Here is a 63,891-nt window from a genome sequence, read left to right on the forward strand (position 1 = left end):
TTACTGCCTGGGCCTGGGTGGTTGGAGCATCACGAGACTTTCCTGCATTTCTCTGTTGCATGGCCTTGTCCACGTGGTAAGCTGGGGCTTCCTGACGGCATGGTGGTTGCAGGCCAGCCAGACTTCTTCAGTGGTGGCTGGCTTCTCCCAGAGTAGGTGTTGCCGGAGGCTGGAAGCAACAGAAGAGCCAATCCATTGAGGGATGTGCCTGGCCCAGAGTCACTGCCACTGATTTTGTCCTAGGCCTAGGGCACCTGCCCACCACGTTCAAGAGAATAGAGAAGTTCCCCCTCTTGGAGGTGGAGCGGCAAAGTCACAACGCAGAAGTCCAGGTGGGTGAGGGAGGTCGTTGTGGCCGTCTTGGGACAGCATAGCTGTCCACGGCCATCATCCAAGCCAGTTTCTCGCATCCTGTGAGGTTGTCGAATAATGTAGGAATTCCTCAGATTATGAGATTTCTCTCTGGGAAATACGACGTTAGCCAAATGTTCCCTTTCTTCAGTAGGTACAGACTAAAGACCTCTCTTTCCTTTACTATTGAAAGCACAGTGATTCTAGATCCCCAAAAGGCTCAGTTGTCCAGAAACCCAGGCGTTTTTGGTTGCCCACACTTTGCCTTGGGAGCAGGGACAGTTCTTCCCATGGAGGGAGCTATTCCAGGCCTCCCGAAGCCCCACATCTGGGCTGAGAACCAAGAACACATCTCTTAACCCCCGTCCTCATTCTCTCTTCTCAGGGAACATTTTTGAGGACAATGAACAAAGAATCCCATTCCTTTGGGTGAAAGCCCTCGCTCCACCCACTAGGGGCACTCTTAATTCCTGACCAAGTGCTCCTGACCAAGTGCCCTCCACCAGCTTAAACCCATTCACAAGTGTGGATTATTCTGATCTGACCTTGTTTCCATGGTAACAGTTGGTATTTTTAATGGGCTGTTGTATTGCCTTCTTGTTTCAAAATAATGATAGACTCCTATGAGGTTGCAAAGGTGCAACCCAGGATCCCGTGGATCCTTCACACAGCTTCCCCCAGCTCTGACATCTTGGACCAACTGTTGTGTCCTATAAGAACCAGGAAACTGACCATAATGCAGCGCTCTTAACTAGCCCACAGACCACAGGCCTGGTTGCATTTTCACCATTTTGTGCATAGGCGTGACTGTATGTGTGTTCTCAGAGTTCTGTCCCCTTTCAGTGGCAGACCCTTCCAAATGCTCCCCACCCCTGCATGTGCACGCACAAAATCACATGCAAAAGCTTAATCTAAGATACATAAATGGTGTGTCTGAGGGGAAGAACATCCCCATCCCAAGCTCTGGTAACTTCCCTTTGAAGCCCTTACTCATGGTCAAGGTCTTGCACTGATGTACCTGGTGATTTGATTCAGGTTGGTCTTACTGGATTCAATTCGGTCTTACTGGTCCATACACTATATGAATGCAAGAACCATTATTCCCCATGGCCCCCCATTTACCACCCCACACCGGCCAGGCCTAGCCCGTCATGGGCTGGGAGAGCCAGTGGCCAAGCGCCCCCCAATAATCCTCACCTCCAAGGACTCAAGCCCCTTTTGTATGCTGTCCTTTTCCACTGAACAGGGATAGGGTTCTGGGTTAATACAGGTTTCATGGTTAAATCTGAGTTTCAGATAAAACAGTAATTTTTCAGTCTTTTACAATATTTCATGGAACATACTTACACTAAAAACTTATTTGGTGTTATGTGAAACTCCAGTTTAACTGGGAATCCTGTATTTTTTGCTTGCTAAGTCTGACAGGCCTCAATAGGGCTGGCCATGTAACTGAGAGGATACTAAGGACACAGCAGTGTGTGACTTCCTTTGTTGTGGCTTCAACCTTGTTCCTCTTTTTTTTTGAGAGAGAGAAATGTGTGTGTGTGCGTGAGCAGGCTACGGGCAGAGGCAGAGGGAGAGGGAGAGAAAGAATCTTAAGCTGACAGCCACCCCCCCAACAGCGAGGAGCCTGAAACGGAGCTCGATCCCACGACCCTGGGATCATGACCTGAGCTGAAGCCAAGAGTCGGACGCTTAACTGGCTGAGACACCCAGGTGCCCCTGCCTTGCTTCTCCCTTAGTCACTCATGCTCAGGCAACTCCAGTCATATGTCATGAGGACACTTGGCAGCCAGAAGTAGAGGTTCACATGGCACGTTCCGGAGGCCTCCTGCCAACAGCCAGCACCAGCCTGCCCCACTGTCTGAGCGAATCGCCTCGGAGGTGGATCAGCCAGCTTTGGTGGAGCCTGCAGGGAACCGCAGTCCTAGCTGACCTCTCGACCACAACCCCCAGAGAGATCCCAAGTTTTGTAGCAGCACCTGAGTCAGGCAGCTAAGCCACTCTTGAATTCCTGCCCACAGAGACCATGTGAGATCACACTCACTGTTGCCCTAAGCCGCAAAGTCTGGAGGTACTATAGTACATTGCGATAGGTCATGCAGAGGAGCAAAGGAAATATTTGTGAATGAGCGAAGGAACCAGTGAATGAATGAGTGATGAAGGCTGAGGTTCCTCCCCTCCCCCGTGCGCTCATGAGTGTGCTCACCCTGCAGATGACTCCCAGGCCTGTGGATCCTTGGGTGCCGGAATAGTCTTCACAAATCTTGAGAGATAAGTAAGGTATCAACCATCTGTACGAAACATTTCAAGGGAAACCAGATTTGCTAATCTCAGCTCATCTGGATTGCCAGTCCTCCCCAGTTCAGGACACACTCTATATTTTTGTGACAAAATCTGAACTAAGAATAACCCATGTGCAACTGTATAATGTCACTGTCCTAGAAAAGGTACTTGTGCGAGACTTTAAATATATCAGCCTTGAAATGCTACTGGTGGATTGTTTCTATGGTACCAACCTATTTAAAGTTGTAACTAAGGAAGGATTCCACCCCCCCCCACCCCCGGCGGCCAATCAATCTTTGGAAGTCAGTATGGAAACAGGACGTTAGGGCATATAGGCTGTGGAAGGGGGTGATGAGGGCCATGGACTTGGGAAACATAAACTCCTGGAGAAGTTTGCAGAATCCAAGAGCTGATGTGTACAGGGTGTTGGTGCCTAAAACCTCGAACAGACAGGCCTCACCCTCTATGTAGTAGCTCGGGTAAGTTGGCAGAAATGGTGTGGGTGCCCCAGGCATGGGGCAGCAAAGGGAGCACCCATCTGGACATCTGAGCTCCTGGGTTTCAGGCCTGGCTCTGACCTTCAACCCGCTGTGCATGCCTGTGCATGCCCCTTGTGGCACAGCCCCCTCCACTGTTTCGTGTGACAAGTGTCCAGGGCCCTATCAGGCTCCTGCTGAGGAGCCTTGTTGCCTGGCAACCCTTCTGGGAGTGTTACATGCCTGAGCACCTCATTGGGAATCTAGACACGGGCCTGGGTGTCCCCCAGTCCCAAAGCAAGGTGTTTTTGGGAGGCAGTGGCTGAAGATCGTGATGTACAGATATGAAATCAGGCATCTACCTCTCTGGTTGCCTCTCCCCTTGCTCAAAGAAGGAGACCGAGCCTTTGAACCCAGAGACCTGAGAAACCACTGATGTTTGAGGCTGAGAGCCCTCCCATGCAGAGGTGTGAGGTTGGGTCTTTCAAATGTAAACAGCCATAATCATTTACTAAGCTCTTACTAGTCGTACTATGGCCCTATGGCCGGCATCTATAGATCCATTCCTCAGCCACACACCCCCCCTTTTAGAGAACTACTGTCATAATCCCCATTTTGCAGGTGGAGAAACTGAGGTGCAGTGAGGTGAAGCTACCTACATCACGGAAGGAGCAAAATGACTTGGATCCCTGAGGTTTTACTCCAATAACTTCATTAAAAAAAAATAATTCTAGGGGCGGCTGGGTGGTTCAGTTGTTAACCCTCTGCTTTCGCTCAAGTCATGATCACAGGGTCCTGAGATTGAGTCTTACATCAGGCTCTGCCCTCAGGAGGGAGTCTGCTTCTTGCTTCTCCTCCTTCCTCTGCCCCTCCCCTGGCTTGTGCTCCCTCCCGTCTCAAATAAATAAAATCTTAAAAAAAAATTCTAAGTACAAAGAGAATCTCTTTTCCCCCTTAATAATTTGAGACTAAGCTGCCTACTTGATGCCCTATCACCCACCCCACCCCACCCCCGGCAAATATTTCCAGCAAACGAAAATATTTTCCAATGTAACCACAGGACACCCAGCAGAATCAGAAGATTAACATCGACACATCACTACCATGGAAACCTCAGACCACATTTAAATTTTGCCAGTCATCCCCATAACTTCCTTTATAGCAAAAAGGTCTAGTTCAGAATCATGTGTTGCATTTAGCTGTCATGTGTCCTTAGACTCCTTCTGTCTGGAGCACTTCCAGGGTCTGTCTTTGATTTTCATGACTTGGGCACCTTTGAAGATCACAGGCCAGTTTGTTAGAGTATCTCTTTATTTGGATTTGTCTTAGATATCTTCATGATTCCTGCGTCTTTGACAGGATCACAGGAGTGATGCTAGGATCTCAGGACATCCTATGACGTCTGTTACGTGATGACCACTGTCCTGTTGTTGGGCATGTGCACTCTGATCATGTGATCAAAGCCTGTACTGTTAGTGACCCCACCGCAGTCCACAAGGCCCCCCTCTCCAGAAGCCACACCGCGGGGCCATTTGGTGAAACAAGTCCACGAACCTCAGTCCCTGGTGATGAAAATAACCGCAGCTCCGCCACATCGGCTGTAAAGCTAGGGAGAGAACTACAGAAAAGCCAAGCCTCCTCCTATCTTTGATTTTGGCCTATAAACAGAAACATATACATTTCTAGGCCCAGACTCAAAAGGGTTTATCTTGTCTCCTTGTTTGTCTTCACTCTGCTCCCTGGTGGAGCTCTTAGTCTGCTAAACTCTCTCCCCTCAGTCATGTCTTGCATGAAACCTCACCTTCTAATTTCTTTCCTGAGTACATACGGTGTGTCAGGCACGGTGACACTGCATGTCAGTGGGGATACAGAGACCATGAAGTCACAGTGCCTGTCTCATGAAGATGGCCATTAATTGGCTTCCTGTAGGTAGGTTCTTGATTCGTTAATAACGATAGGAAGTTAGATCCATATCTTTGACTAGAAGTCCAGGGGAATTCTAACAATCGCCTCTTGAATCTTTCCATCACATGGAGGAGAATGAGAAAGAACATAAGCGAACATTGACAGCTAACACCTCCTAAGCACCTGCGGTGTGGCAGGTACAGTTGGAACAGCTTACATATTTTATCTCACTGGATCCTCAACAATTTTGCAAAAGAGGAAACCGAGGCTTCCAGAGATGCAGTGGCTTGCCTGAGGCCCACAGCTATAAGTGGCAGAGCTGACATGGGAACGGCATAGCCTCTGTGCTTACAGAGTCCCAAGGCAGCCAAGGGATTTCCTGGAGGGCAGGTATCTGCTTCCTTCATTGTGTCCCTTGAGCCTAGCACACAGCAGGCACTCCCTACACATCTATTAGATCAGAAGATGAATGAATGTATTAACCAACTGGTTGGAAAAGAAGAGAAGGGAAAGATTTCCTGGAGGGAATACCTGGGACCTCTAGAGCTTGCCCGTTCGTTCCTGCACTCACTCTATCAAGCTCCAGAGAAGGCAACTGCTCTGTGCCCACGACGGTGCTTATACTAAAGGACCGCAAAGATACAGGGGCCATCTTGACTTTCATTATTCCCGCTGGCAGGCCAGGTCCCGGCCCCACTACAGCCTCACGCTATTCCTCACGACGACCAGTGAGCTAGTCCTATATCCCCATTTTACAGCTTTTGAATCTCAGGCTGGCAAAATAGACCACGCCTGTTAACGTGGCTCGGCGTCGTCCACACCTAGAGGGCGCAGTAGGGAAGTCGGTCAGGCCAGGAAATATACTTCCACCCGTTGGATGCCCTGAAAATCCCACCTCCTTTCTCGCATCTCCGCCCCGCCCCTCTAGAGCCGAAGGCGCTTGAGCCTTCCGTTGTTGCTGTGGCAACCAGCGCGCCGTTTCCGCTACCTATACGTCATTTCCGGCGCGCCATCCTAGACATATCCGGGTTCCGGCCCCTGGAGCGCTAAGTTACTCTCCCTGAGCCAGTAGCTGTGTTGGGTCTGCGCGACCGGGGGAGGTGAGTGTGGCCGGGTTGCAGGAAGAGACGGGTTGTGTGCGTGGGTCCGCGGCAGTGGGAGTGAGTGCGAAGGATCCACCAAGCCCCTCCGCGAAGCCTGGCTTCCAGCCCCCCATGCTTTCGCGCTCTGCTGGCGTAGCGTAGGTTCTACGCTAGGGCAAATTGTCCGACTTCCCTGAGCCTCGTTTTTCTTATCTGAACCGTGAGAACGCTAGCACTACCCCCGTTCTAGAGGTGACTTGATGCTTACGTTAGCTTCTCAGCCCGAAGGGTCTGGCAAATACTTCGTACTGCTCTGGCCCACGACGTGCGTACTGCTGCGTGCCAAAGGCTCTGTAACTCCTAGCAGCCCTTCGGTTATACGGTGTCCAAGGAGGCAGCGGGATTATTGAGTCCGGACCTCCTCTGAGAAAATTTCCGTCCTTTCCACTGTTGGGTGAGGTTGGGACCAGCTGCACCCAACCACTGTGCCAGTGAGTGGAATAAGCAGGGAGAACTTTGTGACAGAACCGATCGGAGGTAGTGAACTCCTTGTCCCTGAAGGCTGCTTGCAGCAAGCAACTGGTAGGTAAGAATCACAGTCGCCCTCACATATTGAAAGTATTGTCGCGTAGTGCACCATGCTTGGCACTTCGTGTGTAATACTTAAACACTCACTGAGTAACGTAGAGCTGGGATTTGAACCCAGGTTGTGATTTTAGCAGTACTTTGTTCCTTCCCTAATCCAGTAATAGTAATGATGATGAATTTAATTCTGGGGCTACAGTCACAGCTACTGTTCCTTGAGCATTTTTGTCCTAAGTGTTTTTTACTTAATTAAAGAAGATTTTATTTGTGAGAGAGAGAACGCAAGTTGGGGGAGGAAGGAGCAGAGGGAGAAGAAGAAGCAGACTCCCTGCTGAGCAGCCTGTTGCCGGGCTCCATCCCAGGGCCCTGCGATCATGACCCAAGCCGAAGGCAGACGCTTAACCCACTGAACCACCCAGGTGCCCCTGAACTATGTGTTTTTTAAACAGCATCTCAATTAGGTTGGCTCATAAACATTCTCAGAGGGTAATGATTTAGTTAATCTGCTTAAGAAAGAGACAGCTGAATCTCATTACCCAGCTACCAGGAGCTGAATACTCCATGGCAATACATGGATGTCTGTTAAAGTAGTGTTATAATTACTGCTGCCTTCAGGAGGGGTTCATGTTTTGCAAGGAAAACTTTAAATCTTAGGGTCTCATCAAGTAATATATTTCAGAAGGCATATTCTAAAAACAGTCACTCCTGGGACTGCCGAGGGTCCAGATAAAATACAGACAACAAAATCTGGGATCCAGGAAGTTGTCCACCCTCTTTCTGAGGCAATAATAAATAGAATAACGTGCTTAGTTATTTTTAGTTATTTTTATGTGATTTACATACATGTGAATGTGTGTGAAGTTTTAAGACATTGCCAGGACAGAGAAATAGATGCTTAGGAGTCACCTATTGTTGGGACTGGTCGTTTGTCCCACCTGTTTAAATAGTGTTTGTTTTCTAAAATATGTTTTTAATATCTGCTTTATTGAACCGTAACTGATTTTAACGGACTTTAGTTTGGAGGAGTTTCGAAGGGAGCAAGGAGCGGGGACCTACTGCTGCTCCTCCCAGACTTACCACCGACTGTGCATGCCTTTTTTATTCCTTTCTTTAGTGACTGGCCATGTCACTGTCCCACCTGTACCGGGATGGGGAAGGCCATGTGGATGATGATGATGATGAGCGGGAGAATTTTGAGATCACCGACTGGGATCTCCAGAATGAATTTAACCCCAACCGGCAGCGCCACTGGCAGACCAAGGAAGAGGCTACCTATGGAGTGTGGGCAGAGAGAGACTCAGATGAAGAGAGGCCGAGCTTTGGAGGCAAACGGTACTGGCCAGCATGAAGCTGCTTCCCTCTTGCTTTAGGGAAGGTGGGGAAGATGGAGAGGGGTTTGGGCAGATACCCCACTAAATACACTGCTCTCCTAGCCTAACTGAGTTCCACTGCTACAACATTAGCTAGGGGGCCCAGCTTCCTGTTTGGCTGGAGTGCTGCTCTTCTGCTGATTTAACTATCTTTTGGTGTTTAATGAACAGTTATATGTATTAGGTCTTATACTCCCATTCCTTGGCTTCTGGGAGCCCAGATGCTAGAGCATGGAGACAGGCATTCATCGATAGTTCCCCCAGTGGACGTCTGTAATTGACTTAGGACCCAAGGAAGAGAGTTGGACCTGTTCTGGGAGGCAAGGGAAGATTTCTTTAGAGAAGCTGCCCTTGAGCTTATATGGCAGCAGAAGGTAACAAGGGGGTTGGAGAGGCATGAGTCTGCAGAGGCTCTTAAGGGGAGGTAGCAGGTGTCCATAAGAAGACAGAAGGTTCGGCAGGCTGGAGTGGAAAGGGAGAGGGAGCATGGTTTAAGAAGAGGCCCCTGGGCTGTGGTAGAGGGTGGATGATGTGGGTAGCAGTTACGTCTGGAGAAGACATTTTGATGTGCAGAGTTGGCTTGGAGCTCCAGTGGAAGAGGGAGCTCTGTGAGACAGAGACAGGGTCCCTGCAGGGGTGGTGGCAGGGAGATGAGGATTCGGGCGGGTAGTCTTCCTCCTCAGTGTGAGTCGTGTGTGCACTGGCCATAGCTCGCTTGAGGAGCACGTAGGGAGTTTGGGTTTGTCTCCCAGTCCCATCTGTGGCCTATAGGCTCGAGCCCATGGAGACTATGCCTTTTTCACGAAGGAGGTTGGGGACAAAGAGTATGGAGATTGGCTTAACCCCTTCTCATCTGGCAAAGAAACCTACAAATGGACGATAAAAGGATCAGAGGTCAAGAATTACGGAACCCTAAGCTAATAAACAGCCAATGTTTGCTGGCCCCTTACTTGTTCTGTGCGCTTTACATGCTTGGTGTCCTTTACCTTGTGAGAAAAGTACCATTATTATAATCACATTTTACAGATTAAGAAACTAAGGCAAAAGGCACACAGCCAGGCTAGGAGAATCTGGGCCTGACTCCTGAGTTTGGGCTCTTAATCCCTAAGTAACATTGCATCTTTTAGGAAAGAGTCCTCAGTTCTGTTACTGCTGTGGGGTGTTTAAAGACAAGTTGGTCATTGTATAAAGGGAACCAAGGTTTATGACATTTTAAGTACTGTTCTTGGGATGGTTGTGGTTAGCATCACTACTCTCCACTTCACGGAGTTAATTTTTTAGGTATTTTACTTTAGTTTTCACATACTAATAAAGGTAATGGACTTGAAATTTTTCTAAGAATTTGGCCATTATAATTGTTAATATACTTTCAACTCACACAGTTTCTTTTATTGTGTTTAATGATTTTTATTTATCAGAATTTCTTTCTTGCCTGGTTTTTATACATGAAATAGGGTCCAAAACACATGCTTTTTATTTTTTTTTTTTTTTTTTTTTTTAAAGATTTTATTTATTTATTTGAGAGAGAGACAGGGAGAGAGAGCATGAGTGAGGAGAAGGGCAGAGAGAGAAGCAGACTCCCCGTGGAGCTGGGAGCCCGATGCGGGACTCGATCCCGGGACTCCGAGATCATGACCTAAGCCGAAGGCAGTTGTCCAACCAACTGAGCCACCCAGGCGTCCCAACACATGCTTTTTAAAGTAAGTTAATTTTGAAACACGTAAAAGGAAAGTTGCATTTCCATATCATATTTTGCATTTTTCCCTTTCACTTTCATTGAGACATAATCAATACACTGTTCAGGATGATGTTTTGCGTTTTTAATCAACGCTGCACTGACAGGGTAACTCTTCAGCTATATGGTTGACTTGAACACATGAGGCAACAATGTTCCATGATTATAGGAAGCTAGATCTGGGGCCCTTTTGGTATAAGTGAATGTGTTGCTCTTTTAAAATGGATCCCTGGAGGTCCCCTCTAAGGGGTTCTCAGGCCAGCAGAGTTTGCATGAGAGCCCTGGGGGCCGTGTGTTTACCCACAGGGCCCGTGACTACTCCGCGCCAGTCAACTTCATCAGTGCAGGCCTCAAGAAAGGGGCAGCAGAGGAGGCTGAGCTGGAAGATTCAGAAGATGAAGAGAAGCCTGTTAAGCAGGATGATTTTCCTAAGGATTTTGGACCCAAGAAGTTAAAGACGGTAGCATCTTCATCTTAGGCTTGCGACTTTCATAATTGCTTTGGGAGGTTATGCAGCCCAAACCCCTCCTACGGATGGTGGTGGGCTGCTCAGCAGAGGCCGGTTGGGTGGGTTTCTCCTCGTGGTGGTGGGTTCCTCTGAGGTGGGAAGTGGGTAGTGCAGTCTCTGCTTTCCTAACAAATGGTACAGATCTGTTTTTGGTTCATATGACGCTTTTCACGATGCTCTGACTGCCAGACCCTTTCCCCGTCATCCAAGCTTGCTTTTTTAGGTTTTTTCTTCTTTTTCTTTTTCCATCAACTAAACTTTGGGTTTTTTTTTTCTACCCAGGGTGGCAATTTTAAACCCAGCCAGAAAGGCTTTGCAGGAGGAACCAAGTCTTTCATGGATTTTGGCAGCTGGGAAAGACACACAAAAGGCATTGGACAGAAGCTTCTTCAGAAAATGGGCTATGTCCCTGGCAGGGGCCTCGGGAAGAATGCACAAGGTAGGGCACCAGCGCCTGGCAGTTCGGCAGGAGGGCGGCCAGGCAGAAGAAAGGGGAGTGATCTGGGGTTGCCTTGCTTTTTCTCTCTTCAGAGTACTTGAACTCTGCAGCTTGTTCCGCCCGCACCAGACAGCTGTGCTCCTCTGCTGTCGGTGTTACCACACTCTAATAAAACACTTGTTCTGCAGGAGAAAGAGGCTTAGGCTTTATAGAAAAACGCTCAGACAGGGCTCAAACTGATAGGCTTCTTTTGGACCTGTCCAGTGTTTGTTAACAAACGAGTTTGTTGCCAGTATTTATAAATAAGATAATTTTACTTAAGATTTCCGATTTTGCCTGGTAGGAGTGGGTCTTAGCTGCCAAGGACAGTGCTCCACCACTCCCTGTTGTCTTCTGTCCCGGCACACTTCCCAGCACAAGTTGTCCTCGGCCCTGGAGACACAGGAGCTGGCCATCCCTGCTCAGGTTATTTGTTTTTCAGGAATAGCAGTGAAACACCGTGTTTGGCTTTTTCAGTCCTAGAGCTCAGAAACCTGGCTGAGCAAATCCGCATTGGAGCCTCCCATCCATGCTCAGCCCGGTCTCCTCTGTCTCCAGGCCTCGTCCACCTATTTTTGCTCACACATCCCTGGCTCCTTGATACCGAAGCCACACAGACTGAGCACTTGTTTTCTTCCCATGGAACCTTGCTCTCTCCTTGACTTGCTTCCCATGAGTCGTCACCAAGTGGCTGCAAACAGTAGTAGTGCCCATAATGCAAATTCCACCCAGGGTATGCGTTGAACACATTAGGTGTAGCGAAAGTCCGAGAACCTCTGTGGAGCTGGAGATGGTGACCTAGAAAGAGAATGAGGGACTTTCCTAAATCGAGATTGCTCCAGAACTAGGTGGAGGGGCAGGTGGGCAGTCCTCACTGAAACACCGTAGTCCTGTCTCTAAATGCTTAGAAGACAGTTATTTCCAAGGCTTCCAGGTGCTGCAGAGCAGCTGAAGTCTGGGAGACCTGAGCTACCAAGTGAAAAGGAGGGGGTCTCACATCACTTCCCTTCATGCAGTCAATAAACTCTGACTGATTCACTCATCTCACCAGAGCCCTCCTCCAAACTATAGAATTTGACATTCCAGAGTTCCCAGTTACATATGAACAGTTCTCTTTTCTCCCAGTATACCAAAACAAGCAAAAGAATCTAAGTGGAAATGAAAAATCTGTATTTAGGGCATAAATAACCTAATGTCAGCAGCCTGTTGTGAGCCCCATACATGCTTAGCAATTCCAAATCCCACGGAACCTGAACTTCTTCCAGGGGCAGAGACAGGCCTGCCTTCCTCGGCTGTGTTATTCTGTGCCAGGACTAAGGAAGGGCGGGTCCACCGAGTGGCTTGTCCAAATACAGGAATTGCTGTGATCTGAAGTTGTTTATCTTTTCCTGAAATTTGTCAGGTATCATTAACCCCATCGAAGCCAAACAGAGAAAGGGAAAAGGTGCTGTGGGAGCTTATGGCTCAGAGCGGACCACTCAGTCCCTGCAAGACTTCCCTGTGGTTGATTCCGAAGAAGAAGCAGAAGAGGTAACCAGAAGTTGGGAGTCACGGGCGGGTGGTGCCTGCCATTTCTGACCGTGGTTGGTTTGTGCATTCGTTCATTCGTCCCATCAGCCTTCAGGTGTCTTTGGCACACCTCACATCTCTGTGTCGGGCTCTGTGCTGGCAGCGGGCTATACCGCGAGGAGTAGTTTAGAGCCCAGAGCCAGGAAGCAGCTGCAGTGTGGTTAATGAGAGCAGGGTGCGCTGAGACGTGCCAGTGTAGGAAGTAATTGGGGGTGGGGATGACCTACTTATATAGGGTGATCAGGGAAGCTCTCCTGGGCAAGGACACCATCTCCGGACGCATGGCAGAAGGCAACAGGTGTGGGGCCAGTTAGAGGAGGCTGAGCACAAAACTCCGAGTCTAATGGCAGAGAGGCCGCGGAGACGGCTATGGCGGGAGCTTTTGTCTCACGTGGCACGGAGCCCGCCGGAAGCTGGGTGTCACTCTGCTCCAGCAACAGTGGGGCCGGCTCTCCTGACCGAGAGGACTTGCCCCTTTGCATTTACGGGGGAAAGCAGGACTCTGCAGATGCATGTGGTCACTGTTCTTGTCACCGAGCCTCTCCTTCTGCTAATGTGTGATTGAATGGGGGTGACTGCTCCAAGTGGGGGCTTCTGGGCGGCAGGTGCCCCAGGCCCATGGCAGACACGAGTAGGTGAGCCAGGTGTGAGGCAGGGAGGAGTGGCGGGGCCTGAGCTGGACAGGCGAGGTCCTGGCTGTCTAAAGGGGTGGCTTCTCTTCAGCTCTAGGCAACTGTTGCTGTAAATGTGGGCTCAGTAGTGCTTGATCTTTGGATTTTCCTGAAGTGGAAGTCTAGATTGTTTTTAGGGAAAAAAGTAAGAGTCTTAAACCAGTGTGAGGAAAACAGAATGACAAGCATAAAACCCACTTCTGTGGGCTGGACTCCACTGCCCTCAGACCAAGTTGTCTTCTCTACTGCAGATCTTCCTACAGAAAAATTTTCTTTTCAAAAGGTATCTTCGCTTTAAGACTCAGGATCCTGCTTATCTACCTTCATTTTAAATTAGAACCAAGGTTTTGGGGGTGCCCGGGTGGCTCAGTTGTTAAGCATCTGCCTTCAGCTTCCTGGGTCCTGGGATTGAGTCCTGCATTAGGCTCCCTGTTCATTGGGAAGCCTGCTTCTCCCTCTGCTACTCCTAATGCTTGTTCTTTCTCTTGCTGTCTTTCTCTGTCAAATAAGTAAATAAAATCTTAAAAAAAAAAGCAAGGATTTGTATACTTAAAAAAAAATCCTTTATATTGTTCTCTAAGTTTTACACAAGGTGAATTTAAAACTAATGTAGTGCCAGCCCACAGTAGATGCGCTGTAAGTGGGGCCTTTGTCTGGGTGTTCCTCTTTCTAGTTGGGGTACCTGCTTTCTGAACCCTCTCATTTGTAAGAGAATCTGGGTGTTGGGGAGTCTCAGGAGATGGTTTAGTATCATGCACACACACTGCTTAGCACAGAACCTTGTGTAAATCTAAGAGCACACCTAGCAAATCTCTAACACCCTTCCTTAGTACTGGCACAGAATAACACAGCCGAGGAAGGAAGGCCTATCTGTAAGTGGTCTCTGCAGCCTCACCTGCTGTAAAAAGCGGCCTTTGTTGTTTGACGACCTCCCTCTGCTTTAGGAGTTTCAGAAGGAGCTGAGCCAATGGAGGAAAGACCCCAGCGGAAGCAAGAAGAAGCCCAAATACTCCTACAAGACAGTGGAAGAGTTGAAGGCCAAGGGCAGGATTAGTAAGAAGCTCGCTGCCCCCCAGAAGGAGCTTTCTCAGGTTAAGGTAAGGGAGCCCTTGGTTCTGGTCCAGGATGGGCCCTGGGAAACACAAGTATCCCACACGCAAGTCAGGTCAGTCACTGAACATTCTCTCAGGTCATGTTGGATCTTCTGTCCACACTTTTCTTTTTTTTCCTCACTGGGCAGTGGTGTGCTCCCATTCCCTGCACTCCCATGCCCAGGGAGAGCTTCTGCATTCCAAGGGCGGGGCACTCCTGATGGTGCACTCATGATACGGGAGACAGACAGTGACCCCTTCCTCCTGAAGCACAGGCCATGAGCTTAATAACATTTCCATGATTATAAATGCAGTGTGAAGATGGTTTTTTAGTGAGTGTGTAGTTCCAGAGAATGAAGTACTAGATTATTTGGTCCTACCTGTGTGACTGGACCTTTAGCTGTTTTCTGGTTTGGTTTGGAGCTATCCTGTATATAAAGCTTTGGCTGTATTTCAGACATTTACTAAGGATAGATTCTTAGAAATTGAATCACCAGGTTAAAAATAGGAAGCTTTTTAAGGCTCTCGAATACTTGAAAGGGTGCACTAACTCAGGCTGTGACTAAAAGTGCCAGAGAGCGTCCTTGGGGCATACCAGTATTTTCCGTTTTAAAAATTGATTCAATTTTTAGCTGCTGTTACATGCACATAGTCCTGGGTTTTCTGTCACTCCCCTAGGTAGCCAGAGAATAAGGGTGACAGTTGTCTGTTGTAGTCTGGTGTAGGACAGTGTGTGTGTGTGTATGTATGAGTGTGAGAGAGAGAAAGAGAGAGGTGTTCTCAGCTGTCGGGGTGTTGTGCATCAGATTCCCGGCAGGGAGGACTGGGAAGCCTCGCAGCTACACAGCTCCTAGCCAGAGATTTGCAGTCGGTATGTACAGACAGGGCCTGGGAAGTTCTGTGTTTATTTTTTTCCCCCCGATTCTAATGCACATGGTTCTTGGCTGACACTTTTACTTCCAGGGCTGATGGATGGCTGTGTCTCAGTACGCTTTATAGTCCACTTTTCCTGTTTTCTTGAAATGCTCCTTTTCTAAGTTGCCTTGTCCAGTCATTGTTTTCTCGTGTTTCATTTTGTTTTTAAATCAAAAAACAACTTCTTACCACAGAGCAGCATGTGGTACCATTTAGGCAATTAGAAAACACAGTAGCAAAAATATTATTTTCCTTCCTTCCAATGGATGACCAGTTTTAACACCTCGATGCATGTCTTTCTAGGTCTCTTTGCCTAAATAACGCATTTTTCTTATACCATAGCGTGACCGTTTTACCACATTAGCTGTTTCATTACCAGCTTCAGGCAGTGCAGCCTCTCCCTTGCCATAGACCTAGATTTTCTTCTCAGCAGAGTAGTGTGCTACTGAGGGACATGTCTGGAAGTGCTCATCTCTTGACCCTTGGTCCCATCTCTTGACCCCTCTCTTGACCCTTCTGCAGGGATCCCCCACCCCCCGGCTCTGCCATAGCAGGGCTCGTGCACACCTGCATCCTGCCCTTCCGAGGTGTGCTCTCACAGGGCAGAGATGGCATGTGCTGACCCCCCTCCCTTATCCCCTACCCCGCCGCTGCCTCCCAGGTCATCGACATGACCGGCCGGGAGCAAAAGGTCTACTACAGCTACAGCCAGATTAGCCACAAGCACAACGTCCCTGATGACGGGCTGCCACTGCAGTCCCAGCAGCCTCCACAGCCTGGCAAAGAGGCCAAGACCCCGGGCTTCGCACTGCCTGAGCTGGAGCACAACCTGCAGCTGCTCATCGACCTCACAGAGCAGGAGATCATCCAGAGCGACCGACAGCTGCAGTACGAGCGGGACATGGTGGTCAACCTGTCACATGAGCTGGAGAAGATGTCGGAGGTCCTAGAGCATGAGGAGCGGGTCATTGCCAACCTCAGCAAGGTCCTCGAGATGGTGGAGGAGTGCGAGCGGCGTCTGCAGCCCGGCTGCAGCGACCCCCTCACCCTAGACGAGTGCGCCCGTGTCTTTGAGACCCTGCAAGACAAGTACTACGAGGAGTACAGGATGTCTGACCGCGTGGACCTGGCCGTGGCCATTGTCTACCCACTCATGAAGGAGTACTTCAAGGAGTGGGACCCGCTGAAGGTGAGTGGCTGGCAAGATTTGCCTTTCTGCTCCTGCCCGCGGTGGGGGGTGGGGGGCTGGCAGGGGCCTGGGCCTAGAGAGGCCACACAGGGCAGGGTGGCTGCTTCACGGCTGCGTCTCTCTCCAGGACTGCACGTACGGCACCGAAGTCATCTCCAAGTGGAAGAGTCTCCTGGAGAATGACCAGCTCTTATCCCATGGTGGGCAGGACCTCTCGGCAGACGCCTTTCACAGGTATTCACGTGGGAACCAGGAGGAAGAGGCCACTGGGAAGGGCAGAGAGTGGCCCTGCTCCAGGGGTTTCTTGTGCATTCATCCACCCTGCGCCTGTGCACATCATGCACAGGCCGGGCGCCGGGCTTGCCATGGGGTTGAGGTAGACAGCCTCAGCCTGCAGGGAGTGTGAAATGCAAATGGAGGATAAAGCAGCAGACAGACAAGGCCAGGGATGATGAACAGAAAGGACACGCCCGTTTGGGGTGGTGGGAATAGTTGGAAGCAGAGGTATCCAAGAGGAGGTGACATTTGAGCTGTGACCCATGAGGTGAGTCATCCAGCTGCGCACACAGCTCCAGCGGGAAGGCAGGCCATCCCTGGAGAGGGGACCCTTGTGACCCCATAGCAGCCCTGCCAGGCAGGCAGGTACTGGCAGGGCGGCCCAGACCCTGTGGATGAGCAGGTGGTGGCTGGGTGAGGGGGAATGAGGCTGGTGCAGGTCCGACCAGGATGGGGACTGGCCCAGTGGTTTACTGTGCTCGTTTCTGTGCCTCTTTCTTTCTTATTCTGGAGAGTTGGTGGTGATGTACTTAGTCTGCTTTGAAACCTGTCTGTGCAGTTAGTCTGCCCGCTGCCTTTCTCCCACAGGCTGATATGGGAAGTCTGGATGCCTTTTGTTCGAAGTATTGTCACCCAGTGGCAACCAAGAAACTGTGACCCGATGGTGGACTTTTTGGACAGCTGGGTGCACATTATTCCCGTGTGGATCTTAGATAACATCCTGGACCAGCTCATCTTCCCCAAGCTGCAGAAAGAGGTAGAGCCCCAAGTCATGGGGGACCGCTGGCGTAACCAGGGGCCCTTCACTCCCTCAGTGCCATCAGAAGGCCTAGAATGAACAGAATCTGCTGACACGGTGATTGTCCTGTGGGTAACTCCAGCCCTTTTGTTGGCACGTTACCCCCTACAGATTCCTCTGTTTAAACAGGGAATTCATTTTCTGTTGGTCTAATGCAAGCAGAATTTGTGCCATTTCAGAGCTTCCATGCAATTGCCCTAGTGATAGTGGTTTGGTTGTGCAGAGGCATGTGGGCTGCATGGTGCAGCTGGAACTGCTGTTTTGTCCCACACCTTCTGTAGGTGGAAAACTGGAACCCGCTGACAGACACTGTGCCCATCCACTCCTGGGTCCACCCGTGGCTGCCCCTCATGCAAGCGCGCCTGGAGCCCCTTTACTCCCCCATCCGCAGCAAGCTATCCAGTGCCTTGCAGAAGTGGCACCCCAGCGACTCCTCTGCCAAGCTCATCCTCCAGCCCTGGAAAGACGTCTTCACCCCAGGCTCCTGGGAAGCGTTCATGGTCAAGAACATTGTGCCCAAGCTGGGTGAGGATATGGGGAAGGGGCATTAGGTCCAGTAGCTTTGGTGCCCTGGTTTCTGTGGTCAGCAGTAAGGGATCCATGCTTCTTAAAACAGGGGCTTGGAGCTCAAGGAGAAAGCCAAGAACGCGGTACCGCTCACCACAGGAAGTGCCATTTTGTGCACAGAGGTGGCATATAAACATACCTGGGATCCTGAAGACAGCAGGTCTAGTCTTGGTCTAGTTTGGGCTTCTCATAACATGCTAGGCATCGGTGTTCTGAGATTTCTGAGGCATTTGATTTTAAATATGTATTTATTGTTTCTGGGTTAGAGACGAAAAGGGTTTTCAAGAACTGGCATGTCAGGGACTTAAAACTGATGGATAAAAGCAAATTTAGGCCAGTGTTTTCTGATAAGGATTTTGCTCTGTGCTTCTGGGACTCTGCCTTAAAGCCTGGGTTGCTTTTGCAGGGATGTGTCTTGGGGAATTGGTCATTAACCCCCACCAGCAGCACATGGATGCGTTTTACTGGGTCATCGACTGGGAAGGCATGATCTCTGTGTCTAGCCTGGTAGGGCTGCTCGAGAAGCACTTCTTCCCCAAGTGGCTTCAGGTATAGCCTGCTCTGCTGTGGTTTTGGGGCAGCTTCCGGGGGGGGGGGGGCAGGGGAGTGGAATGGAGGTAGGGAAGATTACACTTAATTTCCTGCCCAGGTCAGACTGCAGGGGCTTGATCCCTGGGTAACTGTCAAAAGCTATCACACAGGACAAAAATAAGCAGTAATCCCAGCAGCCACCACTTACTGAACATATGCCATGAGCCAGATGCGAAGCATTTCATGTGGTTCTCTCCACTCCTCACACCACACCTTTGTGGGGGACCATCACAGCCCTGTCATTTAGGGGCTGAGGTTTGGTGAGTTTACATTCAAGGGAGCTTAGCTGGCAAACGGACTCCAAATTCTTGGAGTCACGTGGGGAGTCATACTCTGAAAGCTTCTGTTCAGCCCTTGTAAACTCCACACATCTCCTTGTAGGACCACGATCAAAACAAACAGGAAGCTTTGCTCCCATGTGCCACCATTGTGGATGCAGATGTCCGATTTGTTTCTTTTTGGCAGGTGCTGTGCTCTTGGCTCAGTAACAGCCCAAATTATGAGGAGATCACCAAGTGGTACCTGGGTTGGAAGTCCATGTTCTCAGACCAAGTGCTGGCACACCCATCTGTCAAGGACAAATTTAATGAAGCATTGGACATCATGAATAGGGCTGTGTCCTCCAATGTTGGTGAGTGAGGATTCCACTTGAGGGCTCCTGGTTCCAAGCACCGTTTCTGAACACATAAATGACACAGAAGCAAGAGTTTTCGGGTGCCTGTGAGCTGTCTGCTCCAACATGGACTCTTCCCCACCAGACCCCTTGCCCATCTCTGCCAGCCCTGGGAGGGGCACAGGGCCCTGACCTGATTCTCACTGCAGCCAAATTCATACTGGGGGGGAGCCTGCCTCTAGAGCCACCTTCCGGGTTTGCTGGCATGCCTGTGAAGAGCTCAGTGTGCTCTTTGAGTGGAACAGCCTGACACCTAGAAGTTGCCTCTCCTCACCTGGCCTATTTTATTTACTTGTGGAACAGTCATAATGCCTACTTCTAGAGGTTCTTAAAAACCTAGAGGGGTGAAGTGAGCCCTGGTCTGTACAGCACTTTGCAGGTGGTATCTTTGTTGTCTCAGAAGTAGGCAGGTGACTGTCCCCTTCATACCTATCCCAGCTTCTGACCAGGTGAGTCACTATGCTCTCATCCCAACACAAAGGCCCCCATGGTACCCAGGCCAACCCTGCTTCACAGACAAGCTCCATAAGGCCAAGAGCTTGTTCAAGGTCACACAGCTACAGTGGCCGGTGGGACTGTAATTTCTGTTTTCTGAATCTTTAGTCCTTTGAGCCTGTTACATGAAGAGAATGTTCACAGAACATATACTCTGCTGAATGAGGCAGATAGACTTCTCAGATCACTCTCATCTGGGCCCCTCAGTGGGTCATCCCATCCCGATCCTTTTCATACTCTCCAGAAACTTTCCCTCGGCCACCCTGGCTTTGGCCACCTCCTAGAGCTGGTCCCATCCATTTCCCTTAGCACTGGACATTGTGGCCCTGTACTGTCCTTCAACATATATTTGAGTTCCCCAAATGCATTCTAAATTCTTCCAGGGCTGTAGCCTCTATGGAGAAGCTAAAAACAGAACTAGGCTAGGCCATGTGTTGTCAAAGTTTCCAGCCCTAGAAGGATCAGTCTTGTGCAGGAATTCATGTTAATCATCTCTCTGGTTGCTACACATTAGCCAGAAACCTTCAGACCAAGTAGGCTTGCAGGTTGTTGTCTAAACTTGCTGAAGGTGCTTGCCATCTGCCTTAATGCTTTGTGTCTCTGAGGCCCAGCTGCCTGTGAGGTTGGAACCCCACTCCTCACCCCTCTCCCCTCTGGCTCTCCCAGGTGCCTACATGCAGCCCGGAGCACGGGAGAATATAGCCTACCTCACGCACACGGAGCGGAGGAAGGACTTCCAGTACGAGGCCATGCAGGAGCGACGGGAGGCTGAGAACATGGCCCAGCGGGGCATCGGCGTGGCTGCCAGCACTGTGCCCATGAACTTTAAGGACCTCATTGAGACCAAGGCTGAGGAGCACAACATTGTTTTCATGCCAGTCATCGGGAAGCGACACGAAGGGAAGCAGCTCTACACCTTTGGCCGCATCGTCATCTACATCGACCGGGGAGTGGTGTTTGTCCAGGGTGAGAAGACCTGGGTGCCCACCTCCCTGCAGAGCCTGATCGACATGGCCAAGTAGAGGGGGAAGGCTGGACCTTGCACCCGAGAGGAGACATGGTCATGAATAAACGGGATTTTAAACTGCCTCTGAAATAGTTACTCTCCATCCATGGATATCCCTGGTCAGGTCAGCAAGAAATGACAAAACCTAATGCTAATGCTAAGGCGTGACAGTCTTTACACTGAGCCCTTCCGTGGCATGTCCTCTGCTGAGGAGAACCACACTGTGTATTTTCTGGGCTCTCGAGTCTGGCCCGCCACAAAGAAAGGTGCTCCCCACACGGCCACCCTCCCTGTCATCTCTGGGGACAGCTGCCCTGCCAGGGCAAGTTCTGGTCAGCAGCTGAGGGAGCTCTTCTCTTGTTCCTGATGATTTCAAGGTCCTCACAGTCCTGGTAGTCTGGTTCTTCCCGGAAAGCCCAAGTGTCTGTGGGGAGTCGTCGTAGCTTCTGTACAGGGAACCAGTGGATGGAGGTATCGTTAAATACATCCATGTACTGTGAAGTCTCAGGCAGCTCAAGCTCCTCCAGTCCTTTTAAAACCTGAGCAGGAAAATTCAAATGTAAAATACACGAACCTGATGGTCACAGTAAACCCCACACTTCCGGGTGCCATTTATCAGTCACCCCCAGGTTACCCTTTAAAAAAAAAAAACGAGGACTAGAACATGTTGACTTAAGCCTGTCTGTGACGGACTGGAAGCTCCAAGGGCGGTGAGTGTGTGGGACTGACACTGAGAGTGAAGGACAGGTCCTTGCTTTCTGGAACACAGAGCTGCTGAGAAAGCTCGTGGAGTACAGTAACTTCACTGTGCTCTCAGTGAGTCCCTCATGAGCTCTGCCCACATGCACAAAGGCAGAATTCACAATTAACAGGGAAATGGTCTGTTTTCACACCCTTTTTCATCCTAGTTCCTTCATTTACATAGATACCTTTGTGATGTAGGCATAATTTTTCTGTAGAATCCTTGCCAGCAATCTGGAAATTAAAAAAAAAAAAACAAAAACAAGCCCAGCATGATTAGGAGATATGGGAGTGGTTTTATCTAACTTAAGACATTATAGAAATGCAAAGTAGCTTAAAGATAGCAAACATTTTAAAAAGGAGGGGAGGGGCGCCTGGGTGGCTCAGTGGGTTAAGCCGCTGCCTTCGGCTCAGGTCATGATCTCAGGGTCCTGGGATCGAGTCCCGCGTCGGGCTCTCTGCTCAGCAGGGAGCCTGCTTCCCTTCCTCTCCTCTCTCTGCCTGCCTCTCCATCTACTTGTGATTTCTCTCTGTCAAATAAATAAATAAAATCTTTTAAAAAATAAATAAATAAATAAAAAATTAAAAGGAGGGAAACATGGAGTAGGGTCAATAATCCGTAGAAAAGGTGAATGTCCCATAACCAACCACCCCTTTTGTGAGGGGAGGAGTGATAGTGGACACCTAAGGCATGTACAGCTGAGAGGAAATGGTTTCCACCACTTTTGTTTTTTTTAAGATTTGATTTATTTGTTGGAGAGAAAGCAAGAAGCACAAGAGCACAAGCATGGGGAGCAGCAGGCAGAAGGAGAAGCAGGCTTCCTGCCGAGGAAGGAGCCCAATGTGGGACTCAATCCCAGGACCCCGGGATCATGACCTGAGCCGAAAGCAGATGCCCAACCGACTAAGCCACCCAGGCATCCCTCCCACTTTTAAAAACACTTCTGCACCTTAAGGGAAGGGAGGAATTCTTAGCAAGCAGACCTCCTTAACTCTGCAGCTTTACTCGGGGTTGGTGTCCCTAACATGCTGGTTTCCCGCGCGCAGGTCTGTCAGGAAAGCCCCCCCAGGAAAGCCCCCGCCACAGCCTGACAGGACTTCTGTGCGCTTGCGCTCACCTCTCCTCGAGTCCTCTGAAGCTGTTCCCAATGATGAGCATCTTGGCAAGGGATTCCACTGACCAGTTACTGCACAAAAGGTTGTTGTATAGGGCTGTGCCGCAGTGGGGCATGTAGAAGATGGTGGGCTCGCCGTGGATGCTCCGTCTTCCTTCCTGCGGGGACGGTACGTGCAGTGTGAGCCCCTCCGCTCTTCCCGGGAGGTTGTGGCAGGGGCACAGGGCAGGTCTGTGAAGAGCTGAGCTATCTCACCACAACGTAATCACAGTGCATGGGGTGAGGGACACAGGTCAGCCACCCTTCTGTATGTGTTTCACAACAGACCTGTGTACCAAGCCAGGCCACACGCCTTAGACTGACGTCTACATCCGTGACAGCAGCACCTCTGGAGAAAACCAGGAGCTGCGAGACAAGTCGAAACCATAAGGAAACAAACCCCTTCCTTTGCAAACAGTCAGGTTATCGTGTGGCCTAACAGAAATCGAGAGATGAAGTGGGCCTCAAAGTCGGGAAATCGTGAGGTCCAGAAAGAACCTGTGTTTACTGAAGAGAGGTGTGTCTCACAAACAGAAAGCTCTGGATCAGCAGAGGGGCTTCTTGGGTCTGTGACAGCAAGGGCAGGAGGGGTGGCAACAGTTACTGTCCCCATGGACTGTGCATGGTCAGCCTCTGAGCCTCCTGGGTCCCTTTATGCAGATGCCTATCACAGTCCCTTCCATATGTCCGCTGGGGGACACAACAGCCCCTCCTGGGGACCGTAGCTCCACAGTCGTACCCATGGCAGGGACACAGGCCCTGCCTGCCCTGGCCTCTCTGCTCTGTACTCTCCTCCCTTCTGTTCAACACAAACAGGCAGGAGCCTGCCTGGGGCCATCCAGCCAACTCCCGGTGGGCCTGCAATCCCAGCGCCAACCCAGGAAACCTTCCTCGAACCCCTCAAGTGGCGCAGAGTGCTTTTCCCTCTCTGTTCTGCTCACCCATATTTGTTTACAGGCCATAAACCTCGAGGGGACCCTGGGCTCCCTGGAGGCTAGGACTACATCTATCCTGGCATCCCCGCAAAGTCCATGCCTGGCACAGAGCAGGCACCCAGAAAAGAAGACGGCATGAATGGAGTGGCAGGGTTTCAGGGCCTCACCAACATCAGTGAAGGATTCTCTTGTCTCAGCAGGGCTTGATTTTCGGGCTTTGTAATAAATGAGCCATTTTGGAAGATGGAAAGGGATCAAATGCCTACTCTGTAATCACCCCAGCAACGCAAAGTGGCTTGCAGGGGTGTGTACCTCACTGGCTTCAGGCCCTGCTGCTGAGGTGATCTTGCTCTGCATCTCACAGTTTCACCTCCGGGGCAGAAGATCTACCCACAGCTCCCAGCCAGATGCTATTGGGTGTGACTGGGCTACCATGCAAAGAGAGATATACTCTCCCCTTCTCTGATCTCCCCTAAGACAGGGTAAATCACAACCAGAAAGCCCTCCTTTGAGGCACTGATACTAGGTACCCCTTTATTTTTTAACACCAACAGTAAGTACCAACTTAGGAAATTACCAGAGGTTCCTGGACATGGGATTCTCACCAGAATTTGGCAAATATAACAGGTTTCAGTCCATGCCATTTGTGCCATTTGGTGTTTTTGTGATGGGCACCACCTAGGCCACAATGTTGGGTCACTGCCAGGTCCCCTGTGACAGGCGCCGGGAAGGCACATGAGCAGAAGGAAGGAGGGAATGATGGCTAATGCAGAGCAGGTGCCTCCATGGGGCACAGCCTCAGCAGTCACACACACCTGTGGTCAGCAGTCACACAGCCCTCCTGCTCCCCTTCCCCAAGACTCACCTCGTTCTCACTGAGAACAGTCACACCAAGGCTCTTCAGAACTGCAATTTCTAGCTGGCTAAACAGAGGGTCATACACCCAGCAGTGCCTCCTGGGGATCTGCAGAAGGGGATAATGGGTTCTGTCAACCCAAAGATCTGTGTGCAGACCATGTGCAAGACCAAGGGACGGAGTGATCAACAAGAATCTAAAAATGTACCTGGCACTTTTCCAGGAAGAGAAGCAGAAATGTGAGCTGGTGTCTAGCTATGACACAGGTGGCAAAGTTTCCAATGCCATAACATACACACTTCCAACAGCAGGTTCCTGGGACTTGGTTCTCCCCTGTGATGAAGCCAGGTGTCACAGCAGACTCATTTGGCGAGGAGTCAAGATGCAGGTTTCTGAGAGCTTCCGAAAGAGTCCCCTCAGGGACCTTCAGTTGTTCCAGATGTTTTGTAAGACAACTGTTGATGGTTTCTGAAAGAGCAAGCCCCGGAACACAGTCAGAGGGCGTGCTCTGACCCTGTGAACTAAGTCCATCACATAAGTCCACAGACCTGGGGAGAAAAGGAGCAAGTTGGGAAAGGCTTCATTCAGCTTCTCAAGGAAAAGGCTGTGGGACTCACTCCCCAACATGCCTGAGAGGTAGGGCCAAGGCCCACCAGCACCACAGGCTGTCCCGAGTCCCTGTGCACCCCCAAGCCTGCAACCCCAGAGAACTTTCCAGTAAAAAATAGGCTTCATTTATGGGCACGGTTTCCACCCAAAATTCTAATGTGAACTGTGTCTAACTTATTAAGAGGTATCTTAATAAGTTAATAAGTTAGAGGTAAATGCGGGTTATGTTCTGAAATACCTGCTTTTTTTTTATTATAACAACCTAGAAAAAGAGCTCTCAAAATCACACTACAAAAGGCTGGGAATAGGAATATTTAATGTGTAAAAACTTCAAAGAAAAAAAAGGCTGGGGCTTTTGGAGTCTAAAAAAAAATATTCTGTTTAAATATTCTCATATAGCAGTGAGTTATCTTGTCTCTCATTTTATTATACTGATACTGAATTTATTTGAACAAATCTGTACACAAAACAACTGTGTTGCCACAGTCAGGTGCCGATTTTCACTTACTAGCAAAACTACCTTAAAAATAGTCCCCCGGCTTGGAAAGGCTGCGGGCAGAACTGGCTCTTTCAGTCCTTGCTGCTGAAAGTCCTGGTGGAAGTTTTTAGGAAAACACTGGACAGCAGATATCAAGCTGGTCACTGCCTGTCACTGAGTAAGTCCACTTCTGGGAGTATGTCCTGAGAGGATCATCCTAAATTTGGTAAGAGTTTTACACAAAAAGGTGCTCATCGAAGAGTTATGCATAAGAACTTAAAAAAAAAAAAAAAAAAACAAAAAACCAAAGGAAACAAACTAACTGTCCCTCCATAAAAATACTAACGGCTATACATTCCCTCCCCATATTAACATTTACGTGCCCACAGACTGTTTAGGGACAGGTCTATGTGGCCATGTTGAGGCAAAGAGTGCATGAAGAGTAAATTTCAGCAATGACAGTGGCAGCAGACGCTGATGCCCCCCCGCCCCCAGGCCCAGGCAAACACTGTCCTAACCACTTAACCAAACAGCCTCATTTAATCCCCAAAATTACACCACAGGATATGCACGCTGTCACTTCCCTTTCACAGACACAGAAACGGAGGGTCAGGGCTAGTAAGTGCCAAGACACACGGCTGTGAGCAGGAAGTCAGAATTAGAACCCAGCTCTGTGAAGAAAAACAGCACCAAATATGGACTGGACTCCTTTCTTTGCCCACATTCAGGCTCTCCTCCCACACCTTCCACCCCCAGCCTCAGCCATCTGGTACCCACCTAGTGCCAGACTCCAGAAATCAGACAGAAGCAGGTCCTTCCTATTAAAAGAAAAAGGCATGGTCATTCCCCAACCTTCCCCAGGCCGCCCCCTCAGGGACCCTTCTCCAGACCACAAGCTGGATGCAGGGATGGAGTGCTCTCCCACACAGCGCTCCCAGAGCACCCAGCGTGGCCCTGGAGTGGCCGGAGGAGGATCCACAGTGAGCATGTCCAAAGCAGACCAGTAGGCCGGTGTTCAGAGAGGACAGAAGGCTTGCCAGAGGACATCGTGATTCCCAAGGACCCCTCGGCGTCTCTTCTGTATCCTCCTTGGTCCACGCCATGGCTGAGCACAGACACCGAGCTCCATACAGTTGCTAGATGCACAGAGTGCACCTCTCTGAGCTTTGGTTTCCTGGCCTCTAGAATGTGGGAAAGAATCGCCCTATCGAGCAGGCTTGCAGAAGGGAGCAAATGGGTAAACACAGAGCATTGGGCTTTGCACAAAGTGGGGACTCAAATAGGTCTTTGTTATTATAAATAATAATTATAAATAATTTCAAGGTGAAAGTGAAAGGAGACATGAATCCAGTGTCTGGGCTTTCTTTATTTAAGTCAGCTGGCTTATGCAAACCTTAAGCAGAACACAGTCAACAGTGATGTGATCTGAAACAAACTCCATGAACTGATCGAAAGACATACAGTGGCTGAAAACACAATACCCATCCATGTGCTGTCCACAAAAGACTCACTTTAGACATAAGGACAACATAGACCAAAAGTGAAGGGACAGAAAAGATGTTCTGTGCAAGTGGGAATCAAGACAGAGCTGGAAGAGCTATAATCAGACAAAACAGAATTCAGCGCTGTTTAAAAACATACCAACATTTGTGAGACGCAGCAAAAGTGGTTCTAAGAGGGAAGTTTACAGTGATACAGGCCTGCCTCAAGAAGCAAGAGAGGGCGCCTGGGTGGCTCAGTGGGTTAAGCCGCTGCCTTCGGCTCAGGTCATGATCTCAGGGTCCTGGGATCGAGTCCCGCATCGGGCTCTCTGCTCAGCAGGGAGCCTGCTTCCCTCTTTGCCTGCCTCTCCATCTACTTGTGATTTCTCTCTGTCAAATAAATAAATAAATCTTTAAAAAAAAAAAAAAAAAAAGAAGAAGCAAGAGAAGTCACAAATGCATGCCCCATTGTGACACCTTGTAATCTAGAAAAAGAACAAACTAAGCCCAAAGTAAAAGGAGGGAAATAACAAAGATCAGAACACAAATAAATGAAAGAGGGACAAAAAAAGAGAAACGATCAGGGTGCCTGTGTGGCTGGCTCAGTTGGTTAAGTGCCTAAGTGCTGTTCTTGGCTCAGGTCATGATCTCAGGGTCTTGAGACAGCGCCCAGTGTCAGACTCTGCACTCAGTGTGAAGTTAGCTAGGGATTCTCTCTCCCACTCTGCTTCTCCCGCTGTGTGCATGTGCTTGCTCTCTCTCAAATAAATAAATGCAAACACCACCAAAACACATACACACACACACACAAATTGAAAAAGCCTTAGCTACACGCACAAGAAAAAAAAAAAGCCTTAGCTACAAGAAAAAAAAAAGAGGTGACTTAAAATCAGAAATGATGGAGGAGATGTTATGACACCTCAAAAATACAAAGGCACAAAGAACTGCTGTGAACAGCACACAGCAACAATTTGGACAAACTCAATCAGAAATATATTTATTTTTATGCTTCAAGTTTTTATTTAAATTCTAGTTAGTTGGGGTGCCTGGGTGGCTCAGGTGGTTGAGCGTCTAACACTTGGTTTCGGCTCAGGGTCATGAGACTGAGCCCCTGAGTCAGGGTCCAAGCTCAGCATGGAGTCTGCTTGAGACTCTCCTCCCTCTCCCTCTGCCCCTCCTGCTCGTACTGTCTCTCTCTCTCTCTCTCTCATATGAATGAATGAATGAATGAATGAATGGATCCTAGCCAGTTTACATACGCAGTATAGTATTAGTTTCAGGAATAGAATTTAGTGATTCAACACTTACATAAAGCACCCAGTGCTCATCATATCAGCAATTTAAAACCTCCCAAAAAACCAAGTTCCAAGACCAGATGCTTTTTTTTTTTTTTTTAAGATTTTATTTATTTGGGACGCCTGGGTGGCTCAGTTGGTTAAGCAGCTGCCTTCGGCTCAGGTCATGATCCCAGGGTCCTGGGATCGAGTCCCACATCGGGTTCCTTGCTTGGCAGGGAGCCTGCTTCTCCCTCTGCCTATGCCTGCCTCTCTGTCTGCCTGTGCTCGCTCATTCTCTCTCCCTCTGTCTCTGACAAATAAATAAATAAATAAATAAATCAGATCTTTAAAAAAAAAAAAAAAAAAGATTTTATTTATTTGACAGATCACAAGTAGGCAGAGAGACAGGAAGAAGGGGGTGGGGTAAAGCAGACTCCCTGCTGAGCAAAGAGCCCAATGTGGGGCTTGATCCCAGGACCCTGAGATCATGACCTGAGCTGAAGGCAGAGGCTTAACCCACTGAGTCACCCAGGCACCCAAGACGAGATGCTTTTTTTTTTTTTTTAAATTTTATTTATTTATCAGAGAGAGAGAGGGGGAGAGAGCAAGCACAGGCAGACAGAATGGCAGGCAGAGGCAGAGGGAGAAGCAGGCTCCCTGCTGAGCAAGGAGCCCGATGCGGGACTTGATCCCAGGACGCTGGGATCATGACCTGAGCCGAAGGCAGCTGCTTAACCAACTGAGCCACCCAGGCGTCCCAAGACGAGATGCTTTTAACAAATCATATCAATCCTTCTAAAACTTTTCCAAAAAAGAGAAGTGAAATCTCCCAAACTCATTTGCTGAAGCCAACATTACCCTGATACCAAAACCAGACAATGACACTCCAAGAAAAGAAAATTATAGGCCAATATCCCTGACGAACATAGATGCAAAAATATTCAACAAAATACTAACAAACCAAATTCACAAATATGCTGAAAGGATCATACACCATGATCAAGTGGGATTTATTCCAGGAATGCAAAGATGGTTCACATGGGCACATCAATCAAGGTGATACACCATGTTAACAAAATGAAGAACAGCAGCGCCTGGATGCCTCAGTTGGTTGGGCGCCTGCCTTGGACTCAGGTCATGTCATGATCCTGGGGTCCTGGAATTGGGCCCTGTGTCAGGCTCCCTGCTCAGTAGGGGGCCTGTTTCTCCCTCTCCAGCTGTCCCTCCCCCTAACTCATGCTGGCTCTCTCTCTAATAAATAAAATCTTTTTTAAAAAGTTAAAAAAAGAAATGAAGAATAAAAATCATGTGATCATCTTGAGAGATGCAGAGAAAGATTTTGACAAAATTTAATATCCTTTTATGATAAAATTTCTTAACAGAGTTGGTATAGCGGGAACATACCTCAACATAATAAAGGCCATATATGACAAGCCCAGAGGTAACATCACATCCAATAGTGAAAAGTTTAAACTATTACTATTTCCTCTAAGAGCCTCTAAGATTAGGAATTTTCCTGATCCTTCCTCGCCACTTTTATTCAACACAGGATTAGAAATCCTAGGCAGAGCAATTACGCAAGAGAAATAAATAAAAGAAAGAAGTAAAATGGTCACTATTTACAGATGACAAGTATATAAGGAAAACTTTAAAGACTACACTGAAAAACTGTTGACACCAATAAATGGATTCAGTAAAGGTACAGGATACAATATCAATATACAAAAATGTGTTGAGTTTCCATATGCTAATAATGAACACCAGAAAAAGAAATTAGGAAGATGATCCCACTTGAAGTTGCACCAAAAATAATAAAATACCCAGGAATAAACTTCAAGTAGGTGAAAGCCTATATACTATAAGACGTTAAGGAAAGAAACTGAAGACAACATATGTAAATGGAAAAACACTCCTTGTTCATGGATTAGAAGAATAGTGTTAAAGTGCCTAAACTTCCCCAAGCCATCTACAGATTCAATGTAATTTCTATCAAAATTCTAACTGCATTTTCACAGAAACAGAACAAAGGATCCAAAAATTTACATGATGCCACAAAAGACTCCGAATAGCCAGAGCAATCTAGAGAAAGAAGACACACACTAAAGGCACCATACTTGCTGATTTCAGTCTATTACAAAGCTAGAGTAATCAAAACAATCTAATATTGGCACAGAAACAGACGTGCAGCTTACCAGAACAGGAGAGAGAGTCCAGAAGCAAACACACATATCTATGGCTCACTACCTTACGACAAGGAGCCAAGAATATACAAGGGGGAAAGAAGAGTCTCTTTCACCAGAGGTGCTGGGAAAAACCAAACAGCCAAATGCAAAAGAATGAAACTGCACCACTATCTTACGCCATACACAAAAATTAACTCAAAATGGATTCAAGACCTGAGTATAAGACCTGAAACCATAAAACTCTGAGCAGAAAACACAGGGAAAAGCTACTTGACAAAGGTCTTGGCAGTGATTTTTTTAACCTGATACCCAAGGTAAAAACAGCAGCAACAACAAAAAACATGTGGGACTACACCAAACTAAAAAGCTTCTGACCAGCAAGGAAACCATCCACAAAATAAAAAAGCAACCTATTGTATGGGAAAACATTTGCAAATCATGTATCTGATAAGGGGTTAAAATAAGCCAAAATAGAAAGAACTCAGGCAACTCAATAGCAAAAAACAAATAAACAAAAAAAACCCCACAAGCAATCTAATTTTAAAATGGGCAGATCCAAATAGACATTTTTCTAAAGAAGACATACAGATGGTCAACACGAACATGAAAAGATGCTCAACACCATTAATCATCAGGGAAATGCAAATAAAAGCCACAATGAGACACCACTTCACACGTGTTAGAATGGCCATTAACAAAAAGACAAGAAATACAAGCTTTGGTGAAGATGTGGAGAAGAGGAAAAACCCTTGTGCACTGTTAGTGGGAGTATAAGTTGGTGCAGCTGATGAGGGAGCATGGGGCTGGCTGAAGACAAAGCAAAAGCTGGCGCCTTGCACCCCCCTCTCCATCCGCTCCCTCTCTGTCATTTGTGTAGCATCCCTCAGGCAGCCCTGACTGCCATGAACAATAAGCAAATAGTTAGCTTGCAGAGCTCACAGTACTGCCAGACAGGAGTCTCCCTTGGCTTACAAATGTCCTAAATCTCACTAACAAAGACGATTGATAGCAGGATTGTGACACCCCACCAAAAAGTCTCCCAACTATCTTAATGTTAATGGCTGGTCTAAAGACAACATTGATCCAGCAGCAAGGGCAAGGCCTCCAGCAGGCCTGGGACATCCTGACACCTTGTAGGCCCTCTTTAGCATATGAAAAATCCACTGATTTTTTTTCCCTTCCCCTCACCTTCCCCCAACCGCAGGGTACATAACATGCCATCCCTCACAACCCCAGGCAGCCGCAGCCGCACCATTTTGCACCAAAGATGTCTCAAGAATTCTTTCTTGGTCATCGGCTCCGGACCTCAGCCCATCAAACCTCACCTAGGTTCTAGAACTTCATCACAGCGACTGTGAAAAACAGTATAGAAGATCCTCAAAAAAATTAAAAATAGAACTACCATAGGATCCAGCAATTCCCCTTCTGAGTACCTGAAGGAAATGAAAACACGAACTCAAGAAGATATATTCACCCCTGTGTACACTGCAGGATTATTTACAACAGTGAAAATAAATAAACAACCTAAATGCCACCAGCAGATGAATGGATAACGAAACTGTGGTTGATACACACAGTGGAATCCTACTCAGCCATAATAAAGGATGAAATCTTTCCATTTGCAATGGTGATCTTGAAGGCATTATGCTGAGTAAATCAGGCCAGACAGAAAGACAAACACTAGAAATAACTTACATGTGGAACCTTAAACCAAACCAAACAAAAAACTGAGCTCACAGAACAGATGGGTAACTGCCAGAGGTAGGCGGTTGGAAGTGGGAGAAACGGCTGAAGGCTGAAGGGGTCAAAAGGAAAAAGAAAATAAGCACAATTACAGCATCTTTTTTTTTTTTTTTTTTTAATTAAGTAAGTTGTACTCCTAATGTGGGTCAAACTCAGAACCCTGAGATCAAGAGTCACATGCTCCACTAACGGAGCCAGCCAGGAGCCCGGAATTACAGCATCTTCTGAAGCTCAGTGTTTTGAGAAAGGCTAAAGTAACATAATCTACAATATTCTGAGGGTTATGTATATATTTGGTAAACATAAAAGAGAGAATGCAGACTTCAGAGTCACACTCAGGTCTGTATCTGGTTCTAATATTTACTATGATGTTAAGCAAGTGACTTTTTAAAAATTTTATTTACTTATTTGAGAGAGGGAGCAAGAGAGAGTGATCACAAGCAGGGGGAGGGATAATGGGAGAGGGAGAAGCAGACTCTCCGCTGAGCAGGGAGCCCAACAAGGGGCTCGATCCCAGGACTCTGGGATTACGACCTGAGCCAAAGGGAGATGCTTAACTGACTGGGCCACGCAGGCGTTCCTACTTAACCTCTTTTGTGCCTGTGTTTCCCAAACTCTGAGGATAATATGAATATTTACTCTTAGAATAGCTTTTATTTTTAAACTTTTTAAAAAGTTTTTTAAATAGTTTTTTAAAATAGTTCTTAAATTAAATGAGATAGAGGTCACTTAATGAGACTCTTAATGATAAGAGAACAAACGGTAGATGGAGGGAAGCTGAGCAGGGAATGGACTAGATGGGTGATGGGGATAAGGAAAGCACAGGTTATGATGAGCACTAGTGTTTAAATGTGATGAATCACTCAATTCTCCTGAAACCAATATTTCCCTGTATGTTAACTAGAATTTAAACAAAAATTTGAAAAGAAAAGAAAAGAAAATCCGAAAGGACAATACAGTTAAAACAAAGTCTGTATTTACTCAAAAAAACAAACAAAAAACAACAACAACAAAAACCCCATGTATTAAGTGAACCACACAGTTCAAACCCATGCTGGCCAAGGGTCAACTGGAATACTGGAAATCCTAGCCAGACCAATCACACAAGAAAAATAAATAAATAGAAGACATCCAAATTGAAAGGAAGAAGTAAAGGTCACTATTTTCAGATGACATGATATTACATGTAGAAAACCCTAAAGACAACACCAAAAAACTATTAAAATAAATGAATTCAGTAAAGTTGCAGGATAAAAAGTACATAAAAATCTGTTGCATTTTTATACACTGATAAGAAACTATCAGAAAAATAAATTTTAAAAAAATCACATTCACAACTGCATCAAAAAACCCAAGATACTTAGAGATAAATTTAACCAAGGAGATGAAAGCCTATATACTGAAAACTACAAGACATTAAGGAAAGAAACTGAAGATAACAAAAGTAAATGGAAAGACATTCCATGCTCATGGATTAGAATAATTCATAATGTTAAACTGTCTATACAACCCAAAGCCATCTAGAGATTCAATGCAATTTCTATCAAAATTCCAATGACCAAAAAAAAAAAAATTTTCCAATGACATTTTTCACTAACGTAAGACAGAGAATCTTTAAAGTTTGTATGGAACCACAAAAGACTGAATAGCCAAAGCAATCTTAAGAAAGAACAAAGCTGGAGGCATCATGCTCCCAGATTTCAAACTCTGTTACAAACCAGAACAGAAGAGAGCGCTCAGAAGTAAACCCACACATCTATGGTCCAGCATCTTATAACAAAGGAGCCAAGAATATACAAAGGGAAAAGAACAATCTCTTTAATAAACATTGCTGGGATAACCGGGCAGCCACATGCGAAAGAACAAAACCGCACCACGTGTCTTACATTATACACAAAAATTATCTCAAAATGGATTAAAGACTTGAATATAAGACCTGAAACTATAAAGCTCCTGGCATAAAACATAAGGGAAAAGCTGCTTGACATGGGTCCTGGTAATGATTTTTTGGGATCACATTCCAAAAGCCAAAGCAAAGAAAAAGCAAAAATAAATAAGAGAAACTACATCAAACCAAAAATCTCCTGCCCAGCAAGGAAAATCACCAAAAAAAGAAACAGGCAACCTACCGGCTCTAAGAAAAGATTTGTAAAGCATGTATCTTATAAAAGATTAATATCCAATATATGTAAAGAACTCATACAACTCAATTAAAAACAAAAAACAAGATGATTAAAAAGTGGAAAGATTACCCAAATGGACCTTATTCAGGGAAGACATACAGAGAACCAACAGGTACGTGAAACGATGTTCAACATCATTAATCATCAGGGAAATGCAAATCAAAACAACAATGAGATATCGCCTCATACTGGTTAGAAGGGTTAGTATCAAAAAGAGGAGAAATCGCAGATGTTAGCAAGGATGGGGAGGAAAGGGAACCCTGGTGCAGGGTTGGTGGGAATGCAAGTAGGTGCAATCATGGTGGAAAACAATATGCAGCCTCCTGAAAAAATTAAAAATTGAACTACCCTACAAATTAGCAATTTCTCTTCTGGCCATTTATCCAAAGAAAACAAAAACACTTATCTGAAAAGATATACGAACCCCCATGTTCATTGCAGCATTATTTATAATAGCTAAGATATGAGGACAACCTACATGTCTATGGAGGGATGAATCGATAAAGAAGATGTGAGGGGAACCTGGGTGGCTCAGTGGGTTCAAGCCTCTGCCTTTGGCTCGGGTCATGGTCTCAGGGTCCTGGGATGGAGCCCCGAATCGGGCTCTCTGCTCAGCGGGGAGCCTGCTTCCCTTCCTCTCTCTCTGCCTGCCTCTCTGCCTACTTGTGATCTCTCTCTGCCAAATAAATAAATAAAAATTTTTTAAAAAGAGAGAAATGCAAATCTTTCCATTTGCAACAACATGGATGGACCCTGAGGTCATGATGCTAAGTGAAATAAGTCAAAGACAAATAGTGTGTGACATCACTTTTATATGGCATCTTAAAAAAACTGAGCTTAAAGATACAGGGGGACGGGTATGAAATAGGTGACAGGGATCCAAAGGTACAAACATACAGGGATTAAATAAGTCACAGGATGTAATGTATAACATGGCTATTCTAGTTAATAACACTGTATTGCAAACTCGGAAGTTGCTAAGAGAGTAATCTTAAAAGTTATCATAAGAAAAAAGTTTTGCAAAACAAAACTATATTTAAACTGATAAGCCATACGCCATTGTTCAGGGGACTCAGAAAGTACACAGTACTGCAAAAATCTGTGCGAGAGACTGCCCTCACGTTCCTCACAGAGGCTAAGGAAGAGCTTTGAAAACTGGTGAGCGCATGCACAGAACAGCATGTAAGGTGCTGGGCTCCTCTCTACTTACAGCACTGGACACTGCATCACACTTAGGGGTACAGGAAGCAGGGAGTTACTGGGGATACTGAAGAAGCTGAGGAAGAATAACAATGCAGTATGTGTGGAAAATGCCTTACAGGTTTTCCAAATTTGTGGGCATGTTCCATTACACAGATATCTTAAGTTCCTACAAAGTCACTGTGCTTTCTACTCAGGCTCAGTCGGTTGGGCAGCCAACTTCTTTAATTCATTGTTAACCTCTGAGTCATCCCTGTCTCTTGACCTTAATTCTGGGGGAGAGGAGAACATAAAATTGGTCTAATTTCTCTCCGTTGGGATCGTCCTTCAGCTGTTGATCTGAATAACTAACAAATACTGCTAATTACTGCGTCCTTAAAGGACTGCAAATGAATAAAGACAACAATAATAACAAAAATAGGTAACATTCATTCCTCTGTGTTAGGCACTGTTCTAAGCCATAAGGTGCACAGCAAAGCATGGAGGAATGAGGGACTGGGATATGCCCTAATGATGAAGAGCATTGTAGCACCGGTTCTGGAGTCCCAGAGACAAGGACTTGAAATCTGGTTCCAAACATTATCTGTGTCTCTAAGACTCAGCCCTCTCAGGATCCTAGCTGGCCCAGATACTCAAACTAGTAAAGTGTGTAAAATGCTTACGCCAGTGGCAGGCACAGCAGCTCCTCGATTAACTAATGATGATAATCAAGAGGATGGTAATCACGTTGGTGTTCCTCCCCAGCGCTAGCAATAATAATAACCAACTAGTATAATATTAATCCCAAACGCTGGTTGGTACTACGCTTACCCCGCACCAGGCACCGTGGTTTATGCATTTACTTTCCAAATGGGTTACATTAACTAATTCACTAAATCGTCAAAACAAGCCTATATATGTACTGTTTCCAGGTTCGTCTCTCAGATGAAAAAACTGAGGTCTCGGAGATGAGGGCAATAAAAGGAACAACAACCTTTATTACAATTCAGTCTGTAATAAGCTGCTCCCTCCGTTAAATCCGCACAATAACCCTAAGGGTTTGAGGTTCTGCCCACTTTACAGATGCCGAGACTGAGGCTCGGTCCCAGGGCCCAGCCCGCACTCACCCGGCCTCCCGGATGCGACGCAGCACAACTCCGCAGTCCACCTCAGGCTGGGCCTCCAGGTCCCGCAGGGCCACCTCCCTGCCCCGCGGTCGCCGCTCCGCTGAGCGTCTTTTCCTTCGCAGAGCCGCAGCCTGCCAGGGTTCCAACGCCGCGGACGCCATGACCCTCTGACGTCACGGGCGCGCCCCTGGACGTCATCCACACGCGCCAGCGCTGGGAAAATCTAGGGGGCGGTATACGCTGGAGGAGCATAATCCTGAGGCCTCCCCACCGCGCGCCCGTAGGTAGGGTGGGGAAAGCAGCTGGCGCGGGGCTGCCGCCCACACTGCGGGTTCGATCGCGGAGCCCGGGGCTGCCGGGCTACAGGGCTGGGTTGGGTGGATGGCCGGCGAGGGGATACCAAGGGGCGGGACCCTGGCCGAGAGCGCCTCTTGGCGGCTCCTCCGCGCTGCGATTGGGCCCCGATTGACCCTTGCGCCTTTGTCCACAAATGCCTAGCCCCCCCGGAGCTGAGGCCAGACACTTCAGGTGCCTTTAGCCCGTTCCCCATCGCAGTGGTTACCGTCCATTTTCCTGGCCGGCTGACTCACTGAGACCACTTCATACACCGCCACCTTCCTGCCTCCAAGCCGTTTCTGGTCACTTTTTGGCTCCCTCGGGTACTTAACTGCAACCCCTGGCTGCCGGAGCCTTCTCTGGTCATATCCCAGCACTTGCCCTACCCTAGGGACATTACTGGCCTTTTCTGGATCTTTCAGAGATAAGAGCCTGGACCTTGGCGGTATAGGGCACAGTCCTCTGGGAAGGAGGGATATGGGGGTTTCAGACTGCTGTCTCCAAGATACCTAAAGTTGAGAAAAGAGAGATTTCACAATCCTCAAAGAGTCAGTGGGGGCCTCTCTAGGTACTTCTCTCTAGGAAAGGAGCTTTAAAAAGCTACTGTATTCCCAGCAGGATGACAGAAGGTGAGCATGCATTTGACACCCTGTCTCTGGGACGTCAAGCTGGACAAAATCGTATTAGAAATACAGTTCTGGAGGGACCAAGGAGTTCTCTTGTGGAAAAATTAAACCCTGTTTTGTTTTCCTGGAGTGTTAATCCAGATCAGCATGGGGGGGTTACTGGGAAGCCAGTTTTTGATTGGTGGAGGGATAAAGTTAACACTATGTGCTGCCTCTGGCTCTGATGGGAATAAGCCAGAGACCAGGCAATTTTTGAAGAGTGCAAGAAATAAGTATTCGAGTAAATGATGCCAGGATCCCTTCTAACGGTGAAATCCCATGATACTTAACCGTCTGTTCTCTTGGAATTTGAAAGTCACTTGTTAAACTCCTGTTTTGTTTTGAAAACTTGCCCAGCTGTGGAATTCATGTTCAGATCACTTTTGAGCTGTCAAGGTGACAGTTCCTTAATTTGGGTTCCATTATTACTGCAACAACTGCCTTATTTGTATAGCTATCCTTGGCACACAGAGCTTTTTCACACTAGCTCTTTAATTTTATCTTCTCTGAGGCAGAATCTTCTGTTCAAAGAGACTGAGCAACTTGTTTTGAAGTCCCACAGCACTCTCTTCTTTGTTCTGAAAGACAATTTTTCTACTTTCTAGAAGACTCCTTGTGAAGTATACTATTTGCCTAACCCTGCTGGGTCACATGCTCTCTCATGAGTTTCTGAAATAATCTATTCCTTGTGGTTTATTTTAGGACCAAGGCACTGATGTTTGATCGGGAAGCTTTACAACATTGAAAAGACTCTTCAGAATGGCTTTGAACTAGACAAGCTAGAAATCCCTTCAGAACACCACCTCAGTATGCATCTCCCCCAGCAGGCTTTCCTGGCCAGGAACTTTTTGTAGAGGTTGTGCTGCAGAGCGCCAGAATGCTGGTGCCCATGGGACCAGCTTAGTGGATTTGACTTTTCTGATAGAATTCTCTTGCTGTATTATATACTCTCTCCCAGAGTTCTAAGAAGTGTGGAGGTATTCATGGCACCGAAGAGCCTGTGGGGAAGGAAGTAGCACTTTCATGCTGAATGAAAACCAAGCAGGTGATATTTGTGGCAGAAAACATTTAAACCTTTCACGTCTGCATTTCCTGGATCGGGGACACGGAGGAACAGTCGCTGCTGGGGTGCAAGAAGCGATCCCAGACAAGAAAACCCAAATAAATAGAATGAGGGCGACAGGCAAGTAAATGGCCACCACTACCTCGACAGAGCCGACATCAGCCTCCTGGTGAGTAGAAAGGCCTGTGTGGCTGACTTCCTGCCAGGCTGCTGGACCCATGTTTTGGATTAACTGAAAATCCCCAGCCAGGCTCTCTTGATTTTGTTAAGGGGGGTGGAGGGTGGGGAAAGGCATTTTTTTCTCTGAGCAGGCGGATGCAGCATGTGAGCATTTCTCTCCAGAGCTGCTGGGTTGTGAACTTGCCGTGCTGGAGTGAGTCGAGCATGGCTGGTAGACCGGAAAAGATGGCCATGGCTGGTTAATGCAGCGGCTTTGTTGGCTGTGTGGGCACTATAGGCTTCATCGGTAAGAGATAAGAAATGGCTACAGTGTGGAGTCTCACCATTAGAAGAGGTTTGGCCAGTCCGCCTCTTACATAATGTCTTCCTGAAACTTAGTTCCCTTCTCAACCCCAGCTGGGTTAAGTGTCTCTTGTCAGTTGCTTCAGCAAACATCGTTGAGGAATGAAAGCCAAAGGCATGGTTTAAATAGAATGAGCGTTGGTTATGTGTGTGGAAGGCACAAAGAGGGAGTCATTCAAAATGACATCCCGGTTTTCTTTTGTGTGCCTGAGCGAGGATGCTTTCACCCAGAGAATGTAAGAAGCAGGTAAACGGGGCCCAGCCTTGGAGTTTCTGAATGGAGTTTGACTCATTTTTGAGGCTTTTTGATCTGGACTTGTCCTGCACTAGAAACCGAGTTCTTACTGGTCATCCAGAAGAGAAGGTGGGAGCCAGGCAGGGTGGTAGGGGGAGGGTGTAGATCCAGGGAGAAGAAGGAGGGTGACAGAGTGGTCACAGCTCCTCCTTCTTAACGCTCTAGCCTAATGGGTGTGAGAGGTGAAACCCAGGCCTGGCCTTTAGGGAGTCTGCTTTGTGGTCTTAAAACAAGTTAATTGTGGCTTCGCTGTAGAGTAGACTGTAAGAGTCCTTTGTGAAGAATGGAGGGTTATAGAAATTGAGAAGAGAGATGCCTTTGCATGGAGGAAATCAGAAGCTTGATGAAGGGTCGTGTCAAGAGTTCCTCTTAACATAGTTGTTAGGGTTTTGCCAGGCAGAGAGGGGTTCAGGGCTCTGCTGTGAACTCTCATGAGCCCCATTTTCCCATCATAGACTCCCTATCCTACATTGAAACTGTATGTTTACTGTCTTCCTTTGACCACCACAGCCCCAGGTCTGGCAGAGGGAGAGCACACTGTCGGGCCTCATTTACTGTTTGTTAAATGAATGCATGAATTTCTGGCCCAAGGGATATTTCCGGAGGTCATTGTGCCCGCCAGCTATGTAGGCAGGCAGCAAAGACACCCCTGTTTTATTATCAGAGCCTTTAGAGACAGCATACCAAACCCTGGTTGTATGGTTAAGGATCTGTGTCCCAAACAAGAGTGGGCCCTGGGTGATCTGTCTCCTCCATCTACTCTTAAGTCTTTTTGGCCAAAAGGCCTGACAGCTGGATAGAGGCATATTTTTAGTTTGATTGGATGGCCCTTGTGAAATGTTTTTTCTTATCTGTTTGTAGCTGCTGGGTTCTTTCTCCTCTGGGGCCACCAGAAGGGTTCTCACATACTGAGTAATGAACCCATCTTGCGCTGGGAAAGAGGAAACTGTGTTTTAAAATGCCTTGATCCCTGGATGAAAGGAAACATGGCTCTGTTCTGTTCTCTTGCCAGGTGGAATTATTTCTTCCTATATGATGGTTCAAAGGTAAAGGAAGAAGGAGATCCGACAAGAGCTGGCATTTGTTATTTCTACCCCCCTCAGGTAAGCACCCCAGCGGGTTACTCCCTGGGGAGGTGGTGGGGGGTCCTACTGCCTCAGAGTGGAGGCTTTGCAAAAGTATAGCGTTGACAGTGGGACAGTGTTCTTCACATCACCCAGGCTTTGACATTTCTACTCTCTTATCCTTAGTTGTACTATTTCTTGCTGTTCTGGTCTTGAAAGTCCCAGACAGCCATCCCTTCCATCCTCTCTAGCTCTCTACTCCTGTCCTGATTTTCTCTCTGCCTCCCCTTGCTCCCAGGTTTTGATCAGCTCCTTGGAAATGCTTTTTAAAATTTTAAAACTTTTTAAATTAATGTTTTTTTGAAGCACTTTTTTAAAGAAGAGATTTATTTATTGGAGAAAGAGAGAGTGTGTATGTGTGCTGGGGGAAGGGCAGAGAGCAAGAGAGAGAATCTCAAGCAGACTCTCTGGTGAGCTTAGAGCCCAGGTCAGGACTCTGTCCCACAATCCTGAGATCCTGACCTGAACTGAAACCAAGAGTCAGATGCTCAGCTGACTTCAGCCACCCAATAATAAATAAAACTGTTTTATAATAAACCCCTAAAACAATTTTATTCAAATGTCTGCAAAAGGAGAGAGGAGAGTATCATGAATCCTCATGAACCCATTAATTAGTAACAATAATTCCTTAATATCATGTGATACTATCTGTATTCAAATTTTGCCTTCCTGTCTTAGAGATTACCTAATCAGATCTTGCTCCTTCCATTCCTCCCACCCTTCCTCCTTACCTCCCTCTCCACTTGCTAGTCAGGATCCAAACAAATTCTACACATTCCATTTGCTTCTTTTCTTCAGTTTCTTTTGTCACATACCACTTCTCACCCTCCCCTCAGCCCCTTTCCCCACCACCCCTCTGAATTACCAAAGTCTGTGCCTTTGTGCTGCAGAATGTCAGAAGGCCCCACACTCTGGATGGGCCTGATCACTTCCTCAAGGCAGTGTCATTTCAGATCTTCCCCTGTAGTTCCTTTACACTAGTAGTATGATCTAGAGCCTTGATTAAGTTCAAGTCCGGTTCTTTTAAGGAAGACTTCTTCCTCGGGGCGTGTACATTTTCTGTTGCACTATGATATGCGGCTGTCCCGCAGGGTGGTAAGGCTCAGAGTGATCAGGAGGTCTAGGTATTTGCTCACATGACTTCCCTCCCAGTTGGGTAGTTGGGGTAAATCTAGGCCGCTCTACAGGGCATTTGAATAGGGACCAATGGCTCCTGCTTGTACAGAACCACACAGGGGCCTCTAGTGCTAGGAACAAAGACCTAGATCTGCACAGACCTCATGTGCACGCGGCTGTGGACGTTCCGTGGCAGTTCGTCCTTCTGAGCAGGGGGCCGCACATTCTGTCCTGTATGACAAGGGCCCAAAAGTGAATATTGAGGCCTTGCCGGACATGGAAGGTCTTCTTTGTTATTGCTGCTGCCCTTATATACAAAATCAACACTTAGCTCCCTGGCCATCTCGGGCAGTAGACCAGATCTGGCCTGCCGGCTGCATTCTGCTGTGGCCTCAGCCCCTGCTCAAAGGGATGCCTTGTGAGTTCGACAGTTTGGGCTCGCCTCCCTGGACTTTGCCTCTTCCCCACAGACCCTGCTTGACCAGCAGGAGTTGCTCTGTGGACAGATTGCGGGCATCGTGCGCTGTGTTTCGGACATCTCCTCCTCTGCCCCGACCCTCGTCCGTCTGCGGAAGCTGAAATTTGCCATAAAGGTGGACGGAGAGTACCTTTGGGTAAGTTGATCGGACAGAACCTGTGCTGCCAGGGTCACCTCTACTGTGAGTCATCTATCTTAATCATGAGTTCTGTGTTGCCAAGGTGTTCTGGAGCCTGGGACAACCACCCCCCCCAACCCCGCCGCACCCCTAGGGGCCACATGCTGTACTCTCCACACTTCCTTGGTCCCTCTCTGCAGGTGCCACCATAACCGATTGCTCTCCAGAACATTCCTAACCTGTCCTGCGTTGCACATGGCTGCTTTCTCGTTGCTTTTGAGAGATTTCAGCCAGCCTGAGGAAATTCTCTCTGCTCTGTGATGCAGGTCAACTTTTCAACCTCTGTCTTTTCTCTGTATTCTCCACGCTTACAGGGCATTGACCCAGAAACTTGCAGACATTGATATATAGATGTTAGGTTTCAAAGAACCATTAAAAAACCATTTCTTGACATCTGATGGTACCATATACACTAGGCTCTTCTTGTCCCATGCCTACGCTTATTTAAAACTGATTTGGGAGGGGAAAGAATGCTCAAGTGTGAGGTGGCATATTCAGCTTTGTGGGTATGCCTGCTAACATTTTATGATGACCATTTTTTCTCGAATCAAACCGTTAAAGGAATTTTACAGTCAGCACTCACATAGACTTCCTAGGTTCTGCAATTATCATTTTATTACATATACTACTTATTATAGTCACTTTATCACATTTCCCCATCCAGCCCTTCATCTTCAGCGCTCGCCAAAATTACGCACACTAGTATACACCCCCTCCCCACCCCCAGTACCGCATGGCGCATAACATTAATTAGAGTTCAGTAGTGGTTTGTGCTTTTTTTTTTTCTCTTGGGGTAAGAGTTACATACACTGAAACACAAATCTTGAGCATACCATTTAATGCATATGGACAAATGACACTCCATGCGACACAGAGCCCCATCAAGATGCCGAATATTAGCATCACTCTGGGCAGCTCCCTGATGTCCCATTAATTCTCACCCTTGAGACCCAGGCAGCCATCGTTCTGATTTTTTCCCACGCGCAGATGAGTTTTGCCTGTTCTAGAAGTCACAGTATGTGTAGTGTTCCTCTCCGCAGGCTTCTGTCGTGCGTGTGACCTCATGGGGCATGTATCAGCAGGTTGTTCTTTTTCATTGTTCAGCAGCACCGTCTGAATGTCCATTGTCTGGATCTAGCAGTCTACTGACTTACCTATTTCTGGGTCCATGAACCGTATCTAGTTAGGAGCAGTTAAGAATAAGGCCCCTAGGAACATTCCTAGATGAGTCTTGTTGTGGATATGACTTTTCATTTCTTGTGGGTAAATAGCTAGGTATAGATTTGCGAGGTTACAGGGTGGGTGTATATTCATTTTATAAGAAACTGCCAGACCTTTTCCCAAAGTGGTTGTACCATTTTGCACTCCTACCAACCATGTGTGAGAATTTTAGTTCTTCCACATCCTTGTCAACACATGCTGTCCGTCTGTTCGGTTGGAGCCATTCTGCTGGGTGTGTAGTGATACCGCATTGTGGTTTGCATTTACATTTCCCTGATGACTAAGGATATTAATGGCCACTGGTCCCTCTTCTAGAAGTGTCTGTCCAAAGGTTTTCTGCCCATTTTTAAAATTAGGTTTTCTTTCTTTACTTAGTCTTGTGAGTTCTTTCTATATCCCAGATGTCAACTATTTCTCAGATATATATTTTAATGTTTTTAATATATTTTAATTTTTTTAAACGATTTTGTTTATTCATTTGAGAGAGACAGAGACCGAGAGAGCACAAGCAGTGGGAGAGGCAGAGGGAGAGGGAGAAGCAGACTCCCTGCTGAGCTGGGAGCCCAACATGGGGCTTGATCCCAGGACCTGGACAGCATGATCTGAGCCAAAGGCAAATGCTAAACCATCTAAGCCACCCAGGTGCCCTTGTCAGATATATATTTTAAAGGTATTTTCTCCCAGTTTGTGGCATGCCTATCTGTTTTCTTAATGATGGCTTTTGATGAACAGAATGTCTTAATTTTTTTCTAAGTTTGCTTATTTATTTACTTAAGTAATCTCTACACACTACATGGGACTCAAACTTATGACGTGAAGATCAAGAGTCGCGTTCACCCCCAGAATTTTTTATTTTTAATGAAGTCTAACTTGCCAGTTTTATCCCTTACGGTTACTGCCCTCTGTATCCTGTCTGAAACCATTCCCTACCCTGTTGGAGAAGACGTTCTCCCATTTTTTGGGCAAGCTTTATAGTTTTAGCTTTTAAACTTAGGTCTGTAACTCATCTTGGATTAAAATTTATGCTTGATTTGAAATAAAGGTCAAAGATCCTCTTTTTCCCTACGGATATCCAGTGGTTCCAGTGCCATGGTTGAGAAAACTCTCCCGCTTGGATTCCTTTGGCTCCTTTGCTGATGATCAGGTGACCATTGCAGTAGGGGGTCTGTTTCTGGACTCCCTTCTTTTCTGTCGATCTCTTGGAAGATCCTGTATAAGTCCTCACTGTCTTGAAACCAGATCGTCTAAGTCCCCCATCTTTGTGCTCTTCCAAGACAACTTTGGATATTTTAGGTCCTTTGTAAGTCTCTCTTGTAGAATCAGTGTGTCAGTTTCTGAGGAAACGCTGGCAGATTATGGTCAGAGTTACATTCAGTCCACAGATTAATCAGGGGAGAGGTGAGCCCTGACCACGTGCCAGTCGTAAACCCTTGGATTACATCAGTGAACAAAACAGAGATCTTGGTCCTGGTGGAACTTCCATTCTGAGGGAATTTATTTATTTGTTTTCTGCCAGGGTTTCTTTGTTGCTTTAAGTTTCTGGCGATTCCCTCAGGAAAGATTCCTAGAGGTGGAATCACGGAGTCAAAGAAAGCAGACTTTATTCAGGCTCTTAAAACATACAGCCAGATTCCTTGCAGACCAAGCACATGTTTTTCTTCTGTGGAACTCAGCCCCACAGAAGCGTTCCAAGGCTCTAGAATGGTGTGATGATTCAGCCAGTTCCCTTCTTGAAGCTTCCAGGCTTGGACTCAAAGCAAAGGAAAATGCCCATCTTCTGGTTTCCCTCTTCCAGGTCCTGGGCTGTGCTGTGGAGCTCCCTGACATTAGCTGCAAACAGTTTCTGGATCAGGTCATTGGAGTCTTCAGCTTTTACAATGGACCTGTATCTCTGGCTTACAAGGTATGGAGATAGTGGTGAGGAGTCTTCAGCAAACCCCATGTTGCCAGAACACAGCACGATTCCATGAGCTGTTGGAATGCTTGGTGTAAATACAGCATGTCCAGCAACAAGATCAAGGGGCCTTAAGACCCCTCTCAGATTCCTTTGTTCCCCAGTGGTGTAGGTCACGTCCATTGCAAATGTCTATTCCCATGTCCTCCTCCCTGGGACTGTTGGAAAAGCAGGTTACCACTGGCCCCAGCCGGTGCGCTTGGTCTGTGGTGGCTGAGTTCTCGGAGGGGTGGGGGGGGCGGTCTCGTGTACATAGGAGGTTTAAAGTAGGCCCCGTCGTCTGGCCAGTGTCCTGGGTGAGGACCGAGTTTTGTAGGCATATGGAGCCTGGCCGAGGGGTGTGTCTCACGGGATCTCAGAGACTAACATCAGGCGGTTCCCATTTTAGAACCACTCTCAGGAAGACCTACGCACTGAATGGGACACCTTCATTGAACAGATTCTGAGGAACACCAGCGATCTGCACAAGATATTCTGTTCCCTCTGGAACCTGGACCGGACTCAGGTAACACTCTCATCCTTCGTACGTATTCCATGTAGAGGAGTAGAGCCCGCTTGCCTGTCCCACAGACTGCTGTCACAGAGCCCACAACTGTTTACATGGTGCTTAACATGGCATGAAGTCAGTAGTCCATAGAGGGTAGTGTTATTTCGCTAGTGTCCCAGAAGTGTGGAACTTGGGCATCTGAAGGTCCCTGTCTCTCTTGATAAGGATATTCCATGATTGCCTTGTATTCTCAACATCAAAAAAGCCTGGTGGTAACATTTTAAAAACAAGGTCTCTCTGTGTCCAGGGGAGAGTACTTGGGAGCATTTTGTTGCAGAGCCGTTCCATAGGCCACTGGCATTCAGTGATGCGTAGGCTGCTTGTGTGTCTGGTCTGACCCCCCACACTCCCTGTTGCTCAGTGGCCTTGATCTCGGTGAACAGCACATCGTCGTTGTCAAGGGCCAAAGAGAGATGCCAGGCTGTGCCCCTTAAGAACCAACTGCCTGTGCCCCCAGCGCCCCAGGAGGTGCGTGGGTCACGTCTCACTGCAGTAGCTAAGAGGGTCTTTTCAACAGGGATGTGGCGTCGTGACTCTGCCTTCACAGAGCCCGACTCCGGCTAGAAATGGGGGCGGGTTTTCCTGGCTCCTGTTGGAGAAGTGTTCGAAGTGGGCCCCAGAGCGTCACAGAATGGCTGGCTGGGACCGGGCACTGTCTCGAGGATGTGAGAGAGGAGCGTCAGCTCCAAAGCTGGCTCCACTGGCACGGAGCTCCGACGGGGATGGTGCAAGTTCTGGCTGCTGCAGCAAATAGGAAGGAGGCTGCTGGCAACTCTTGACCAGGTCCAGATCCTTCTCTGGTATTTTTAGGAACTTGTAGGTAACAGACTCCTTACAAGGATCTTGGTACAGAGGAGTCTCTCTGAGTGAGAGACTGTGATGTTTTCATTTGCTGGTAAGGGACAGAGTCATGAGATCACACGAAGTGTGCTCTATGGCTGTGGGATTTGGGCTTCAGACGGAGGAGAGCGGCGGACAGGGGGAGGGTTGTGTTTGAGGGATAGGCTCTCCTGTCCTCTGCCTCCTGGTCTCAGCATCGAGTCAGGGTCTCCTAAGCAGAGACCTACCTTTCTCCCTATGAGTGGCCATGTGCCCTGTTTGCTGCACCTTCATGCATCGGCAGAAGCTGCCCCGTTCCAAGAACTTGGCATTTTGCATCTTCCACAGCTCTGGGTAGAAAGAAGTGGAATGCAGGCCCAAGACGTGACACAGATCTTACCACATGTCACCTTCTGCTTTTCCCCCGTTTTGGCTTAGGACCTGCGCCTCTGTTCCATAGAGGCCCCCTCACCCCCACACCTTTCTACCTTGGCTCATGACAAGTATGCTCACTCGGGGCTGTGCTTCTCCCCTCGCACAGGTGGAGCCCCTGTTGTTGCTGAAGGCAGCGCTCATCCTGCAGACCTGCCAGCGCTCACCTCACATTCTCGCCGGCTGTGTCCTCTATAAGGGACTGTGAGTGATGCCAGAGCCCTCTCCTACACTCCATGCCCCTGCTGCAGGACTCTCCCAGCCACCTCCAGGTCACAGCACTGGGTGGGAAGGGGAAGCTCTGTCTCTGGCCAGTTCCAAGAGGGCTGTTTTGGCAAACAGCAGGTCATTTCGATTTGACCTAGGGGACATACGTGTGTTTTAGCAGAGCCGGGAAATGGACAGTTGTGTCCAGAAGAGGGTTAGGAATATAAAAGGCAGCTGTAGAGAGACCCACGGAAGTCTCAGCACAGGGTACCCCTGGGTGGCCAGCGGCCAGCACTGTAGGCAAAGGGGTGTGGACGCCTGCCATGCGTGCCCCCCTTCCGCTACACTTGTGCAGCCAGCCTTGCCTAGCAGCAGAACGGCCGTACCTGCTTCTGCTCAGGCTCTTGCCAGCTGGGTCTGTCTCTTGCTTGCCTCTGAGCTCTCAGCCCACCTCTTTGTGTAGTTGGAGGGCATTGGAAAAGCCCCTCCATGCATTGTTCAAGGCGGCGCTCCTCATGGGGTCTGCTCACTGCTTGTGTCCAGAGCTTTCTGACAACTAGATGAATGTGTGATTGGAGAAGTTCCAGGGGCCTGATGGGCTGGGTTTCCAAGTCCTGGCCTCGCTTTCCCGGCCATGTGACCCTGGGCAGGTTGCTTGCTGAGTTTTCTCTACCAGAAAAGAATGAAATGAGAGGGCAGACCTAGAAGGACCTAACCCAGGTCCTGCTTCCCAGTGGCCCTCGGCACAGTGCACCATCATTCCTTTCCCCTTTGCTCATGATGATGGTTCTGAACCTGCTGGTGGCGCCTCCAGGCTCACTGGTGGCATGGCTTCAAGCATATTTTCTTCATGTCACATTCCTTACATAGTGTTTTTTTTTGTTTTGTTTTGTTTTGTTTTTTAAGATTTTATTTATTTATTTAACAGAGATCACAAGTAGGCAAGAAGGAAGCAGGCTTCTTGCTGAGCAGAGAGCCTGACACGGGGCTCCATACCAGGACCCTGGGATTATAACCTGAGCCAAAGGCAGATGCTTTAACCCACTAAGCCACCCAGGCACCCCTCCTCCTTACATACACCTAACATATGAACAGAGCCTCCTTGTGGGAAAAAAAAAAGAATCAAGACAGAAACACACGGAGCACAGTTCCCAAGTTTCTCTGAGCGCAGAGCCCCTGTCAGTAGGTGGATGAGCATCCTTTGCTTTTCCCGGTGTTTCCAGCACATCAGCGGACATTGCTTCTGTTTATTTTTGCCGCATCCATAAATGGGATCCTAGGGCTCCTCAGTGTGTCGCACGGAAATTTCTCCATCAGCCCATGCTGATCTGCTTCATTCTTAGAATCACCACACACCTTTGATGTTACAGCTGTGCCATGATTTCCTCAACTACTCTCTAGTCAATGGACATTTAGCGATTTCCCCATTTTTGTAGTAATTTTGCCATTTTTTCTGTAGTCAATATTCTTCATCATGCATCTTAGTACAAGGTAGGTCAGAGGATTTGGACATTTTGAAGTTCAGTAGGAATGGCCAGAGTACCCTTCATCAAGGGCTTTGCCAGTTGAAACTCCCCAAGATCTTTTTTTTTTTTTTTTAAAATATTATATTTATTTATTTGAGAGGGAGAACTGAGCAGGGAACGTGACATGGGGTTCAGTCCCAGGACCCTGCGGTCATGACCTGAACTGGAGGCAGATGCTCAACAGCCCGAGCCACCCAGGTGCCTTCCCCTACCCCACAAGATCCTCACCGGTTAGGGTGTTAGAATCTTTCCAATCCAGAGTCGTGTGATATATTTTGTCTCATGGCGTGTTTGTTCCTATGACCTAGGATTGTTAGCACCCAGCTCCCACCCTCCCTCATGGCCAAGGTCCTGATTCAGCCAGCTGCGTCTCGGCACCAGGTATTGGAAAGACCCCTTCCCCTGCTGGGATGCTTTGTCCACAGTGTCTGTTTTTAAGCCAAAAAAATAGAATTTTATATAATGTGATCTCAGAGTATTTTTAAAAATGCATAAGCATAAAGGAAAATAGGCCTCAGGTTAACAGTATTAGCTTGTGGGTGAAGGGATTATATGTGATTTGGCGGGGAGAGGAGGGAATTATATAGAGTAAAATTATATAACTTAAAATACGAGTTTTTTAAAAAGCCACTAAAAAAAGAAAGGAAGCTGCATCGTTTCATAGGAGTGAAAGCCATGATGGCTAGAGCAGTCTTTAGTTTTTGTTTTGTTCTTCTGGGTTATTTTGGAACCTCTGGTTGAATTGTCTGGGAAGCTCTTTTGAAAAAATTTGTAATTTGGGAGAAAATTAGGATGGTCACCTTGACAGTGAAGCCGAATAAGCCCAAGAGCTCTCCCATAGCCTTTGGTTTAGGTCAGATCCTTTATCGCAAGGGTCATGGGGCATTTATGCATATTGGTACAAGGCAGGTCAGAGGATTTGGACATTTTGAAGTTCAGTAGAAATGACCAGAGTACCCTTCATCAAGGGCTTTGCCAGTTGAAACTCCCCAAGATCTTTTTTTTTTTTTTTTTTTTTTTTTTCATATTCTATTTGTTTATTTGAGAGGGAGAACTGAGCAAGGAACATGACATGGGGTTCACATAAATCTGTCGCGGTGGAATGTGCGTGCGTTCCACGCCAGAGCTGGGGCAGGTGCGGGGATATGGTGACAGATGCGTTCTCTGGAGGCGTAAAAGGGTAACAGGAATCCTCACTTTCCTTCCCAGAGAAGGGAAACAGCAATCAGAGCATGAAGCCTGATGCGCATTGGGCGGGGCGGGGTGTGTGTGTGTGTGGCTGCTGCCTGTGTAGGACGCAGGTTCTCACCTGACCCCGGCCGTGGTGGTGAGCAAGCAGCTTGAGGCAGCTTCTGTTCCATCTGCTTGGCTGCTGGCATGCGGTGGGGGCCAGCATGCTGGGCCTGGCTGCGTTTCACGAACAGATGGCACAGCGCAGTCCTGATGATCGGGTCGGGAGGAGAAAGCGATCCCCAGCGCCAACTTCTGTGTGTGTTTATTTGCAGAGAAGACCTGCAGGAGGGGGTGGCCCACAGGAACAGGGTGAGTGGCAAGGTGTCTCACTGCATCTTGAGAACGGGGTCTTCTGTGCTGCCTGTCCCCTACACAAGTCACAGGAGAAGCCACGCAGTCCCATGGGTTAGCTCATCTGTTCATAGATTAGGAGAACAGACGAGAACCTTAAGAACGAAGTTAGCCGTCCGAGAATCCTGATCGTAAGGCTTATGATTTTAGGCGTACCTTTTAAATCCCTGTTTTCAGATGCTCTGTCATTCATTGTTATGATCCTGGTTAGGAGGGACTAAGATAAATGACAGCGGCCACAAAGACCTTCTGCGGGATATGGAGGTGTCCCCGAGAGGGTTATTTTGTTTTATTTTGAAGCCCAAGTTAGGGCAGATCCCTGTTGTCAGTTGGAAGTGCTTTCTTACAGCTTTGATCTGGTTTTTGTTTTTTGTTTTTTGTTTTTGTTTTTTTTAAGTGCTGCTAGATTTTCTTCCCCCCAAAGTCACCTTTCTCCACAGCAAGAAGTAAAGCTGCCCATGAGGGGTCCTTCCTCGCTGGGCAAAAAAACTGTAGCTGCAGTTTTGTGTATTTTGTTCTGGGCTGAGGAGTGTGTCAGAGTGCTGCTCTCAGTTGGCGTTGGGTTGGCTACATCCCCCAAGAGCAGTGACTCCCCTTCCATCTTCCCTGGCCCAGAGCTGAGCCCTGTCTGTGTTGCTTCGTGATTCTAGGAGCAGCGCTCCCCCCGAATGTCCAGATCTTGCCTGTGTTCCTGACCAAAGAGGAGGCCACCAGTCTCCATGAATTCCCAAGGGAGCAGTCAGCCAGGTACCAGAGTGGCCGGGGTTCCTTGTGGACCGTAATGGAGGGACTCCCTCCCATGGGTGTGTCCACACAAGCCCCCAGACAGCCCAGCCTTCCATATGCCATCTTCTCCGCGCTCTGCCATGAAAGGGGCATCTGGGACTTGAGCACGTAGATAACAGGTGGCTGGCATCATGACAATGGGTGTGGGTTTCAGGTTCCAGATCAGTCGCACATCAGTTCTGTGACCTTGGGCAAGTCCGTTCCCCGCCAGAGCTGTAGGGTTTTCATCTGTAAAAGAGACCCCGTGATAAACCTACTTCATGGGCTCAGTGTCACAATTGGAAATAGTATACATACAGCCTCCAGTCCAGGGCCTAACTCAGAGCGGACTTGCACATGGGGGAGGCCGTCTCTCACACTGTGGGCCCTGCTGTCTCCAGCAGGTGATCTGGTAGCACCTTGTGAAGCTCTGAGGGCCAGACGGTGCCTTCCTTTTACTCCTGTGGTTTAACCACCAAGGCGTCTTTGGCTCTGTGGCCTCGGGCACCCACTTGTCACCAGTGGCCCTGCTTTTTATGGAAGCAGTGCTTCAGTATTCTCCGGGGAAGGGCACCTGCCTTGTGTTTGGCTGGGCGCCTCTCCTTCATGTCTGCCTTGTTGCCAGCCCTACTGCAGCACCAGCCAGACTCCAGGAGCACCCAGCCCGGCAGCCTCCATGCCCTCAGAGCACCGTTGCCCCGACAGACAAGACCACTGGCCACGTGGAAGCCATGGCCTGGATGTTGGCAGCCACTCCTGAGTCTGCGTGTCCTGATGGAGCCTGGCCAGATGGCAGTGGGGAGAACGGGCACTTGCCTGGTCATGATCTGGAGGAGGTCAGGCCTGCAAACCTGCACAGCCTTGCCAGGGACGAGGGTCCCGGTCTTGGCTGCTCCCTGGCAAAGGAATTTCATCTTACCTGCGGGGAGGAGGAACCAGACTTGTCTGCCATCCACATTCCAGAAGCTCAGGAAACAGGAGCATCCTCGGGTTATTTTGCCTTCCCAAGTATGTGTGCCCCAGATGGTGGTGGTCCTTGCTTTGAGGAATTTGTTAGCGTCTCTGGTGACCGGGAACCCGAGCCACCTGACGCCCTGCCTGTGGTCATGGCCTTCAGCAGCCTCCTCTCTCCATCCACTCCTGAGATGCTCAGCCAGAATGGAGCCCTGAAACAGCACGATGAGCTCCCAGAGGACAGCAGCCAAGCCCCCTTTCCCAGGGAAGACCACTTGTCCAGAAGGACGAGCAGGCCTCGGTCTTGGCCTTGCTCAGACTTGAGGCAGAGAGGAACCATGCTGCCCATGAGGGAACAGGGCCTGGAATGTGTTGGGGTTCACGACAACTGCTCAGCACCCAGCAGCTTAGACTTGGCAGAGTCTCAGGATGACAGCGGTTCCCCTGCAGACAGAAAGGACCCCAGGTCAACCCCAGCATCCTGTATGGGCCTTGTGCCAATGACGCTCTACACCCACAGTGTTAACGGGCTGGTGCTGTCCCTGCTGGCCGAGGAGCCGCTGCTGGGCGATGATGTCGCCATCGAGGAGGTGGTAAGTGTGTGCAGACCTGCCTCCCAGGAGTGGGGACAGGCGTGCAGGGGCCCCCCTTGTAGCACTGCGTAGGGCTGTAAGACCTCGTGGGTCATCCCCACCTGCTGTACACGGTGTGGATGATGGTGTTGCCTACACTCCGGGTTTGGCAGGGGTGAGTGAGTCCAGCATAGAGCACAGTGCTGGGGATAGAGGCATCCCACAAGCTCAGTCCCCTAACCCTTCCCCACTTCTGTTTTCCCGGAGTGCAGGGTGGGATGCTGGGTTGTGGTGCTGGCTGGCCCTGCCCTTCAGGTGCAGTGCGTGCATGATCATACAGGTAAAGATGGGGAGCACAGCCAGGGTCATGCCGCCACCCCTGCCACCAACGCTGGTGGTCTCCCCTCCCAGCCTGGGCAGCTGTAGGTCCTGTGTCAGCTGGAGTCTGGGTGGGGACTATTCCAGAAGGCTATGCTTCCCCCCCACTGAACCAAGGGGATCTAAAGCTCCTTCCTAGCGGTCCTGAGACATCTAAAATGCTAACGGGCTCCAGAAGGCTCCTCTTTTTTTTTTTTTTTTTTTTTTTAAGATTTATTTATTTATTTGACAGAGAAAGAGATCACAAGCAGGCAGAGAGGCAGGCAGAGAGAGAGGGGGAAGCAGGCTCCCTGCTGGCAGAGAGCCCCATACAGGGCTCAATCCCAGGACCCTGAGATCATGACCCGAGCCCAAGGCAGAGGCTTAACCCACTGAGCCACCCAGGCGCCATCCAGAAGGCTCCTCTTAAATCATTCCAGCCTCTTCCACACAGAGCAGTGAACTGACCTTCTTGGAGCCCACACTGGCACTAAGCTCCAGTTGCTATAGTAACAGCCTCTCCTGGTTAGCCTGGAAGTGGGAGCAGGAAGAACAGCAAGTTGAAACAGCTGCAGGGCAGATAGTGTCCTGGGGCTTGCCTTGTTTCTCTTCGTAAATCTGTATTATTCTAAGGCGGTCTTATTAGCATGCAGGGCTTGGTAAGCGAGCCAGTCCCTTTGGAGCACAGATGAGGGAAGGCAGCTTCCTCTGTGCTGAGCCTACTCCTCTCCAGGCCTGCTTGTTTATCTTCCCTTTCCATAGCCCGCATGGCACCCGGTGGTGGTTGGGTTGTTTCCTGCACCCTCTTCCACCGCAGCTGGGAGGGACTGACCCTCCCCCTTCCGCCAGCACCCCAGGGCCCCTGAGTGCTGTGCTGGGTCTGTCGTCTCACTGACGATACCTTGGTACCCGTGTCCTCTTCTGCTTGGTGCCAAGCTGCGGACAGGTTATTCTGAAGGCCCAGCATTTGGATGCCATGAAGTTGGATATGCTATCTTTATGTTCCCCCCCGCCCTCTCTCCCCCCAAAAAGAAAAAATAGCATAGACTCCTCCTGAGGAAGGAAGAAAATTAAAATGTACTCTGAATTCAGTGGCTTCTAAGGCCTTGATATCTGCTATTTCAGCCAAGACTGAAAGCAGCACAGGGGGAGGCACCATAACTCCTGTTTTACCAGGAAGAAGATAGGAGGGTCCAGAATCCTGGCTTGTTCCCCGTCTTCCTGCCCCTGCCCGTCTGCTCCCCCACTGATCCAGACCCCTTGGTTTGTCCCATAGGGCCCCTCTGTGTCAGGACAGTGGCCTCCATGGGCTTTCATACAAAGGAGGGTCTGGTGTGAGGTGGGCCCCAGAAAAGGGATGCGGTGTAATGAAGAAGAAAAACTCTTTTCTAAAAAGAGTGGGGAGTAACTAGCTTTGATCAGCTTGCTGATTTGAGAGCTGCCTTTATTGATCAGGCCTGAAGGCTGTCTGTTTTATAATCGGGAGAGCTCTTTTATTGCCTTTTTGTCCTGGAACTGCATACCAATGCTTGACCTGATTTCCCTCCAGACCTTTGGCTGCTGTCGAGAAAAGCAGGTCCGCTGCAGAATGGTAAACCACAGTTCTGATAGGACAGTAAGGCCCCCCCGCACCCCACTTGGAAAGGATTCCTTGATCATTTTACACACCACAAACCCATCTTTTTTAGTGAATGAACTGCCACCCCTTTTATGTTTGCTGAGGGTTGGGGCAGGGAGCTGGGTGGAAAGGGGTTGGGGGAGAGAGGGGAGCAGCTGGGAGAGGTTACCCAAGTATGCTCACACCAGGGGGCAGCATAGAGCCACTGATTCTTCCCTGCTCAAAACCCAAGATAATCTCACTGACCTTCAAATCCAGGGATCAGATCAATTATTCACTGCTACAGTAGGACTTTTGAGCGCTTGGTATACAGCAGATGAGGCCTGAGGTTAGTGCCAGGGTATCAGTGTAAAATTCTTCATGAAAATGTACCTCTCCCCCGTGAAACTAGCACTTTGGGTGAAGGTATGTCACTGTATCACTTCTGCACGCTATGGCACACGCTGACATTCAAGCCACTTGCTTTACCGCTGACTAGAAGCTGAAGGAGCCAGGAATTAGCCCCAGCTTCGTGTCTCCTGGGGCTGTTGTGAGGATCACATGTGTGCTAGTCTGTTTCAGGGCTTGGCAGACTTGTAATGTAAAGGAACACTTGGCGCATGTTTTTCCACTCTACAATTACCCGGCTCCACTGCTGTAGATAATATGTAGATAGACATCGTGGCTGTGTTCCAGTCACACGGTACCTATGGATACTGAAATCGGAACTTCGCTTTCTTCTTTCTCAGCTTTTCTGTTCACCTCTGTTTTATGATTTTTTTACAGTTTATTTTTAAAAGATTTTATTTGTTTCTTTGACAGAAAGAGACACAGTGAGAGAAGGAACACAGGCAGAGGGAGTGAGAGAGGGAGAAGCAGGCTTCTCGCCGAGCTGGGAACCTAACACAGGGCTGGATCCCAAGACCCCGCAATCACGACCTGAGCCAAAAGCAGACACTTAACCAACTGAGCCACCCAGGCACCCCTGACTTTTCTACAATTTAAGAAAGCATTAGAACATAAAAGTGGGAGGGGCACCTGGGTGGCTCAGTCAGTTATGTGTCTGACTCAGGGGGTCATCTCAGAGTTGTAAGATCATGTCTTGTGTGGGGCTCTGCACTGGATGTGGAGCCTGCTTAAGATTCTCTCTCCTGCCCTTCCACTCCCCATGTTCACATGCTCTCTCCTCTCTCAAGTAAATCTTTAAAAAAAAAAAAAAAAAAAGAAAAAGAAGAAGAATATAGGGCAGAAATTAGTACTTCTCCAAAAACAGGTAGAAATACCAGTCAGGGTCCTTTCTGCTGATCACATGGCCATGCAGGTTTTCTCTGGGTTGTTATTACTGAGGCCCCAGCCCACTGAGGTTAACCCGGCTGTTCCTTTGCAGTACCACAGTAGCCTGGCGTCCCTGAACGGGCTGGAGGTCCACCTGAAGGAGACGCTTCCCAAAGATGTGGCTGCCTCCCCCAGCAGGATGTACAACTTCACGCATTATGACTGCATCCAGAATGTGCTAACCAGTAAGGAGAGGCGCACGGGGCCTGGGGTGGGGGTGAGGACTCGGGGCCAGCGCCCCCGGGGTTGCTGCTATGCCCAGAGTTGTGGCCTGCCCATAGGATGCTGCTCTCTCGCTTGGGAGTCAGCTCCCACTGAGTTTAGAATTCGCCTGGCAAACATTTCCTTACCCATTTTGTCTTTTTGGTTGTTTCTCCAACATTTTGAGAGAAGCACACACATGTTCAAATATCTGTGAGAAGGTCTGCCTCGAAATGTTGGTGTTCATGGGCAGAAACCGGTGTTGCTCATTCTCCGGGACATCGTGCAGTCTGTCACATGGTGTCAGCTGAAGGGCCCCGAGTCCCCCCTGCACTGCTCTCCCAATGTATAGTGCTGGCAGGGGAGGAGTCTGCCATCCACAACTTCTGTGTCCTCTTCCGGAAGCAAACCTGCCACAGGCGGCCACCTCCCAGGACCGCCGCTTCCTCCGGGCCGTCAGCCTCATGCACTCAGACTTTGCCCAGCTGCCCGCGCTGTACGAGATGACTGTTAGGTGAGTTTCCCCCCACCCCGGTCACTCCTGAAGTCCTGCACCCAGAGCAGCCTTTCCAGGAGTCTGGGCCACAGTCTTATTCATAACGAAATGAAGAACATTCATCCAGTCCCCTGCGCACCATCACCTCCTTTCACGGGACCTCTGTCTCTTGCGAAAGCGATGCCCGAGTGCCATTGCTGCCCACTAATATGGTCACGTGCTCACAGAAGCAGTCAGACTGGCACGAATCTAGGAAGTAAAAGGCTTGCTTCCCCTCACCTGTCACATCCAAAAGATCGGTTAGTCTGGTGTCTCTTACTCCAGGTTTTGTTGTTGTTGTGGGGTTTTCTTTTTTGCTTAGAAAAAAGAGATTGTATTTTCGTTATTTTAATCTTTTTTTTCTAAAAAGTAGGATCACACTAATGTACTGTTTTAGAAGTTCCTTTTTTAACTTTATTATATATCCTAAGCATCTCTCTATCAGAAGGTACAGAGCTATAAATTAGTATCATTTGGTATTTAACCAACTGAATTCTACTTTTTCTCCCTATGTGCTTCTCTTATGAAACCATAGGAGAGAATCAGGCAAGTGAGAGGGTCAAGAGGGAGGGTGTGCCCTGTGTTTGTTATTCCACTCAGTCCTTGGGATAATTTGGACCGGTGCATGTTTTTGTTCTCATGATACAGAGGAGGATATTGAGGCACAAACAGGATAAGTGGCTTGTCCCAGTGTCACAGTCTGATTAAAGGACAGAGCCAGGATTTGAACCTGAGTCTCTCTGACTCTAATGTACACATTCTGTTCACACATTTCCAGCTCAAGGGGGTGGGGGAGGGCAGTCGAAATGGAGGGGTGTGGGCTCTGGACTCCCACAGACATACCCTGGGGCCTCAGCCATCACAGTGATGCTGTGCCAATGCCCTGCACATGGGGTTTCGGGCATCTCTGTGGCCCAGCACCATCTCTGGCCAATACTTCAGTGTATCTTTCCATAAAAATGTGCTGTCTCCAGCTTTAAGTCTGAGCTGCCCCAGGCTGGCAACCTAGATGAACGTGTCCTATCACAGGTATGGGAACCAGTTGTGCTGGGGTGTGGGGGGTTCTGTTTTGAGAGGATGGAAATAAGTGAAATGTCAGCCTGAGATCTGTCAACCTCCTCGCAGCCCTGTGGTACTCCACCTTCCTTGGAGAAGAGAGGGTTTTAGTGTTGGGATCATGGCTTTTTTTAATAGTAATAGAAGCAGCAGCCACAGTTTCTTAATCCCTTACCACGTGCTAAGCAATTTATATCTATTTGACTCATCTTGTCTCTTAAAAAATCTCAGGGATGGGATTCACTATTGTTCTATCCATTTTACAGATGTGGGACTTAGCGCTGGGACTGAAAGGATGAGTCACTGACCAGGGGCACACAGCTCGGGAGCCACATGGCTGGGATCAGCTCCTTGGTGTGTGGGACTCTAGCTCATGCTTGTAACCACGTGGAGCCCCCTCTCCGTGGCTGTTGTGACATGCTTCTGACTCTTTCTGCTGGTCCCGAGAGTGGCACAAAACACCTGGGCCAGGGAGGCCCTTCTGGTCCCTTGGGCTCCCAGGGAGAAGCTAGAGGAGGATGGGACTCTCCTTCCTCCTCGCCTGGAAGCAGAGATCCCAGTGAGGGGGGCCCTTGTGGTTCCTGACTCTACCCTCTCTTAGTAGATTTGGGGAAACAGGCCCAGTGGAGCAGTAGTCCGAGGCCAGCAGGATCAAGGAACCAGCTGGCTGCCTGGCCCTGGAGTAACTTCTTCCCTCATGGGTCCTCCTTTGCACAGGACCTTTATCCCTCCTTCTGTTTCTGCAATAGGTTTCCTGTCACTTTATGTCATATCCCACTCCTCTGCCCATATTCCCTTCACTCGTCCAGCCGCCCTCCGTGGACAGTCTGTGCTTGGCAGCCTGGTGGCATCACCCAGCCCCATGCTATCAGGGCCCTGTCTGTCCCATGGGGTCACCCCTCTGCTGCGTGATGCTGTATGAGGCTGTCTTGTCAGCACAACGTGCACCCATCCGTGCACCCATGCCGCTGCCATGCCCCCTTCGGGCTCTGTGGCCAGGGCCACCACACATAGTCGCAGCATCCCGGGAGTGGAAAGGAAAGAGAGATGGTGACGGGCACGGATGCTGGACCTCAAGTGCAGATATCAAAGCCCGAATGGTGGCATTTGGAGTTGCAGGGCCCCCGCAGCGCCCTTCGAGGTCCCTGGGGGCAAAGGCCTGCACAGGTGGCACAGGGACGGTGATCTGTGCCCTCTCTCCCCGCAGGAATGCCTCCACTGCGGTGTACGCGTGTTGTAACCCGGCCCAGGAGACCTACTTCCAGCAGCTGGCTGCAGCGGCACGGAGCTCCGGCTTCCCCAGCCCGCAGGACGGTGCCTTCAGCCTCCTGGGCAAAGCCAAGCAGAAGCTGCTGAAGCACGGGGTGAACCTGCTGTGAGCCAGGCTGGAGGGCAGGAGCGGCTCCCCCACCCGCAGGGGGAGCGCTGCCTTCTTCAACAGAAGACGTCCCTCGGTTTTCTCTGTCTCAGTAGAGTCCCCTTTGCAGACACCGTAATGACACTTGAGTGTCTGTGAACTCATTTGGGAGCCCAGGGTTTCAGTGAGTAGTACTCAGAGTCAGTAGGTCCAGAGCTCACAGTAAAGGGCCTTATGACACTGGCCACAGCCTACCAAAGAGGGCTGGGGCCTGATGCTCACTCTGCATCTGAGGCTCCCGGCATTTCTCACTACTGCTCCCATCAAGGCCTTAACTAGTACCACGAACGTTCAGGTGGCTGTTTCCTCCAGAACCCCATTGTCCTGAGTCCCGTGGACATCGTGAGGTGGGCTACACGGGGAGATAGAAGTGGTTTGCAAGTGGACAGAGACTCCCACACCTCAGGCGGGGGTTCCTCAGAGTGCCCCTCCCGGGAGTTCTGGACACTCGATGCAGGGAGGCGGGCAGCAATGCCAAAACCACCTTGTTTGCCTTCTTCTGGAACTCTGTGCAAAACCAGGAGCCCGGTCTTCGGAACACCCATGGTGGGAGCCCATCTTGATACCATGCAAAGGAGCCTGGCGTTTTTAGGTAACTAAACCCTGGGGTGCCGAGACGGGGTGCTGGGTGCTCCTTTGGTGCGAGGAGGGCCGTCCAAGTGAGTGTCCTCAGCAAGGAGTTTCCACAATGTCTGGGGCAAAAGCAAAGCTTTGTGAAAGGGAGCGGCACGCACGGGTGTTCTTGCCCATGTCCGAGGCAGACGGTGTGTGCTAACGTGTTTGACATAAGAGTAGGAAGTACTTACTGGAGGCTTAACTGTTCCCTGGGAGTACCTGAGATCCCACTGGAAAACTGTAATGTTAATAATTTCCTAACGGTGAACCAGTGTCTCTTGTTGACGACAGTGTCTTTTTCTTGAAACAAGTTGCCAGTGGTTAAAAATAAAACAGCCAAAACTGCTGTTGGGTTGAGTAATGCTAACATCTCCAGTGACAAAGTTAAGATAAAGGTTAACATATTTTATGAGTGTGTGTGTGTGTGTGTGTGTGTATTTGGTACAGACATCTTTCTCGGTGCCGTGCCAGTGTGGGCAGGTGAGGGGGGATACACTTCAGACTGGTACATGGGTATGTCCGCAAGGAAGACAGGTTGCGGCCACTGACCCGGCTTCAGCGTGGCTGGCCCAGCACACCATGCCTAGTTAATTTTCCTCCCTGGGGTCCCTCCCGCACTGGCTGGCCTAAGTTAAGGGTCATCTTCCCAGATGGAGGAGAGCACACCCCAAGCTAGGGTAAATGTTTACTCTCCTACTGCTCTGCTAAATTCTCCCAAGAAAAAATTCGGCGCAGGCCTCTGTGTTACCTCTTCAGGGAACCTTCCCACGACGGACTGACACAAAACATGGCCCTTTTCTGTTGTGGGGTTATTTTTAAGCAGCCAAACTCTTCCTTTTGCTAACTGGGGCTCCAGAATTCTGAAGTTCCCAGATTTGAGCTCAGGGATATTACAACCTGTTCTGTGTTGAAATGGAGACAGAATTTGGAGCCCAGAACCCATTTTCATCTGCCTGCTCCCAGCTTAGCTAATGGCCTGAGTTCAAGGACTTTTCCCAACCTGATCCATTTCAGGAGAAAATCACTGGGCTGTCACTGGGGCCTTTCCTAGATGTCATGCCATCTGCAGACCTTAATCTTCCTGGGTGTGCTTTTGGAACCCTCTTTCTCCATCTACTTTCTCAGAGCTGCCATTGAGCCTAAAAACACTCAACACAAAATGCTTTAATTTCTGAGAATCCATGTTCTAGGCAGACACATGCTTCCTCTTTAGATCTGACCCCAAAGTTAAGTCTTAAAAAATCACTCTAGAGCCAGAGATCAGACAGCATTCACAGCAGAATGTGAAGACCCACATGCAATGGTTAGTTCAAAATAATGAGCACAAATTCTTTACAACAAATTAGGGACCTACCTTCTCCCTTGAGCAGGGCCTATACTTAATGATTTGCTTCTAACAAACAGAACGTGGTAAAAACAGTATGACTACTGGGAGCAAGTTACACAACACGTGGCAGCTTCCATCTCTCTCTTGGTTCGTCTCCTTTGGGGGAATCTGACATTCAGGTAGCCTGTGGAGAGGCCCTCGTGGTGAGGGTCTCCCACCCACAGGCATGCGAGGGAGCCTTCTTCCTCCAGCCCTGGTCAAGCCTTCAGATGAGTGCAGCCTTATGACAACCTGAACCAGGACTGTCAAACCAAGTTGCTTCTGAATTCCCATTATGTGACATAATCAATGCGTGTGGTTCTGAGCCACCGTTTGGGGGTCATTTGTTACACAGTAAGCGCTCATTAAGACACTTGCGTGTGAATATCCCATCCACCAAACTAGGTTCCTTACAACTTTGGCACAGGGGACCCTTGAGCCAAATGCTAGACGAAGCTGCAGGCTCGGATCCCAGCTACTCCTTTCCCACTGGAGAGAGCAGGACTGGACAACAGCAAGATACTCTGAGTGCTCCCTCCGCTTTCTTCCTACAGCTTCCCGAGCCTGACATTAATGGCCAGCTTGGTTCCCCCCTTCCTCTCCTCTGGGCACTGCCCTGGCCTCTCTTCTTATTCCAGCCTCGCAGGTGCCTCCATGCAGGTTGCCCTTCTCTGAAAGTAAACAACCAAATGGCCCCAAGCCCCCAGTCTTCCCGGCCCCACCCCAGCTTGCTTCTTGGGAGGCCCACAGTGAGGTGCATGAAAACCCACAAAGCTTTCCGCTGGAGTTTGAGGAAACGCAGGTGGAGCTGGGGGATGAGCGGCAGTGTGGGGGAAACTGAGACCGTCCCTCTGGACGCAGATTTCCTCAGTCCTAGGTTACATGTCCAAGGAGAGGCCTCCTTGGAGAGTGGCCTCCCCTGGTGTGCATTTCCACTGTTCCCGAAGCCTTGAACACCTCCCTATCATCAGCCCAGCACTGGGCTCTCCCTGGGCGGCTTCGGCACATTGCCCTCTGGCTCCAACTTGCCCTCAGTCAGTGTCCCCCAGCACCAGAGCAGAGAAGACCGCTGCATACATTCATTTGTGCTGTGAACCTTCTGCTCTCCACCAAGATGGGACTTTACAAGTCCTATTCCTTGTGTATGGAAAAGCACCCCCCAACCCGGTCTCATCAACCCGGATTAATTCAGAAAAGCTGGAGTCCATAAACAGGCACAGGCACACCACTTCCCTCTGCTTCTCTGGTCCCGTTTACTTTCTGCCATGGAGCTCAGCTCCATGACCTCAGTGGCAGCCTTGACACTGACCAGGGCCCAGAGGCCGCTGGAAGCACACTGCTCAACCCTCTGTCTTCCTGTTCAGTACTGCAGAGGTTCTGGTGGCTGTGAGGACATCATTTCCTGACAGTCCCAGGCCCATACTCTGAAAATTAGCATCTGGACTCTGGGCTCCCCAGAGCAGGGACCCTCCTGCTAGAGTGGGCCCCATACCCCGGGCTGATGTGCCCCCAGGGAGGTGGCATTTGCAGGACAGATCCTTCCCTGCCTTGGTTTACAGGTGACACCAGAGTGCCCCCATTCCCCCGGAAAACAGCCTCATGCCAGCAGGGAACATGGGATGGGGAGGAGGGGAAAGTTCTGTTTTGGGTCAGTCCATGCTGGCTTCAGGATCAAGTTCCCCTGGTGTGATTAATAGTGGCATTCAGACTGCTTCTGGGAAAGGGCCTCTGGTCCCTGGGCAGGGCGGTGGGATGGTGCTTTGAGCCTAATCAAGCTGCCTAGGGAGGCTGGAGAGGAGCATCCAGGCTCTCTGGGTCTTGTCACATTGACAGCAGTAGCATGTGGAGCCTAGCGGCCGCTCCACACTCTCTCAAGTGTTAATCCCATGGTGGTCCTCTCCGAAGTGGCTGACATGCCCTTCACACCCCCACCAATACCACTTTCCTAACACCCCACCCTGCAGTGAGTGGGGGGCCCCCAAAAGTACCACCTCCTCATTCCTGGCTGCTGTATTACCTCAGAAGCTAAAGATCCTGCTGGTGTGATTAAGAATCTGGAGGTGCATGGGGTGCCTGGGTAGCTCAGTTGGTTGAGTGGCTGCCTTTGGCTCACATCATGATCCTGGAGTCCTGGGATCAAGACCCACATCAGGCTCTCTGCTCAGCGGGGAGTCTACTTCTGCCTCTGACCTCTACCCTCTGTACTCTCTCTCTCACTCTCTCTCTCTGATAAATGAATAAAATCTTAAAAAAAAAAAAATCTGGAGATGCAGAGAATATTCTGGAATACCCCAGTGCCATCACAAGCCTGCTTAACGGAGAGGCAGAGGAAAATGACTCCTGTTGAGAGGAGGTGACGTGGAGGTAGAGATGAGTGACACAGCCACAAGCCAGGGCCACCAGATGCCTAAGGAAGTGAGGGACGGATTCTGGCCTCGGGATAGCACCCACAGGAGACCAACACGCTCGCCTTGCAAGTGATTTGTGTGT

General features: G+C 48.8%; 3 protein-coding genes across 11 annotated transcripts; 2 read left to right on the plus strand and 1 right to left on the minus strand.

Moving 5' to 3' along the window:
* Positions 1-6,011: 6,011 nt before the first annotated feature.
* On the plus strand, positions 6,012-20,701 carry TFIP11 (tuftelin interacting protein 11). Of its 3 annotated transcripts, none has more exons than XM_059140841.1 (13): positions 6,012-6,118; positions 7,800-8,017; positions 10,097-10,250; positions 10,581-10,737; positions 12,179-12,306; positions 13,961-14,113; positions 15,684-16,211; positions 16,339-16,445; positions 17,076-17,244; positions 17,568-17,811; positions 18,260-18,402; positions 18,910-19,075; positions 20,279-20,701. In XM_059140841.1, exons 2-13 carry the CDS (start codon positions 7,809-7,811, stop codon positions 20,632-20,634), a joined length of 2,514 nt encoding a protein of 837 aa, XP_058996824.1. In that variant the 5' UTR covers positions 6,012-6,118; positions 7,800-7,808; the 3' UTR covers positions 20,635-20,701. The 3 variants fall into 3 exon arrangements, with proteins under 3 accessions (XP_058996824.1, XP_058996825.1, XP_058996826.1); XM_059140842.1 differs by lacking the exon at positions 6,012-6,118 and adding an exon at positions 6,147-6,682; XM_059140843.1 differs by lacking the exon at positions 6,012-6,118 and adding an exon at positions 6,665-6,686.
* SRRD (SRR1 domain containing) lies at positions 18,083-36,787 on the minus strand. 4 transcript variants are annotated; one of them, XM_059140850.1, is made up of 10 exons: positions 36,565-36,773; positions 26,169-26,209; positions 24,513-24,772; positions 24,314-24,412; positions 22,802-22,879; positions 22,478-22,632; positions 21,548-21,593; positions 20,320-21,157; positions 18,593-19,121; positions 18,083-18,110 (listed from the first exon to the last, which is right to left on the minus strand). In XM_059140850.1, the coding sequence occupies exons 1-8, from the start codon at positions 36,723-36,725 to the stop codon at positions 20,912-20,914; spliced, it is 1,086 nt and encodes a 361-aa protein (XP_058996833.1). In that variant the 5' UTR covers positions 36,726-36,773; the 3' UTR covers positions 18,083-18,110; positions 18,593-19,121; positions 20,320-20,911. The 4 variants fall into 4 exon arrangements, with proteins under 4 accessions (XP_058996833.1, XP_058996832.1, XP_058996834.1 ...); XM_059140849.1 differs by having other exon boundaries at positions 18,083-19,121; XM_059140851.1 differs by lacking the exon at positions 22,802-22,879 and having other exon boundaries at positions 18,083-19,121; positions 36,565-36,768.
* On the plus strand, positions 36,762-60,381 carry HPS4 (HPS4 biogenesis of lysosomal organelles complex 3 subunit 2). Of its 4 annotated transcripts, none has more exons than XM_059140844.1 (15): positions 36,767-36,848; positions 38,268-38,797; positions 40,458-40,548; positions 42,156-42,299; positions 44,605-44,706; positions 45,358-45,465; positions 45,905-46,021; positions 47,424-47,518; positions 49,356-49,428; positions 50,553-50,589; positions 51,282-51,378; positions 52,022-52,943; positions 56,264-56,396; positions 56,818-56,926; positions 59,211-60,381. In XM_059140844.1, exons 2-15 carry the CDS (start codon positions 38,757-38,759, stop codon positions 59,380-59,382), a joined length of 2,241 nt encoding a protein of 746 aa, XP_058996827.1. In that variant the 5' UTR covers positions 36,767-36,848; positions 38,268-38,756; the 3' UTR covers positions 59,383-60,381. The 4 variants fall into 4 exon arrangements, with proteins under 4 accessions (XP_058996830.1, XP_058996827.1, XP_058996828.1 ...); XM_059140845.1 differs by having other exon boundaries at positions 36,773-36,844; XM_059140846.1 differs by lacking the exon at positions 36,767-36,848 and adding an exon at positions 36,880-37,529.
* Positions 60,382-63,891: the final 3,510 nt, after the last annotated feature.

Source organism: Mustela lutreola, chromosome 11 (genome assembly GCF_030435805.1).
Source record: "Mustela lutreola isolate mMusLut2 chromosome 11, mMusLut2.pri, whole genome shotgun sequence".
Lineage (NCBI taxonomy): Eukaryota > Metazoa > Chordata > Mammalia > Carnivora > Mustelidae > Mustela > Mustela lutreola.

What these genes read in the sequence shown, in the direction of transcription:
- TFIP11 (XM_059140841.1), top strand. Translation starts at nt 7,809, where the DNA reads ATGTCACTGTCCCACCTGTACCGGGATGGGGAAGGCCATGTGGATGAT. An exon ending in TCTTCCCCAAGTGGCTTCAG is followed by an intron (nt 18,403 to 18,909) that starts GTATAGCCTGCT and finishes TCTTTTTGGCAG; the next exon opens with GTGCTGTGCTCTTGGCTCAG. An exon ending in GGCTGTGTCCTCCAATGTTG is followed by an intron (nt 19,076 to 20,278) that starts GTGAGTGAGGAT and finishes TGGCTCTCCCAG; the next exon opens with GTGCCTACATGCAGCCCGGA.
- SRRD (XM_059140850.1), bottom strand. Translation starts at nt 36,725, where the DNA reads ATGGCGTCCGCGGCGTTGGAACCCTGGCAGGCTGCGGCTCTGCGAAGG. An exon ending in CTGTTCTCAGTGAGAACGAG is followed by an intron (nt 22,880 to 24,313) that starts GTGAGTCTTGGG and finishes CTTGTCTCGCAG; the next exon opens with CTCCTGGTTTTCTCCAGAGG. An exon ending in ATTATGCCTACATCACAAAG is followed by an intron (nt 21,158 to 21,547) that starts GTATCTATGTAA and finishes TTTCCTGCTCAG; the next exon opens with GTTTTAAAAGGACTGGAGGA.
- HPS4 (XM_059140844.1), top strand. Translation starts at nt 38,757, where the DNA reads ATGGCCACCACTACCTCGACAGAGCCGACATCAGCCTCCTG. An exon ending in GTTATTTCTACCCCCCTCAG is followed by an intron (nt 40,549 to 42,155) that starts GTAAGCACCCCA and finishes TCTTCCCCACAG; the next exon opens with ACCCTGCTTGACCAGCAGGA. An exon ending in ATGTCGCCATCGAGGAGGTG is followed by an intron (nt 52,944 to 56,263) that starts GTAAGTGTGTGC and finishes GTTCCTTTGCAG; the next exon opens with TACCACAGTAGCCTGGCGTC.